At 43.9% G+C, this 66,240-nt stretch overlaps 1 long non-coding RNA gene across 1 annotated transcript; it reads right to left on the bottom strand.

The window, feature by feature from the left end:
- Window positions 1–24,129: 24,129 nt before the first annotated feature.
- LOC144683689 (uncharacterized) lies at window positions 24,130–53,167 on the bottom strand. The gene is made up of 4 exons (XR_013577318.1): window positions 53,080–53,167; window positions 50,495–50,662; window positions 25,393–25,531; window positions 24,130–24,239 (listed from the first exon to the last, which is right to left on the bottom strand). It is a non-coding gene; the product is annotated as an uncharacterized LOC144683689 (long non-coding RNA).
- Window positions 53,168–66,240: the final 13,073 nt, after the last annotated feature.

Here is a 66,240-nt window from a genome sequence, read left to right as displayed (position 1 = left end):
ACAACTTCAGATCATGAACTCTCTCCTCCATCCCCACCCCCTTTCTGATCCCCCTTTTTCCAATAATTTATAATTTTAAAAAAATATATTTTTCTTTTCCCACCTATTTTTAAATTTATTTTGATCTATTGTTTTATCTCCACCTTTTTAGCCTATTTCGATCCCTTCCCCCCCACCCCACCCACACTAGGGCCATCTGCCACTTGCTTGTCCTTCTTTCTACCCTTAATGTCCCTTATGTCCCACATTCCTTAGATAATATCACCACCATCAACACCCCTTTGTCATTTTGTGTATGACATCTTTGGCAATCTCTTCTTTGCCTCCAGCTATCACTGGCCCTCTATCCAGCTCTACCTGTCCCACCCCCCCTACCAGCTTATATTTCACCTCATTTCTCTATTTCTTTAGTTCTGATGAAGAATCATATGGACTTGAAATGTCAACTGTGTTCCTCTCCGCAGATGCTGTCAGACCTGCTGAATTTTTCCAGCTATTTTTGCTTTTTGTACCATCACTTCATTGCTGACGGTAAAATCCAGATCATTAAGGTCAATGAATTGGGAATTTTTTGATTGTACTGGGGAAATAATACAGGCTTGAATAATGCTGATGTAAGAAAAGATTAGTTGAATCTCACACATTTAATCTGCTTGCTATTTGTAAAATCTTCTTTCTTGGGACGTGGGTGATGTGAAAAGATTGTATTTATTATCCATCTCTGGTTGGTCTGACTTCAGAAAGAGATTGTATGAAACTGGAGACATATGTAGGTAAGGATGGCAGTGACCTTTGTGGCTGACGACATTAGTGAAACAGTTGGATTTTTTACAACACACTATTACTGTTTATTGTAATTTTTAGTTCCAGCTCACAAATCCCCAGATTATTTATCCTGGTTAGATTTGAACTTGTGAACTGTAGATTCCTAATCCAGAACCAGAACCATGGTACTTAAAGAACATCCCCATGATTAGCTGGACAAAGAAAATAAGTGAAGAGATTATTCCACCATTCACTTCCAGAGTAAAAGTGACAAGCTCAGTTAATATCTGGGTAGGAGTTTTATATTTCTAGAAAATCAACACTAATCGCAAATCCTTTTAAGTAAATGTGACTCTATTTTCATAGTGAGATTCATCAAATAGATAGTATTTAAAACCAAAATGAATGGTAATTTTGGTTTTAAAGATCATTTATTTAATGAATCTCATTCTTGAATAGAAGGCAACATTTAGAAGGGGGGGGATTCTCTCAGCTGGGAGTGTGCTTTTTCATGCATGCGCACAAAAGAGCTCACAGGTCTCCCTGAGGTAAAGTGCTGCCTCAGGGAGATTGGCTCCGAGTTAAAACTTTCAATAAACATGTTTAATTTTTCCCTGCCATGTCCCCTCATGTGACACAGTTACATGAGTTGGGACATGTCCATAAGTTTTATTGAAACATTTCTTAAAAAGTTAAATACCCTCATGAAATCTCATCCTGCCCGTGGATGAGGTTTCATGCTTTTTCCGAGGCCCACCTGAGCTCTCGGCCTGCCCACCACCCCTAAGGTTGAATGGGCAGGTCCATTAATGAGGTTAATTAGTTTTTTAATGGCCGAACTGAAAATCCAAATGATGCGGGGTGACACCGGGACGCACGCCCGACGTATCCCCGCGTCATTTTACGCGTCGGCGAATGGGCCCCGCCCCCGCTTGCCAACCGGATAAACCTGCCCAGAGATATTTATTTGTGTAGAATTGCTGATTTATAACTTTTGAATAATCTTTAAAATAATAATTGATACAGCTGTTTGTTAGACAGGGTGTAATGGGGCAGTAATGATGGAAATTTGGACTAATGCCCTTATCCTGTTGTTACCTTTCAGTTTTATTCTGAACCCTGTAAAAGGGGCATGTTCAGGAAGCCCTGGTCTGGGTTCTCACCAGGAATTTCACTGGGGGCAAAATGAATGGAAAACTGATGAGAATGTGTCCCACCCCGAAATCAACTCCAGGGGTAGTACATTATTATTTGATCCAAAAATATTGAAGAGCCTGAGGACTGGGATGTCTTCGATGTTATAACCATCTATTTATACACTTTGATATTCTGTAGTTACAAACTACACCATCACCTGGAGCAATATCAATGTAAATGTTTTGTATTCAAATTTTGAGTAAATTTACAACCCGTAGCTACACTGTTCTGTTAATGAAAACATTTAATTCCTGCGTTAATATGAAACAGCCTGTTTGATTGTTTAACATTTATTTCAAACTGCATGAATAATCCTGGTCACTTTAATATCCAGACAATCCATTACATTTTCCTTTACTATATTTCCTAGGTGCATTTGTTATTCCCCACACACTCATGCTGGCACTCGCTGGGGTACCAATCTTTTTTTTTGGAATCTTCCTTTGGGCAGTTTGCCAGCCTTGGACCTGTTGCAGCGTGGAAAGCCGTGCCAATGTTACAAGGCGAACATTTATTGAACAAGACAAGCTCAGCTTCCTGAACAAACTTCCTGAAAGGGTGGTGGAGGCAGGTTCGACTGAGGTATTTAAAAGGGAATTGGATTGCTACTTGAAAAGAGAGAATGTGCAAAGTTACAGGGATGAGGCAGGGGAATGGGACTAGGTGGAATACTTTCAGACAGCCAGCTGAATGGCCTTCTTCACTAAAGATACTGTGATAGCAGCAATTTAACTAAATAATAATGTTTAATTCAAGTTCATAAACTGGTTATCACTTCCTGATTAAATGGTGGTTTAAGCTGAACTTGCTGCATTCCTCTTTGCAACCTGATCTATTATACATTTCACCAAGCCCGCAACTCAGTAATTTACACTGATATTAGTTTCATGCTTCATTTTACTAAATGTGTCGTTGATTGAGATTGTGTTAGTTTCACTCTTTCACTTAGATGCAGCAACTAGTGATGGGGTCATTGAAAAGAATTTAAGGATTTGAATAAATATTTTGCATTGATATAAAGTGGAGGAGGGAATTCCGTCTCTGCTCCTGCAGTATTGTGTCTGTGGAATGTGAAACATGAACCATTAAAATATAAATGAAGAGGTTTCTGAAAGGAAACAGGAGTTGATGTTTTATATTGAATTAAATAAAAGCTAAATCACAACATCTGATTTAACATTATAGCTAGCCCTAGGCTACAGTGAGGACTCGAGAGCTGACCCCATGCCCTTAGCCTAGGAGGAAAACATCAGCCACAGATACTGTCACTGATTGCCAATTCCTGCAAAAAGCACCCGTGTGGATTATGAGTGAGGACAGGACCGGGCCCAGCTGGAGTGTCCCTGGTGATTAATGTTTAATGATTTTCACTGTATAGGTTCTTGGGTGAAAAATCGCCATTTGAACACAGGAGAGCAGAGGATGAGCAGCACCAGTGGGAACAAACCCCAGAATGAGTTAGACCATCAGGAAAAGGGGGGAAGAGTTAACGCCTGTATTAAACCTGATGCTGACACATTTTGTATTTATCTGTTCATGGGAGGCAGGTGCCACTGGCTCGGCCAGCATTTATTGTCCATCCCTAATTGCCCTTGTTCGGAGAGCATTTAAGAGTCAACCACATTGCTGTGGGTCTGGGGTCACATGTAGGCCAGACCAGGTAAGGACACCGGATTTCCTCCCCTAAAGGGCATTGGAGAACCAGGTGGGTTTTTATGGCAATTGGCAATGGTTTCACGGTCACCATCAGAATTTTAATTTCAGATTTAGTGAATTCAAATTTTACCATCTGCTGTGTTGGGATTCAAACACGGGTCCCCAGCGCATTACCGTGAGTCTCTGGAACACTGGTCCAGTGACAATACCGCTATGCCACCGCAGTGAAGAGATTTTTTACTGTGCTGATCAAGCCAAGCACATGTTAGGACAATGATGATATTCGAGTGATAGTTATAAGAACAGAAAGCACTTCCCCTGTTCCATTCTTGACTAGAGTCCTAACCTGACCGGTATTCTCTCCTCTTCAGATTTACCTCTATTTCTGATCTCTTACAATCACCTGTAGTTATGCTCAGGGTCAGGGAAGATATGGTTAGTTGGTTCTGATAAGTTTAGACTGGAGGGAGACAAAGTGAATCATCCATCAGTGTCTTATTTCAGCAGGCTAACCTCCCTGTTCGTCGTTCTATTTTCAGGTGTGGGGATCACTATGGGCCTTGTGATCTCAATTTCTAACATTTCCTACCCCTGCATCCCTCCAATCCCCTGTGCCATGGGCAGACTGCTTCAGTTGGTGGGGTGCAGATGAAACATGCAGCAGGACTCCCAAAGGTACTGTCTTCACTTCTATTGGCTAAAGTATAGACACTGACTGTTCATTTTTCATTCTGTCAGTCTAAATGAGAGAGAATAATGGTCAATAGTTTCAGTTACCATCTTCATTGTGATTGTACAGCAGAAATACAGGGATAGAAATCAGCAGCAGGAACCATGTCATTGAGTCACTGGGATTTCAGGGTAGTCAATAATAAACGTTGTGAAGATGGATGCTATTTTAATATTTTGGGAATCTGATGGTTTTCTGTTAAGAACTGTGTTTTTGTGTCCATGATTAATTTAAACTGGGGGAAGGTTAGTACAAACAGTGTCAGTGGGAATTGTGAGATGAAAGATAATTGCTAGATGCATGCATTTGTAATGAGAGGCTATGGTGAAGTTGAATGTACGAGTAAATAGCATGGAGTTTCAACATTTGCATTTGGTGATAGGTAGCGACTTAACTTTTCAACTGTCAAATTTCAAGGGGGAGTTTAGTGACAGGACAAGTGACTTTTACAACTTACAAAAGTTTTGTAAGTAAACAAGAGAAGGTTTTTAAATATTATTTGATCTGATAGGGGAGGCAATAGCAAAACAGGAAAGATTTTTATATTTTGGAGAAGTTGAGTTCAAAGAGTTACTTAGGACAATGGAATCGAAGCTGAAAAGGAAAAAGAAAGATATTTAAGGAAATATATCTAGGTGAGTAGTGATGGCTGTGTGGGGAGATGTCCTGAGACCAGACCTGTGCTGGGAGAAGGTGTGACAGTAGTGAATTTGATGCAACCATCGGGTTTTTGAGGCAGAGAAGTCTTTATTTTCAGAAAGCAGTCTGTTTCTGAACCTTTCTTTTGGATTTCCACAGCAGAAGTGCAAAAGAATGAGAAGTTGTGTGCTATACCTTTACTAAAGTAAATGCGCAAAAGTAAAACAGGAAAGGTGGCCAAACCATGGCTTACAAGGGAAATTAGAAATAGTATTAGATGCAAGGAAGAGGCATACAAATTGGCCAGAAAAAACAACAGACCTGAGGATTGGGAGCAGTTTAGAATTCAGCAAAGGAGGACCAAGGGATTGATTAAGAAGGGGAAAATAGAATACAGCTTGCAGGGAACATAAACACTGACTGTAAAAGTTTCTATAGGTATGTGAAGAGAAAGATTAGTGAAGACAAATGTAGGTCCCTTACAGTCAGAAACAGGGGAATTTACAATGGGGAACAAAGAAATGGCTGACCAACTAAATACATACTTTGGTTCTGTCTTCACAAAGGAGGACACTAATAACATACCAGAAATGTTGGGGAACACAGGGTTTAGTGAGAGGGAGGAACTGAAAGAAAACAGTATTAGGAGGGAAATGGTGTTGGGGAAATTGATGGGATTGAATCCCCGGGGCCTGATAATCTACATCCCAGAGTACTTAAGGAAGTGGCCCTAGAAATAGTGGATGCATTGGTGGTCATCTTCCGAGATTCTATAGGCTCTGGAACAGTTCCTACAGATTGGAGGGTAGCTAATGTAACTCCACTATTTAAAAAGGGAGGCAGAAAGAAAACAGGGAATTATAGACCAGTCAGCCTAACGTCGGTAGTGAGGAAAATTCTAGAGTCCATTATAAAAGATTTAATAATGAGCACGTGGAAAACAGTGGCAGAATCGGACAGAGTCAGCATGGATTTATGAAAGGGAAATCATGCTCGACAAATCTACTGGAATTTTTCAAGGATGTACCTAGTAGAATTGATGAGGGGGAGCCAGTGAATGTGGTTTATTTGGACTTTCAGAAGGCTTTCAACAAAGTCCCACATAAGAGATTGGCGTGTAAAATTAAAGCGCATGAGATTGGGGGTAGTGTATTGAGATGGATAGAAAACTGGCCGGCAGGCAGGAAACAAAGAGTAGGAATAAACGGGTCTTTTTCCGAATGGCAGGCAGTAATGACTAGTGGGGTACCGCAGGGATCGGTGCTGGGACCCCAGTTATTCACAATATATATTAATGGTTTAGATGAGGGAATTAAATGTAATATCTCTCCAAATTTGCAGATGACACAAAGCTGGGTGGGAGGGTGAGCTGTGAGGAGGATGCAGAGAAGCTTCAGTGTGATTTGGACAAGCTGAGTGAGTGGGCAAATGCATGGCAGATACAGTATAATGTGAATAAATGTGAGGTTATCCATTTTGGTAGCAAAAACAGGAAGGCAGATTATTATCTGAATGGCTATAAATTGAGAGGGGAATGTGCAACGAGACCTGGGTGTCCTTGTACACCAGTCGCTGAAGGTAAGCATGCAGATGCAGCAGGCGGTAAAGAAGGCAAATGGTATGTTGGCCTTCATAGCCAGAGGATTCGAGCACAGGAACAGGGATGTCTTGCTGCAATCATACATGGCCTTGGTGAGGACACACCTGGAATATTGTGTGCAGTTTTGGTCTCCTTATCTGAGGAAGGATGTACTTGCTATAGAGGGAGTGCAGCGAAGGTTTACACGACTGATTCCTGGGATGGCGGGACTGTTGAGGAGAGATTGAGTTGATTAGGATTATATTTGCTGGAGTTCAGAAGAATGAGGGGGGATCTCATAGAAACCTATCAAATTCTACAAGACTAGACAGGGTAGATGCAGGAAGGATGTTCCCGATGGTGGGGGAGTCCAGAACCAGGGGTCACAGTCTGAGGACATGGGGTAGACCATTTAGGACTGAGATTAGGAGAAATTACTTCACCCAGAGAGTGGTGAGCCTGTGGAATTTGTTACCACAGAAAGTAGTTGAGACCAAAACATTGTATGTTTTCAAGAAGGAGTTAGATATAGCTCTTTGGGCGAAAGGGATCAAAGGGTATGAGGAGAAAGCAGGAGCAGGCTATTGAGTTGGATAATCAACCATGATCATAATGAATGGCAGAGGAGGCTCAAAGGGCCGAATGGCCTACTCCTGCTCCTAGTTTCTATGTTTCTATGTAAAGTTACAGTAGTTTTTGCCTTGAGTAATATTGCTAGATTTTTATGGTTAAAAATCTATAAGAGAACTGTTGCCAAGTAGTTTACTTATGTGTTCTGACTGAGTAGGTTTTTGGGGGGAATGTTTTGTAAGACTGTTTAACTGTGCAATTTTAATCTTGTGTGCTTAAGATTTTTTTCTTCATGTCAATAATTTTTTTAATTTTAAAATCCTAGAAGTGTTACTGGGATTCTGGGGTCGGTAGTTCTTTCCCTCATTTACAAAATAGGAAAAAAAAAGGTTATGATCAGTAAGACAAGTTTCCCTCTGGGATTTGGCTTGCTCAGTAAATAACATCGGTTGTGGTCGTAACAAATTTGGGGGCTCTTTGCGGGATTTAAAAATCCTTGATTGAATTGGGATTTATGCATTAAAAGGACACGAGTAGGGGGAGAATTCTGAACTCAGTAGTTTTGTGTTGATTTTAAAGTGGTTGGACGGCAAAATGGCTTTGGAAGTTGCTAAGACTTTTCTGGAAGTTGAAGATATAACTGTGAAGTATTTGAAAACTTTGACTAAAACTCAGCTGAGAGAGTTAGCAGATGAAGTGCACATAGAAATGTAATCAGAATTTTGCAAGGCTGATATAATTAAGTACTTACTCAGCATTTAAAGTTAGAGAACGAGACACCTGAAGCTAGTGTGTCACAGCTAGAGGTAGTAAGACTTCAGCTGCAAATGAAGCAGCTTGATATGGAAAGAGACAGAGAAAGGCAAAAGTTTTAACTTGAAAAAGGAATGGAACTGAAAAGATTTGAACTGGAAGAGGAAGAGAAAGAAAGAAAGAGAAATGAGAAAACTTGAATTAGAAAGAAAGGAGAAAGGGAAGGAAAAGGGCAGATTAAAAGAAATAGACATAAAAAAGCTTCACTGGTAAAAGGAGGAGCAAGAAAAGGAAAAGAAAAGATTGCATGAAATAAAAATGTGAAAGCTTGGACTTCCACTTCAGGGAGAGAAGTTAGCAATTCAGGAAAGAGAAGGAAGGAGAAAGAGAGCTTCAAAGAGAGAAAGAAGCCAGACAGTATCCATTGTCTAAAATGAATCTTAGAATGGAGGAAAGGAGAGAGAATGATTCAGATGTGACTTTGCTTCCTTCAAGGAATTTAACTAAAAATCTTCGGTTAGTGCCTAAATTTACGGAGGATGGAGTTGAATGATATTTCACCTCATTTAGAAAGATAGTTATAAAATTGAATTAGCCAAGAGATGCTTGAGCTTATAATGTTACAGAGTGCTTTATCAGGTACAGCAATGAATGTGTATGCCAGTTTATCAGATGAGCAATTTAATGTGGTAGTTAAAAGAGCAATACTAAATGCTTATGAGCTTGTCCCGGATGCTTATAGGTTGAAGTTTAGAACTGTAGTAAAGAGACCTAATCAAACATTTGTAGAGTTTACAAGAGAAATTAATTTCTCTGGAACCAATGGTTTAGGGCATTGAAGATCATCAAGACTTTTGAAAATGTAAGCGAGATTATTAATATGGAAGAATTTTAAAATAGTATTCGAGTAACTATCAAGACATATTTAGATGAAAGACAAAGTAAAAAGATCAGGGAAGTCACTGTTTTAGCCAATAATTATGATATTTCACACAGGCAGTTAAGTGTAGGAAAAGGATCATGTGCAAGTCAGCTAGGGAATTGAAGATATAGAAAACCTAGTGATGGTAAAAGTGTTAGTAACAAGTAGCCAGTTGAAGGATGCCAGTCTATTAAAAATGGAAAAGTGGAAGGGAAAGTGAAGGAAGAAAAGTAATATGTTATCATTGTAACAAGGCTGGACATATAAAATCAAATTGTTGGAGGTGAAATGGGAAACCGATTGCAGTGATAGGAACTCAGAAGCATTCTGTAAGTAAAAATACTATGGGCTCTGAGACCCAAGTGCAAGACAGACCAGTAGCCTTTGTACAGGTCAAAAAGGAAGAGCTGGTATTAGCCAGAGAGGTGGGAATGTGTTCACAACCTACCCAAGGAAGTTCTGAAGGGTGAGTTACAGAAATGTTTAAAGATTTTATATGTGAAGGGAAAGTATATCCATGTTTTCCAGGAAGAGCAGGAAAGACTTTTAAGGTGTTAGATTCAGTGGCTAGCCAGTCATTAATGTTACGGGATAGTGTCATCTGCTGTCCAAAAGGGTTATTGCAGGAGAACATGTTAGTTAGTGGAATTAATGGAGGGTTCAAGCCTATTTCATTGTATAAAATAAATTTAAAGAGTGATTTGAAAACAGGAGAAATGATTGTTGGAGTGGTAGAAAAATTGCCCATTGCAGGGGTTCAATTTATTCGAGGGAATGATTTAGCTGGATTACAAATATTGACTATACCTAGTTTAGTGGAGGAACCTGTTGAGAGCATCCTGGATTGTTTCCGGATTCTGTGGTCTCAAGGTCACAGACACACAAACTTAAACAGGAAAAGGAAGAATCTAAAACACAGGGGTAGGATGTTGAACCTCAATTGGCTGGATCAATTTTTGCAGAGATTACTCAGGAAGAGAAGATTTGAAAGAATGAGGCTGATGTGTTTAGTTCCTTGAAGTTAGTAGAGTTACAGCAGCTGGATCCAGACTTAAAGCAGTTATTCCAGACAGCTTATCCTGAAACTGAGGCAGAATAAATTCCAAAGTGTTATTACATTAAGAACAATGTGTTAATGAGGAAGTGGAGACTACCTCATGTCCTGGCAGATGAAACGTGGACGATAGTGCACTAAGTAGTCATATCATCTGGGTACTGGAATGAACTTCTAAGAGTTGGTCATGAAATCCCTATGGCTGGACATTTGGGGAATTAGGAAAACTCAAAATAAGATACAAAAACATTTCAAGTTGCCTGGACTACATAAAGATGTAGTTAAATTATGTCAAACATGCCACACATGTCAAGTGTTAGGAAAATCTCAAGCAGTAATTAAGTCTACACCTTTAATTCCAATTCCAGCATTTGAGGAACATCTATACAGGGTCTTGATTGATTGTGTAGGGCCCCTTCCTACAAATAAAAATGGAAATCAGTATTTACTGACAATCATGAATGTGTCCATGAGATTTCCAGAAGCAATACCTTTTAAGGAAAATGACAACAAAGGTGATTGTAGAACAGTTGACCAAATTCTTTACACGACATGGGTTACCAAAAAAAAGTCAGACCAGAGTTCAAATTTCATGTCACAACTGTTTAAAAGAGGTAATGAGCAGCTTAGGAATAAAGAAATTTAGGTTGTTAGCTTATCACCCTGTATCACAAGGTGCTTTAGCAAGGTTGCATCAAACTTTGTAGACTATGATTAGAGCACATAGTCAAGACTACCCCATTATTGGGATCAAGAGATTCCATTCTTGCTGCTTGCCATTAGGGACGCCCTTGATGAGTCAACAAGGTTCAGTCCTTTTGAGTTAATTTATGGTCATGAAGTAAGGGAACCACTCAAACTGATTCAGGAGAAATTAGTGAGTCAAAGTTCTGAAGTAACTCTCCTGGATTATGTAACGGAATTCAGAGAAAGATTCAGTAGGGCATGTGAGCTAGCTAGGGAACATTTAAAGATATCTAAGCAAGTAATGAAGGCAAATGCAGATAAAATAGCAAAGATTCATAGTTTTGTAGCTGGGGAATAAGTGTTGGTATTGTTGCCAGTGTCGGGCAAACCATTAAATGTTAGGTTTAGTGGACCTTACCAGATTGAAAAGAGATTGAGTGAGGTGAGCTATGTAGTAAATACCCTAGATAGAAGAGTCAGTGAGTGTGCCATGTAAACATGCCAAAAAAGTACTTTGTGACAGAGAGGATAAACAGAAGAAGACAGTGGCGGTGGTTGGTAAGGAGGAGGAAACAGAAATTAAAGATTCTGAAATTGACCTTCCTGTGATTAAGTTGGACAATGAGGAAGTACTTAAGAAACTAAATGTGATATTAAGTTACCTTCCAGAAAACTGTCAGTGATTTTCAAGAGTTTTGTAGTCACACAAAGCAATTTATAGACCAGGGAAGACAAATTTGATTTTGCATGATGTTGATGTGGGGATTCAGTTTCAATAAGGCAACACCCATATAGATTAAATCAAGTAAAATTGGCTCAAGTGCAGAAAGAAATTGAATTTGTGCTTCAAAATGACATCATAGAGCCAAGTCACAGTAACTGGAGTTCACTCATTGTAATGTTGCCATAACCGGATGGATCACCAAGACTATGTATTGATTACCGCAAAGTAAATACAGTAGCAAAAGTGGATTCACATCCTATTCCATGATTAGAGGATTGTATCGAGAGAGTGGGACAGTCAATGTTTATCACAAAAATTGACTTTCTTGCGAGGGTACTGGCAAGTACCTTTATCAGAAAGGGAAAAGGGGATATCAACTTTTGTGACACCGGATGGTTTATAAAAATGCAAAGTATTGCCCTTTGGTAAGAAAATGCACCAGCAACATTTCAGAGACTAACAAACAAAATGATTGAAGAACTAAGCAATTGTGTTGTCTATATTGGTGACTTAGTGGTATTCAGTCAAACCCTGGAAGGAACATCTACGACATTTAAAGGAACTGTTTGACCGACTATAGGAAGCCAATTTGATTGTAACAGTGACTAACAGCAAATTTGCAAAAGTTACATATTTAGCCACATGTTGGACGTGGTCAAATGGCCCCATGAGATGTGAAAGTAAAAGCTATTGTAGAGCTCCGAGTGCCTGCAATGAAATGGGAAGTTTTGAGATTTCTGGGCATGAGTGAAATTTATCGGAAATTCCTGCCAAATTTCAGCAGTGTAGTTGCTCCGCTGATTGGATTCCAATGGATACAGGAGTGTTGGGGTGCATTTGAGAGTTTGATAGCTGTACTAACCAGTACACCTGTCCTAGCAGCACCTTATTATACAAAGCAGTTTAACTGGCTGTTGATGCTTTAACTGGCTGTTGATGCCAGTGATGTGGGTGTTGGTGCTGTATTGCTACAGGAAGATGAACTGGGACTTGAGAAACCAGTTGGATATTTCTCACAGAAGTTGTACGTGCATCAGAAGACATATTCAGCTATAGAAAAATAGACTTTAAGTTTGGTTTTACCTTTGCAGCATTTTGAAGTGTACATTGTAAACAACTCTTCAGAGACAGTTGTATATACTGACCACAATCCTTTGAAGTTTCTGGAAAAGTTTTGAGATAACAACACCAAACAGTTCCGATGGAGTTTGTTATTACAACCATGCAATTTAAAAATTACACATGTGGCTGATTGAGAGAATTTATTTACAGATGCGTTGTCAAGAGCTTAAATTCAAAAGTTCTTGGATGTTGGGAAATTGAGAATGGATGGAGTGGAATGAATTTTATTCTTACAAGAGAATTGTGTATATGTGTGTGTGTGCATAGCTTTTTGTACAGGTAAGTATAGTAAGTAATACAAAGTGGGTTGAGAAAATGAAAAAGTCTTTTTGAAATATGACATTTCACTTTTTTCACTGAGGGAGGTGTGAAGATGAATGTTCTTTTAATATGTTAGGAATATGGTGGTATTCTGTAAAGGGTGTGTGCATGCCTGCGTGTGTGTGTGTCCATGATCAATTAAACTGGGGGAAGGTTAGTAAAGACAGCTTGCCTGTGGGAACTGAGAGATGAAAGGTAAAGGAGTTAGAAGCGTGCATTTGTAATGAGGCTGTGATGATGTTGAATGTGCGAGTTAATAGGTTGTGTTTTAAAATTTCCATAAGGTGATAGGTAGGGACTTGACATTTTAGCTGTCAAATTTCAAAGGGGAGTTTAGAAGTGACAAGGGACTTTTACAACTTGCAAAGGTTTCATAAGTAAACAAGGGAAGGTTATTACATTTTAATTGACCCAAAAGTAGAGGCAATAGGAAAACAGGAAAGATGTTTATATTTTGGAAAAGTTGAGTTCAAAGAGGTACTTATGACAATGGAATCAAAGAAAAAGGGATAAAATGATATTTAAGGAAATATGTCTAGGTGAGTAGTGATGGCTGTGTGGTGTAGATGTCCTGAGACCAGATCTGTGCTGGGAGAAGGTGTGACAGTTGTGAATATGAAGCAACCATTGGATTTTTGAGCCAGAGAGGTCCTTGTTTTCAGAATGCAGTCTATTTCTGAACCTTTCTTTTGGATTTCCACAGCAGGGCGGAAAAGAATGAGAAGTCATGTGGTATACCTTTACTAAAGTGACAGCCGTTTTTGCCTTGGGTAATATTACTGGATTTTTATGGTTAAAGATCTATAAAGAAAGCTGTTGCCAAGTAGTTTACTTGTTTGTTCTGACCAAATAGATTTTTGGGGGGAATGCTTTGTAAGACTGTTTAATTGTCAGCTTAATTTTTTTTCTTCTTGTTAATAAACCTTTTAATTTTAAAATCCTAAAAGTGTTACTGGGATTCTATGCTTCTGGAATCAGTAGTTCTTTCCCTCATTTTCAAAATACAAAAAAAAAAGGTTATGATCAGTAAGACAAGTTTCCCTCCGGGATTTGGCTTGCTTAACAAATAACATCGGCTGTGATCGTAATAATGTTTATAAACAAGAGAAATCATTTAGGAAACTAATTGATCTCCTATAGAGTTGTTCATTGAAAAAATTTAAATCAAAACCCTGTCTCTTTCTTCCTGTAACTTTCTCTCTGCTAACACCATATTCTTGATTTTTTTTCTCTTTTTCTCCCTCAGTCTTTCTGTTTTTCTTCTATTCCATTCATTCAGCCTCCAGAATTTAAATTCTCTAGAGCTCCTTGTGTTAACACAGCACATAGAAGTACTAGGCCTTGGGCCTCACCATCATGAAGCTGGCACAGTGACTCACAGGTAAGTACTTAGACTCGGCAGCAGTGGTTTCAGGCATGTTGGGGGCTGACCAATCAGAGGCCAGCAGCACTTCAGTACTGGCAGTGCTATGGGGAGCAGTGGCCAATTACTGCAGGAGGCACCAGGATGAGGATCAGCCATGCAGCCATTGAACATAGGCAAGTGGGATGTGCTCGCTGCAGCAGTCAGGCAGGCACCACAAGTTGTAAGGGTTCTTTAGTGTCTCACGGAGAGGTCTTGAGGCTTGTATGCTTGAATATAAAGTGTTTATTAACAACTCATAACTCATCTCAGTTTCAGGACATCACTGCAGGAATTCCTCAGGGTAGTGCCCTAGACCAACCATCTTTAACTGCTTCATCAATGACCTTCCTTCTATCATAAGGTCAGAAGTGAGGATGTTCACTGATATTTGCACAATGTTCAGCACCATGTGTGACTCCTCAGATACTGAAGCAGTCCATGTCCAAAAGCAGCAAAACCTGGACAATATTCAGGCTTGGGCTGACAAATGGCAAGTAACATTTGCACCAAACAAGAGCCAGGCAATAACCATCTCCAACAAGAGAGAATCTAACCATCGCCCCTTGACATTTAATGGCATTACCATCACTGAATCCCCCAATATCAACATCCTGGGGGTTACCATTGACCAGAAACTGAATTGGACTAGCATTATAAACACTGTGGCTACAAGAGCAGGTCAGAGGCCAGGAATTCTGTGATGAGTAACTCGCCCCCTGACTCCCCAAAGCCTGTCCATCATCTACAAGCTACAGGCCAGGAATGTGATGGAATACTCTCCACTTGCCTGGATGAGTGCAGCTCTCAACACTCAAGAAGCTTGACACCATCCGGGACAAGGCAGCCTTCTTGATTGGCACCCCATTCACAAACATTCACTCCATCCACCAGTGACACACAACGTGACAGCAGTTTGCACCATCTACAAGATGCACTGCAGAGACTCACCAAGGCTCCATAGACGGCACCCTCCAAACCCATGACCAGCAGAAGGTCAAGGGCAGTAGATACATGGGAACACCACTATCTAGAAGTTCCCTTCCAAGCCACTCACCATCCTAACTTGGAAATATATCGCTGTTCCTTCACTACCACTGGGTCAAAACGGCACTGGGGGTATACCTACAGCACATGGACTGCAGCAGTTCAGAAAGGCAGCTCCTCACCACTTTCTCAAGGACAATTAGGGATGTGCAATAAATGCTGGCCTAGCCAGCAACAACCACACCCCATAAATGAATTAAAAAAAACATCTCCAGTGTATAGTCCTGGAGTGCTGCCACCATTCTGGTCCCTTCCAGACTCTACTACACACAGTCTACTACCATGTGACCCTCTACATCACTATATGGGTAGTACTGTTTCCCCAGTCCCACATTTAACCCTTGGCTCTGTCGGAACATCCTTATACTACATTGCCAAAGGGGATGCAGGTTGGTTTAAAGGGCAAGAGTGGGCAGATTCCTATGGGGGTAAAGGGTGCCTGATCATGACTCCAACACTGGCTGTTAGCAGACTCACCAGGGTACACCTGGCGACCTGCTCACATGATGTGCCCACCCCCCAACCCTCCAGCCACTGGTAGAATACCAGGGCTGACAAGATGAGGGCCTTAAGTGGACACTTAAGGGCCTCAACTGGCTTCTGGAGGGAGGCTTTCCTCTACCTTTCCCACCCTAACATAATTGGAGGGAATTGGCAAGGGACGGGCTCTTACTCCAAGAATTCCCACTTCATTTTATGCACCCACCCCCACCCCCAACTTGCCTGTCGGCTTGCTCCTGGGAAGTGGAGGTGGTTAAACCTAACCAGTAAAACAGTGACCCTGATTATATCACTAGAAATGACAGCATCGTTCCCAATGAAATGTAATTCTAAAACACATTCCACATTTTCTTGACCCACTCTGCAATCTCACTCTGGGTGATGGATATTTTGAAATCGTGAACACAACATGGCTGCATGTAAACAATGGAACTTGTCCAAATGGATCAGAATTCAATGTTCCTCACCAGGGCCCAAGTGAGCAATACTGGGAGTAAGTAAATTACTACAGATAGAGGCACCTATAACCTGCACAACTGTACCAGTAACTTCCTCTTGGGAAGGTTAGTTGGGTGAATGTCCTGTTCAATGAGTGAAAAGCTGTTTGATTTAGATGGAGGTACTATTCACATCATACACCTGTTACAAAATAACAACACAACAGCGGCCCTTTCATTAAATAATTCCAGTTATCTGTGACTCCTATCCCTTTCTCGGTGTTTTAATTGAATACAATATTGTGTTTAACCCATAGAACTGAGAACTGAATTGGGGGAAACTGTCTGGGAGCAGGTACCATGTTTAACAATATGAAGGAACTGGATTCATTGTAGATACTGGGTGGTCCATTTGCACTTTAGTGGGGTCTAATGTGGTTTATTTGCGATCTTGTCTTTAGGCCTCTCCACAACCTGCCCATCCCACCATCTTCTGAGGGACACCCCAGGCTGGGTTTATGTCCCCCAGAATCATGCAGGGAGGCAAATTTACTTGCCAGGGCCCTTGTGAGCCATGTGCAAGAAGCCTCCCATGGATGTTGAGCCTTTGCCTGTCACACGCTCATCTGTCCCAAGGCCCTAGCATTGTCCCAACCCCAGGGTGTAGAGCCTACAATGCTAGGGTTCCCCTTCAGTTGTCCAGTTGAGCTGACCTGCATCTCCGCTTACCCTCAATGACCCAACTCCCATGTAGCATCCTGAGATGTCACCACAGGGCTTTACTTAGTTTGCAGCAGCCTTGGTTGTTGTGTCTTTCATTGTTGAATCCAATGCCTTTATCCCCTCCCCCTGTCACCCACACCCTCTCCGCCCATAACCATTGACCCTCCTTCCTCAGGTTACCCTTCAACCCTCTCCCATCACCCTCTATCCCATTTAGGTGATTGTCCATGTCCCCTACTTTCCTTTGGAACCTGCCCCCTGTGACTGTTTAAGTTTTGGAAATGCAATCCTTACTAAGTGGACTACCTGGTTTGCCATAGTCATGTGACTTTGCCATGAGGCAAGCTGACTGTCAGTTGCTATTTCTCAAGTTCAATAAAGCGTCTCAGAGACAGATGCTGAAGAAGCACTGCTGTCCTTATACATGAAACATGGTGACGGGAAATGAAGATAAAACAGATTTTTGAACCCTGGTACTTAAGCAGAGAAGACAAGTAGATTACCCAGGCGCAAGAAAAAGTTCAAATCAGCAAGAAAGCTGCTGAAAAGGGCGAGGCAAACACAGACTGCAGGCTATGTGAAGATCTATGGAGTGTCCTCACTGCCTGTTGTCATCATCCTCCACAAATCTGGCAGCTATATGGACCTCCCGAGCACGCCTGCCTTGTCTGGCCAGTGTGAGAGCCTTATCCCCGTCGTCGTCACTGAGGACCCCCTCACCCTCATCCCCGTCGGTGTCCTCCTCATCGAAGGAGACATGCAGCTCCTCCATCTCCTCCTCAGCCAGCTCCTCACCCCGTTGCAGCGCCAGGTTGTAAAGGGCGCAGCAGACGACGATGATGTGTGACACTCTCTGTGGACTGTATTGCAGGACTTCACCAGACAGGTCCAGGCACTGGAACCTCATCTTCAGCATCCTGATGGTCTGCTCCACCAAGTTGTGAGCTGCTGCATGAGCCTCATTATAGCGTCGCTCTGCTGCAGTCTGAGGCCGCTGCATGGGTGTGATCAGCCATGACCTGTGCGGGTAGCCCTTGTCCCCGAGCAGCCAACCCTGCAGCCTCTGTGGACCCTGGAAAACTGCAGGGATCTGCGAGCGACTCAAGATGTAGGCATCGTGCACACTCGCTGGAAATCGTGAGCATACCTGCAGGATGCGTTCCTGGCGGTCGCATACCAGCTGCACGTTCAGTGAGTGGAAGCCCTTGCGGTTCATGAAGTTCACTGAGTGTAGTGATGGAGACCTGAGCGCCAAATGAGTGCTGTCAATCACACCCTGCACCTGTGGCAATCCCGAGATCAGGGTGAATCCAATGGCCCTTGCATCCTGGCTGTTCCAGTCCTGGGTGAAATGCACAAAATTGTGTGCCATGGAGAAGATGGCATCCGTGACCTCATGGATGCATTTGTGGGTGACGGATTGTGAAATCCCACAGAGGTCACCTGTGGAGCCCTGAAAGGAGCTACTGGCATATAAATTGAGCGCCGCAGTCACTTTCACAGTCACTGGCAGTGGATGCCCTCCATGTCCCCTTGGCGCCATGTCTTGCAGTAAGTGGCAGATTGAGCCACCAGGTCCCTAGACATGCGCAGTCGTCGGCGACACTGGTTCTCAGTCATCTACAGGAATGGCAGGCGGCGTCTATATACCCGTGGGTGTTGCTAGGCGCTGGCCAGCCACGGCTCACTGTCGCTCCTGCACAGTGTGTGCAGGAGCCCCTGCTGCCCCTTCTTCATGAGTTTGCTGCTCCTGCCTTTGCGTAGCCAAGAGCCTCAGTCACTCTCTCCTCCATCTTCTACGGTCTCTGTAGGCCATCAGGCATACAGCTAGGTCACCAGGATCCATGATTCTGACGTGGTCCTCCTGCAGCTAAAAGAGAGAGAGACATGGTTATCATGGATGTACTTAGCACCTTTCCTGTCCCTGTGTGATCGCCCCTTAATGCTTCCTGGAGAGTGCTGGTCACCCATTGGATGGCCAGAGATAAGTGCGCTGCATGGCTGCCCTGTTAACCTGCAACATGGGGGACACTGGTCCAAACCAGGATGCTGAGGTTGCAAGGGGCTGTGTGCACCTCCAGCAGTGACTGCTACATGGCCAGGGTTGGCGAGGAGATTGTACAAAGTGTGCAGCCCAACTGCTCCACAATCCAATAAAGTGGTGGCGGACTCGAAGTCTGTGCCAGGGTGGGGGGGTGGGGGGGGGAGGGGTTGGGCGGCACGCGGGGTATGGTATGGAGCACTTGGTGACCCTTTGGTGCCTCCGTGTTGCTTGCGAGGGTGGGCAGGCTAGGGGACCGACCCCAATCATATCACTGTGGCTGTGCCTGATCTGTCTTAGTTGCAGAGGCATGGTCAGTTTATACAGCATCCCCTCGCTTACTCTGCCCCCCACCTCGATTGCCTGTGCGCAGGATGCAGTGCCAGGGCAGCACTTGACCCCCCCCCCCACCCCCTCAGCAGTTGCCTCCGAGGCTGGCCAACACTGGCCCCCAGACACCCTCCAATCCCTCAGCAGTCGCCTCCAAGGCCAGGCATCAGTTTCCCCCACTCCCTGGCACCCCTGAGGCCTGTAAACAATGGGTGAGCTGTGGGGAACGCTGCTGCTCACTCACGTCAGTTCCCCCAAAGTGAAAGTCGCCAAGTGCACGTCACCTGTGTGCTGTTGTGAAACACGTTGGCGTGCTTTCCCGCTGAATGGACAGACGATATGGCGGGATTCCAAGAGCCTGGTGGGATGGCTTTTCATTATGTGCTAATGTATTACAATTCGCTCCCCGCCGACCGACAGCAGGAAATGCCATTGCCGGGCTGAGCCAAAGATCGTCACCTGCCTTCAGGCCATCGTGAAGTGGGTCCCGCCATATTTTCCACGCACGCCACCTATCACACCCGTCGCCAGCAGGCTCAGAAAATTCTGCCCCACGTCTCCGTAATGGCTATAAGATCATACCCATTAACCTCTGTTTGTGCCGTTAATTCATTTATTTTGTTCTAAATACAACATGCATTTAAGTAAACAGCCATTAATTTTGCCTTTTTACCATTTTCCCCTTCTGACCCTATTTGCTGCTTTTTTTTTATGCTTGTACATTCTGTCCCTTCCTGTCACACTCTGGGTATCATTACCTAAATAGCTGCCCTGTTATGCTGCCATATCCTTTTGCTTTGTTAGCCTACGTATCCCCTTTCCAGAACGATCAGATCTAAGCTCTGCAGTCCTGCACATCCAGTTGTGAATGGTGGTGGACAATTAAACAACTCACTGGAGGAGGAGACTCCACAAATATCCCCATCCTCAATGATGGAGGAGCCCAGCACATCAGTGCAAAAGATAAGGCTGAAGCATTCGCAACAATCTTCAGCCAGGAGTGCCGAGTGGATGATCTGACTCCGCTTCCTCTGGAGGTCCCCAGCAACACAGATGCCAGTCTTCAGCCAATTCGATTCACTCCATGTGAAGTCAAGAAACGGTTGAAGGCACTGAATGCCTCAAAGGCTTGCCATGAAAATTTTCCGGCAATCATACTGAAGACTTGTGCTCCAGAACTTGCTGCACCCCTAGCCAAGCTGTTCCAGTACAGTTACAACACTGGTATCTACCCAGCTATGTGAAAATTTGCCCACGTATGTCCTGTACACAAAAAGCAGAACAAATCCAACCGGCCAGTTACCGCCCTATCAGTCTACTCTCGATCAACAGTTCTATCAAGTGGCACTTGCTTGGCAAAAACCTGCTCACTCATGCCCAGTTTGGGTTCCGCCAGGTCCATTCAGCTCCTGACTTCATTACAGCCTTGGTTCAAACATGGACAAAATAGCTGAACTCCCGACGTGAGTTGAGAATGACTGCCCTTGACATCAAGGCAACACTTGACTGTGTGTGGCATCAAGGAACCCCAGCAAAACTGGAGTCAATGAGAATCAGGGAGGAAACTCTCCACTGGTTGGAGTCACACCAAGCACAAAGGAAGATGGTTGTGGTTGTTGGAGATCAGTCATCTCAACTCCAGGACATCACTGTAGGGGTTCCTCAGGGTAGTGTCCTCAGCCCAGCCATCTTCAGCTGCTTCATCAATGACCTTCCTTCCATCATAAGGGCAGAAGTGGGGATGTTCGCTGATGACTGCACAATGTTCAGCACCAATCATAACTCCTTGGATACTGAAGCAGCCCATGTCCAAATGCAGCAAGACCTGGACCATATCCAGGCTCAGGCTGACAAATGGCAAGTAACATTCACGCTACACAAGTGCCAGGCAATGACCATCTCCAACAAGAGAGAATCCAACCATTGCCCCTTGATGTTCAATGGCATTACCATCAATGAATACCCCACTATCAACATCCTGGGGGTTACCATTGACCAGGCACTGAACTGGACTAGCCACATAAATTACTGTGTCTATATGAGCAGGTCAGAGGCTAGGAATCCTGCAACGAGTTGTCACCTGACTCCACAAAGCCTGTTCACCATCTACAAGGCACAAGTCAGGAGTGTGATGGAATACTCCCCACTTGCCTGGGTGAGTGCTGCTCTCACAACACTCAGCAAGCTTGACACTGTCCAGGACAAAGCAGCCCACTTGATTGGCACCCCATCCATAAACACTCACTCCACCACCGAAGCACAGTAGCAGTAGTGTGTACCATCTACAAGGTGCACTGCAGGAATTCACCAAGGCTCCTTAGACAGCTTCTTCGAAACCCACAACCACTACCATCTAGAAGGGCAAGGACAGCAGAAAGATGGGAAAAACAAGTCACTCACCATCCTGACTTGGAAATATATCACCGTTCCTTCACTGCCGCTGGGTCAAAATCCTGGAAACCCCTCCCTAACAGCACTGTGGGTGTACGTACACCACATGGACTGCAGAAATTCAAGAAGGCAGCTCACCACCACTTTCTCCAGGGCATCTGAGGATTGGCATTAAATGCTGGCCCAATCAGTGAAGCCCACATCCGGTGAATGAATAAAAAAATTCCTGATTTTACATAAACTTTTTCTGCTGTGGGAATGTTACCTAGTTCCAGTTCCACGATGGCTGACTCTCCTTCAAAACCCCCTTACCCCCACCATCCCCGAGCAGCCTCTCCTCCCCCTGACCGCATTTACCATTAGCTCGTATCGCAATGATTTAGTAAAAAACATTCTCCTGATTCCTTGAACCAAAATACAGTGGCTGATAAGTGAACAACATCCAAAAGCAACACTTATGCATTTAACCTCAATGTTTCAAACATCCAAGTAATAAACAGACACAACCATGAAAAAAATTTGACTGAAAATTACAGCTGCATTTTTATGGAATATTCTCGTGTGTTTACCTCAGCATTAGCCAGTTTGGAGAAGTCTGACTGGCTTCCAATGTAGAAATCAATTCCTTTATCGGCTCCCTCCAGAGTAACACCTCGGATCAGGAGTATGGTCAGAACCACATAAGGGAATGTCGCAGTGAAATAAACCACCTGAACATGGAGAGTAACGTGTTAGATTTTCCTTTACTGCTGGTACAACATTTACAGTATTGAATCCAACTGAATGGCAAACTAATAGGATTGTAATCAAAGCAGAGAATGAAGCAGAAGATGACTGGGGAGCTAATAACCACATGGAGAGTAAATTTAACACTGAGCTACATGTAACTGCATTTAATACAGTTAAACCGGGGAATAGAACCGAGCGTGATGAATATATTTTACTACGCCCGGAGGCGCCCAATCCGAGTTTTCACGTCACTTGTCGATGTTCGAAACTACCTCCAGGATTGACCACAGCCAGATGAGGGGCAATATGGAGGACCAGAGCAAGATCTTGTACAATACAACCATTAATCCGACGGGGTCAACCAAGCAAAGAATTCATACCACAAAGAACGGAGCTGTTTCAGGTTAGTTTCTCGAATGTCCAGAGATGTACATCCATAATTTCATCATCTGGCTGTGATATTTTATTAGACAAACAATCACATTCAAGTAACAACAAAAACAAACTATACCAAACTGACATGTGAAACCCTATTTGTAAACCTGGGGAATAGGCCGGCTCCTTAAGCCCTTAACCAACCCCATTGGGCTCGGACAAACGAATGTCAATAAGGAAAAGTCTCTTGGTTCCTGTGAACCAAATCCTTGTCGTCTAATCCACTGCAGAATAGTCTCCATGATCAGGAAGGGACACCGACCTCCATCCATCATACTGCCCTTGAGAGATGCCGGGCTCTTGACAGATGGTAATCGAGTTTCCTCTTGACCGTTTGACAGGTCGAGGTCGCTTGTCCCTCGGTCACCTCACAGCATCGTGAAGATCCGAGTGTGGGCAGAAAATCACTGACTGCCCCTTAGCGGAGGTAGAACCTTCCATTTTTTAAAGAGGTTGGCAGGCCTCAGTCATATTCCGAGGCACCACATCAAAGCCAGCATGTGATGGTCATCCAGATTAGGCTGGACTCACTGTGGTTCAGAACAGCCAAAATGACCTCAGACCTGTAACTAGCTCTAGTCAACCATACGTATATTGGAATGGGGAGGAAGCTTTACAGCAATATCTGGCTTGAAACGTTGACATAGCACGCCACAGATGACACAGGGTATTTCCAGCCATACTTCCCTCACTGCTGGATGTGTAATCAGCAGATATCAAACCCTAGAGTGACATAGTTACTCCTGCTTTCTCAGTCAGTTGCTTTAGTCATCATCACTTTCACAGCGATGTTCCCAGTGGGACCAACAGTAAGGCACGACTCACTGTGGTATAGAAATGGCACAAAAGATTCCCAAAGTGACAGTAACTAACCCACTTCGCGATCTGGAAGGGACATCAATTTCCGTTCAGCTTAAGAGAGTGATAGTAATGTTTAACTCCTCAGGTTTCTTTGCTATTCTAATTGTCCAGGCAAACCTCATTTCAGGCAAATAAAAACTTGAGCCTAATCTGCCCAATCACTTAGCCAGTCCTGCCCAACCTTCCAGAGCAATTGGAAATTCACCCTGAGTCCCTGTAACAGTGACTGAAACCCTTAGACTGAGGGACACATTTCAGAGGTTTGGGGGAATTGCTGCTGTTCTTTCACTCAGGAGAAAGATCTTCAGATCCCACTCAGGCCTGAAGTGGTCATGAATTATGGATCTCCCAATGTCCAAAGAGTCACTGTTAACATCACCGGTGAGATAAACCAGCCACTTCATTAATGATTTATAAACCCTAGTTTTATTATTATAGAAAACTGTACTTTGTCTCCAGTTTTAACTCTATTCATCACCAATTGTTTTACCTTTCCTGAAGATTTGATTCCTTTCGATAACACTGCCCCAACAATCAGCCAGACCAGAAGCAGACAGAGGGCTAAATACCAGACTATCTCCCCAGTCTCATCCATTGAACTGGTACGGCGTAAAACCACTTTACTGAATAAAATAACAGGAAACATCTTAGATAAGAATACAGATCATTACACACACTCACTAATATAGAGACAATGCATCTGAGTAATCAAATATTTGAATAATACCCAATTTAAATAGAATTAGTTCTACTGTTAGAAGTAATTTTTTACTAAGAATTGAGATGATATTTGATATCCTTTATGATTTTCTCTACTTCTACTAATATTAAATATAAAGTGTTTTTTAAACACTGAGTGCTGATGAGATTCCCTGGACAGCTGATTTGATTCGAAGGAGTTCCTGACAGTTTTTTAAAAATTCATCCACGGTATGTGGGCTTGGCTGGCTGGGCCAGCATTTATTTCCCATCCCTAGTTGCCCTTCAGAATGTGGTGGTGAGCTGTCTTCCTGAACCTCTGCAGTCCATGTGGTGTAGGTACACCCACAGTGCTGTTAGGAAGGGAGTTCTAGGATTTTGACCCAGTGACAGTGAAGGAACGGGGATATATTTCCAAGTCAGGATGATGAGTGACTTGGAGGGAAACTTCCAGGTAGTGGTGTTCCCATGTATCTGCTGCCCTTGTCCTTCTAGATGGTAGTGGTCGTGGGTTTGGAAGGTGCTGTATAAGGAGCCTTGGTGAGTGCTTCATTGTACTGTTCAGTGCCTTACATTGCACTGTTAAAACTCCCTGGGTTAGTTACTGTGTCTCCCAATGAATTCAGCTCCTTCATATTGTTAAACATGGTACCTGCTCCCAGACAGTTTCCCTCAATTCAGTTCCCCAGTCTATGGGTTAAATACAATACTGTATTCAATTAAAACACAAAGAAATGGCTATCAGTCACAGATATTGGAACCATTTACTGTTTAGCAATTCTACTGGTGAATCTCATCCTTGAAGAAGTAAATAAAAATGTTCAATAAATGTTTCACTGTGTAAATATTGTTAACATAAACCTGCAGTGTTAGAAACCAGGAAGCTGTTAACTAATGAAAGGGCCCCTGTTGTGGTGTTATTTTGTAACAGAGGTACTATTTACATCATACACCTATCTAAATCAAACAGCTTATCATACATTAAACAGCACATTCATCCGACTAACCTTCCCGAGAGGAAGCTACTGGTACAGTTGTGCAGGTTATAGGTGCCGCTATCTGTAGTACTTTACTTACTCCCTGTATTGCTCATTTGGGCCCTGGTGAGGAACATCGATTTCTGATTCATTTGGACAAGTTCCATTGTTTACATGCAGCCATGTTGTGTTAACGATTTCAAAATATCCATCACCCAGAGTGAGATTGCAGAGCGGATCTAGAAAATGTGGAATGTGTTTTAGAATGACATTTCATTGGGAATGATGCTGTCATTTCCAGTGATATAATCAGGGTCACTGTTTCACTCTGACTGAATCAGTCCAATCCCTTTTATTACATGGGTGAGGTTACAGATGGGTCAGAACACAGAGGCACAGTCTGTACAGTCCACTCACAGCACAGTCCAGCTCTGGTGTTAAGCAATTGTCTCAGTCTACGAAAGTGTTAAAAATTTAGCTAGAATAAAATACAGCTAAAGCCTTGGTGATCAAAACAGACACAGGAACACAGACACAGGGGCCTTGAGGTATTAGTCTAGCAATAAGTTCAAAAGGAAAATTTACCTGTGCCGATAGCCAATGGGGGTGGTGGGGGTGGGGTGTGAGGGTAGAGAGGTTAAAGATAACAGAACTCTAACACCAGTGCTCACTTGCCTCTATTGGGAGATTTTATTTGAAATGTTCTGTGCAGTTTCTTCAAAGAGTCATGATTACCATGGAAGTCCTTCAACATTAAATACACATTGTTCTGAAAGAATTTCCGGGACTTTCTGGTTGGTAGGACTAGAATGACCCCCATCATAAATCACGATCTTATTTGCATACATAACCCCAATTGTTACACATGAACCTCTTATTGTAATGCATTATCCTCAAGCCACAGGTAATCTCCATTGCAACACATGATTTGATGTTAATATATGAACCGACATTAACACCTGACCCTGTGAAAATAAATGACCAGCTGGTAATCCTATGGTAGTACATGACTCCATGGTAACCAGTGACTGCATTATAATAATTTACCCTTTCTTTCTAATGCATTGTGCAGCATGGTTTATAGTGTTAACTGTAGCTTGAACTTTACATTTAAGCAAATCATGTGCGTAATTGTGTGCCCTTTTAAAGCACGCGTTACGTGCAAAAGTACAATCTCCCTAAGTTTTTTCGTTCCTTTCTCTATGTCTGCCCATTAAACCTGCCATCTGAACGAATCCCTGATAAACCTGGCTATGTGCCCAGATCTCAGCTGCAAATGCCTTGCAATAGCCCCTGCTCAGGCCTGGCCTCTTTACATTACCGTAGATACTCCTGTAAATTCAATCTCATGTAAAAGTCGACCCATGATTTCAACCGAAAATAAAAATAAGGCAGGGTTTTTGGGTTGTCGGGCGAGCATGGCGAGCGAGCCCAGGAAAGGCCGGGAAACGTTCCGCTGCCCGCGATCGGCCCCCAACCGTGATTTTACACTGGCTGGACAGAGGGCAGGTGGAGTGCGAGTGCAACAGTCTACGCATGCGCAGGGGAGCGCGCACGGAAAGATCCCTGAAGGCAGGGAGCTGAACAATTTTAAAATCAAAAATAAAGGTTTTTAAAATCTGACAAAATATCCCGACATGGGTCTTACTCACAATATCATCAACAGAATAAAAATTCTGCCTAATGATTTATATTTATTTTTTATTTAATTGTGGAAACCTCATTCCGCCCATTTGCTGAAAAATCAAAAGGCCGCCTGGCCGATTCGCCCACCCACCAGCCATGAGGTTGGATGGGCAGAGAAAATAGTTAAATTAATTGATTAAGGGCCTTAATAGGCCTCTTAATTATTGGTGGGCGCGCTTGAGACTCTCGTGCACGCCCGTTGAATGAAATATTGTGCGAGTGCACGATGATGTTGGGACGCTTGCCCAAGGTCATCGTGCACTATTTTACGCCTGATCGGGTCTGGTGCATGCCCGCCCGCGGGACTTACAATCCTGCCCATGGTTTTTCATATATTTCAGGTAAATTCCAACCCGACTTTTTCAGAGATCGTAGCCCAAAAATTTCAGAATCAGAGTATAATCCCTACAATCACGTTGAATTCGTTATTCATTAAAATAATTACACGTATCATAATTCCTCCAGTTGCTACTTGTCAACTGAGGCAGGAAGGATTTTTATTGATTTTGATTTTGGTGGGGAGAGATTAGTTGATCGGAGAAGAGTAATAAACAGCACAATTGGAGACAGGGAGCAGAATCCTCCCCTTGTCGGGTGGGCTCGGCGGGCTGGCCAATTAAGGCCCGCCCAGTGCGGGCGGGTGGAGGAAGGCGAGCGAGGCAAGTGCGAACTTCACGCATGCGCGCGCTTCAGAATCTCCCTGTGGCACAGAGCTGCCTCAGGGAGATGAAGCATTTTCAAAAAAAAAGATAAAGAAATAAATAAGGTAATAAAACATGTCCCCTTGTGTGGCTCTGTCACATGAGCAAGGACATGTTATTAATTAAGTTTTACAATTTTTATTTTATTTTTATTTGCTTTAGGAAACTTCATTCCCCCACCGTGGATGAGGTTTCCTAAAAAATGCAAAGGCCGCTTGGCCTTTTCCGCCTACCCGCCAACCATAGGGCGCACTGCTGATTCCCGCCCACACTTGCTGACCGCAATATCGTGCGACTGCGCGCTGATGTCAGGACGCACGCCCGACGTCAACGTGCATCATTTTATGCTCGAGCGGGTTGGGCGTCCGCCCGCCGAACTGATAATTTTTCCCAGAGTGTAGGGACCAACTTCAGAAGCAAACTGTAAATATATGAACCCCCGCATCATGTCCTCAGTCATCACCTTCGGCCTCCTAGAGAGAGGGGGGGCTCAGGCCTTGTCAATCGGACCCTCGTGAATGCCGACTCAGTGCAATGTCCCTGCACCAAGGCCTAGATCAATGGCTGGGCACTGTCAATGAGAAAGTTTCTAATGTCCCGGCCCTTTCCTTTCCTTCTCTTCCCGACCCCCTGAACAGCACTGAAACCACGGGAACAATTGATGCTTGGGCTGCCAACCCTCCACGAATTGGAGATTAGTCTCCAGGACACTGCTGTGTGCAACCTGGAGAAAAATCATAGGGACATTAAAAACTATTTAAAAAAATTTTCTTTGAATATTTCTCTTTACCAGCTATAAAAATACTGGCAATGGTGGGGTGAAAGGCTGTTTGACTGACAGTCAAGCATCGTCCACTTGGGTAATGAGTCTTTTTGCTTTCCAATTGGCATAGGAAGGCAGTACATCACAAGGATGTACTTAAACCAGCTTATATTTCACCCCTTTTCTATTTTTCCTTAGTTCTGTTGAAGAGTCATGCGGACTCGAAACGTTAACTGTGCTCCTCTGACAGATGCTGCCAGACCTGCTGAGTTTTTCCAGGTATTTTTGTTTTTGTTTTGGATTTCCAGCATCCGCTTTTTATTGCTTTTAACAAGGGTGGATGTGGTGGCCGACTAATGGCTGGAGCGTGGAGGCAAGACATGTGATGAAACCTCCAGGATTACATTTAATCACAGTCGGCAACCCTACTGCTTCCTATCCTGGGGTGTGACAAATGGGGGGATGCTCTTTAATAAAGACACACAGAGAGAGTGAGAGATAGCGGCTCAGATGTTCTCTCAGAGACAGGAAGTACCCCAAAATATGTATCACAGGGGCCCCCCAGAAATTGCAATGCACTGATTCCATGAGAATTCCCCGGGAAGTTTGAACTTCTGTCCGGCAAATACCCTGTGCCCCAGGACCCTCTGAAAAGACTCCAACCCCGAATTAGAGTCAGAGATTTTGTATTGTCCAACTTATTTACCTGAATAGTTATCCAGGAAATGTTAGACTGACAAATTCTAGTCTAACTCCTGGGTATCTATACAACTGACCCCTCAATCACCCACACTGATGCTGCCTGACTCCCCCTTGACTGTCCAACTCCACACCCTGACTCCCCTGAACCCCCAAATACCTCCTTGGTCACCCCAACTACCCCCAGCCCTCCCCACTGCCCCTGACCCAACCTGATTAGCTCAATCAGCTGACTCCACTCCCGATCCCTGACTCCCACCGACACCCCGACTCCTCCTTACCAGACCTGACTGGCCCTCAACCTGACAACACCTCCCATCCAGATTTGAATAACCCCGACCCAATTAACCACTCACCCACTTGCCACATCACCCACCTGCCACCCTACTCACCTACCACCATACCACCCACCCACTGGCCACCTTATCCACCTACTAACCTACCCAGCTGCCAACCTGCCACCATACCCCCTTACACAAAGTAGCTTTGGGACATTTAAACTCTTTGCTTACCAGAATACGGTAGCTGGTGTAAAAAGGGCGCTGGGTTTCAGTGTGGATTCCCTTCATTGATGTCTCGAAGTTTCCTGCACTGATTGAATTCTGCAAGGTCCTCCATCAGAAGAATGGCCAGAAAAATCAGAGGAATGTAAGTTGGTATTATTTGTCTGATCAGGGTTGGAGATAGAGGTTCTGATCCTAATTGGAAGATTTGGGACAATAAATGGCTGGGCCTAGGTGCCACTTCCCCATTACCTTATGGACTCCTTTGAGCACCATCTTAGGTGAGCCGGGTGGATGTTTCTTAGTTGAAAGTAAGCACCCTCGAAAAAAATTACCCATGTAAAAGTTGACCCCTTAACATTTTGCCAGAAAAACAGGTCTGCAAAACCAGTATGTGGAATTTCTCGAGAGAGATCCATGGTCACCTGATGGAAGCGTATATCAGTTGACCAGAAAGAGAATTGAAGCCACCACTTTGCTGCTACAGAACACAAGGACACAAGAATTAAGAGGAATAGGCCATTCAGCCCCTCGAGCCTGCTCTGCCATTCAATCAGATCATGGCTGATCTGATTTTGGTCTCAACTCCACTTTCCTGTCTGCTTCCCATAACCCTTGACTCCCTTGTCAATCGAAGATCTATCAAACTCAGCTTTGAATATATTCAATGACCCAGCCTCCAATGCTCTCTGGGAAAGAGAATTCTATAAATGACCCTCTGAGAGAAAAGAAAAAATTCCCATCTCAGTCTTGAATGGGAGACCCTTAATTTTTAAACTATTTGTTGGTTCTAGAGCCCACACAAGGGGAAACATCCTCTCAGCATCTTGTATGTTTCAATAAGATCACCTCACATTCTTCTAAACTCCAATGAGTATAGGCCCAACCTTCCCTCATAAGATAGACCCTTCATCCCGGTATCAGTCAGGTGAACCTTCTCTGGATCATTTCTAATGCAATTATATCCTTTCTTAAGTAAGGTGTCCATTAACGGCACAATTAACAGACATTTTTCGTTGCCTGCCCAACGTTACGGTTGGCAGGCGGGCGAATCGGCCAGGTGGCCTTTGCATTTTTCAGGAAACCTTATCCATGAGGTTTCCATGATAAAACTAAATGTCTATGGACAGCAATTTTATTACCTACATTTTCAGGTGACTGATTAAGAAGCTAGGACACTTTTTTTTCTGGTTACTGTGACCTTTATTTTAGATTATTCAGGTCTTCAGCTCTGAAGCTGCTCTCTGCCTACAGGGAGCTTTCTACGAGCGCTCACCCACACCCGCACTGCCTTCAGTACTCGCCCTCCTCCCGTCCCCACCCCGGCAGCGCTGAGCCTTTCAGTGAGCACTTCATGCTGGCTGCCTGTTAATTGGTGAGCCAGAGTGAATTCATGGTCGGGGGCTGATCGCATCGGTGGTCCGTTCCCGGCTGATCCCGGACCCGCCAATCACGCCCACCTGCTAAACTAAAAATCCTGCTCCAAAACTCTACATAGTACTCCAGGTACAGTCTAACTAAGGCCAAGTATAACTGTAAGAACACTTCCCTACTTTTATATTTGATTCCCCTTCCAATAAATGCCAATATTCAATATGTCTTTCTAATGACTTGCCGTACCTGCATACTAACTTTTTGTGATTCATGTGACAGGACACCCAGATTCCCCTGCACCATAGAGTTCTGCAGCCTTTCTCCATTCAAATAACAGACTGCTCTTCTATGCTTCTGCCAAAGTGGACAATTTCACATTTTCCCACAGTATACACCATCTGCATTTCCCATAGTATGCTCTCATTTAATCTGTCTATATTCCTTTTTAGACTCTATGTCATCTTGACAATGAATTTTCAACTTACCTTTGTGTCATCGGCAGCTTTAGCTACCATGCATTTGGTCCCTTCATCCAAGTTATTGATATGGATTGTAAATGCTTGAGGCTCCAGCAATGATTCCTGTGGCCCTCCATTAGTTATAGCTGCCAACCCAAAAGCGACCCACTTACCCCTACTCACTGTTTCCTGTTAGATAACCAATCCTCCATCCATGTTAATCTGTTACACGTGGCAAAATATTCTGGCCCCATCGTGGTGGGGGTGGGGCCGGAAAATTTTGCGGGCCATTCAAAAGTTCGTTGCCTTTGGTGGGAAGATTCTATGCTGGCAGAAGGGACTGGAAAATTCTGGCCATGAGCACTTCATTCGTGTAGTAACCTTTGACATGGCAACTTATTGAATGCCTTTTGGAAATTCAAGTGTACCACATCTACAGGTTCCCCTTTATCCACCTTGCTTGTTATCTCCTCAAAGAACTGTAATAAATTCATCAAACAGGATGTTCCTTTCAGAAAAGCATGTTGACTTTGCCTGATTATATGATTATTTTCTAAATGTCCTGCCATTCCCTCCTTAATAATGATTTTTGCATTTTCCCTATGACAGGAGTTGATGACTCACTTTACGATCAGTTTGTCTGGTGTGTATCTAGCGCGGGGGAGTAAATTAGAGGGGGGGTGTTTCCTAGGAATTGGATGTATGAGGGGCTGACTAGATACAAGCAGCCACGGAGGCTCTTGTGTAAATAAAGTTCATTTTGTTTGACTAAGAAGCCTCCCTGAGCGTGTTTCTACATTTGGCGATGAGGAAAATCTATCCCGGCACTGTCTCTCGCCTGCATTTTTGAGTATTGTGTTTAATCGACAACTATGAATAGGAAATTATATTATACACCAAGGTGCCTCTTTTTGGCCAGATGGACCCATTCGACTCCTCTGCAGTGGAATGGGGTCAATACTTTGAGCACCTTGGATTCTACTTTCAGACGAATTAAATAAGGGACGAGGGGAAACGTAAGGCGATCCTCCTGTGCTTTTGTGGAAGCCAGACTTACAGCCTGATCCACAGCCTTACTGCTCAAAGCGCACCTGACTCCAAATCATTCAGTGGGTTAGTGGATCTACTTAAGGGTCATTTCCAACCAAAACCTTCAGTCATAATGCAGCGTTTTCTGTTTAATTCGCGAGTGAGAACACCGGGGGAATCGATCGTGACGTACATTGTGAAACTCAAGCAATTATCAGAGCATTGCAATTTTGGTACAACCCTAAATGACATGATGTGCGGTCGATTAGTCTGTGGGGTGTGTAACAATGCCATACAACGTCGGTTGCTAGTGGAAGCTAGTGGATAATAAGAGATTGCGCTCGCTATGGAAAGCGCTGAGGCAGATGCATTGGAACTGCAGGGAGCGCAAAGTACAGCAATTAGAGCGGGAACTGGCAGCCGGGCGTGGCACCAAATCAGCCAAAGCCACTGGAAAAAGGGAAGCAGTTCCAGTCAGCTGCAGAACTAAAAGATAACGCCAGGCAGAGATTCCTAAGGTCCAATGTTATCAATGTGGGAGTAACCACGCTCCTAAATCTTGTCACTTTAAGGAGGCTGAGTGCCATTATTGTGAGAAAAAAGGACACCTGAGGAGACAATGCAGGGCTAGGTCCAGGTAGTCGAATGGCCAACCCAACAAGATGTTACAAGTGCACAGTGTGGAAGGCCCTGGTACCAGTAAGTGTGATATTTACTCTCTTTCCAACCTCAAGAATATTAAGCCAGACCCAATCACTGTAACTCTCCATGTAAATGGGAAGCCTCTAAATATGGAAGTAGATACAGGTGCATCAGTCACTGTGATGGGCGAGCACACATTCCAGTATTTGAGAGTGTCCAGCCTTTAAATTTAGGGAGCACTTAACCAAGCTGAAAACACACACCAGACCAAGCCTCTGGGCCGTGACTTGTTCAACAAAATAAAGCCAAATTTGGTTGACATTTTCCAGGTGAGGACAGGGCGACTGTCAGAATTATAAAGAAAATATGACAGTGTCAAAATTAAGGACAACAAGCCAAAATCTACATTGATCCGGAAGCCACTCCCTGATTTTTCAGAGCTAGACCGGTACCATATGCCCTGAGTGAGAAAGTAGATACTGAACTAAAGAGGTTAGAAAAACTAGGTATTATCCAGTCAGTTCATCTTTCATAATAGTCTGCACCCATCGTCGCCATCTTGAAGCCTGACAAGACTATCCACATTTGTAGTGATTACAAACAAACCATCAATCAGACCGTAAAGCTGGATAAGTATCCTCTTCCACTAATCATAAAACTGGCCCGGAACCAGTCATATACCAAGTTGGACATGAGTCACACCTATCAACAGCTTGTCTAGGATGACGACTCTCGTGGATATGACACAATAAACACCCACAAAGGGCTTTTTCAGTACACGCGCCTGCCTTTTGTTGTCATTGGCATGTGCAATATTCCAACGCACAATGGAGAGCCTACTACAGGGGGCTGCCACAGGCTGTGGTGTACCTCGAGGTACTCATCACAGCGGCCACGGAGGCCGAACATCTGGCAAACTTAGAAGAGGTGCTAAAAAAGTTTCAGGAGGCTGGAGTCTGCCTCAAGAAAGAAAAGTGTACTTTTCAAGCCCAGCAGTTGACTTACCTGAGACACAGCATCAATGCTCAAGGGCTATGCCTGTCGAGGAGAAAGTCAGGGTCATAAAATAAGCACCTTCCCCCATGAACATGTCTGAACTTAAATCATTTCCAGGAATAGTCAATTATTATGGGCGGCTTTTGCCAAATCTATCCACTGCACTGACCCCCGTACACCCCCTACTAAAGAAGAACCACCACTGGTTTTGGGGAACTCCTCAGGAAACAGCTTTCAACAAGGTGAAGCAATTGCTGCAGTCTTCAAACCTACTTGTACACTTCGACCCATGGATGGAACTAATACTGACATGAGATGCCTCTCCATGTGGTGTTGGGGCAGTGTTGTTCCATGAGATGGCTGACAGCTCAGAGAGGCCGATAATGTTCTTGACACACGTCCTACCAGTAGCTGAAGGAGGCTATTCACAAATCGAAAAAGAGGGCCTATCAATAGTTTTCAGCATCAAAAAGTTCCATCGATATCTACATGGGAGACATTTCTCTATTGTTTCAGACCTCAAGCCACTGTTAGGCCTTTTTAAGGAGGACAAGGCTATTCCACCAATAGCTTCTGCGAGGCTTCAGAGGGAGGGCATTGATCCTGGCCACATATGGATAGACCTTCAAACACCAACCAGGGGTACATATTGCGAATGCAGATGTCCTAAGTCGCCTGCTTTTGAGAGAAAGTATTACATGTACACCTATTCCTCAAGAAATGGTTTTGGCCTTAAACTTTTGGATACACTACCAGTCTGTGTGAAACAACTAGTGTGGACTAGTTGGGATCCACTGTTATCCGGAGTGTGAGATAAAATCCTTACGGAATGGGGAAATGAGGCCGCTTCAGGGGATGTGAAACCCTACTGTATCCAATCAAGATGGTATTGTGCTATGGGGAGCGCGAGTGGTTGTTCCTGTGCCAGCCAGGTAGCTACTCCTGATGAAACACCACAGTAGCCACCCTGGTATCTCGAAAATGAAAATGTTAACCAGGAGTTATGTATGTTGGCCCAGAATCAACACTGATATTGAGAACATGGTAAGGCACCGCCAACAGTGCCAGCTGCAGCAAAGCCTGCCAGCCACAGCTCCCACCACACCCCTGGGAATGACCTGGCCGGCCATGGGTCCGCATCCATGTTGATTATGTAGGATGATTTATGGGTACGATGTTCCTCCTCATAATTGATTCATGCTCCAAGTGGATAGAAATTTTTGAGGTGAAGACACCGATTTCGATGGCGGCCATCGAAAACCTGCGGCCGTGTTTTGCAGCTCATGGTTTGCCTGAACTGACCGTGTCCGATAATGGGGCAGTGTTCACAAGTGCGGAGTTTCAAAACATCACCACTCTCAATGGTATAAAACACAAAGACAGCGCCCGATCACCCAGCATCGAACAGCTTAGCCGAGAGAGCTGACCAAACTTTTAAATCTGGCATGAAAAAACTATCATCAGGTGAATCTTCAGCAACAAGGATCTCACGTTTTCTGCTGAGTTACCGCACTACCCAAACACAACAGGTGCTCCTCCTGCTGAACTATTAATGAAACATCGTCTCAGGACGAGGTTAAGGTTTGTGTTTCCAAATTTGCAGGAGAGAGTAGAGTCAAGTCAGTGCAACCAGAAGACAAGTCATGATTCTCACAGCAGAACTGGGAAGATCTCGACTAATGGAAATGTGTACGTGAAAAACGTTGTAGCGGTCCCAGGTGAATTCCCGGAAGGGTGGCCTCCGAGACTGGAACTCTTTTGTATCAGGTAAGGATAGAAAGATGGGTTGTTCGGAAGCACATTGGCTACCTGGGGATAGAGAGGCACTTCCGCAGTCAGTGTTACCACCGAGTGTTGGCGAACATGTGTACACCAAAGATTCTAGTCAACCTGTAATAAACATCAAGGACATCCCTGTGGAAGTTAATGATAATGAATTGTTTGTAACAAAGGAGGTACCCGTTAGTACAGTTCCAGAAAATGTTGATTCAGTAGAAGCTTCACAACCTGTCAAACTAGGCCGGTCGATGCGAATTCAAAAGCCACCCCAAAGACTTCAAAGACTTACAATAGAACCTCTAGTTATAAATTATATGTTGTGTAATTGAAGTCCGGGTTAACGACATATGTGCTTATTTCTACAATCCAGAAAATTCTTGGTTCAGTTGTTTAAAGCACTTATTAACTGAAAAGATGTACAAAAGATTTAAGGGGGCGGGGGGAGGGATGTGATGACTGTCACTTTAAGATCAGTTTGATTGAGTAGGGGTCATGTGATTTGTTCAACCAATGTGTAGCTAGCGAGGGGGAATAAATTCTGGGGGAGGAATTTCCTAGGAATTGGTTGTGAGGGGCTGGCTAGGTACAAGCAGCCGCAAAAGCTCTAGTGTAAATAAAGTTCATTTTGTTTGACTAATAAGCCTCTCAGAGCATGTTTCTACAAAGATGTTAAGCTAACTGGCCTGTAATTTCTTGTTTTCGGTCTCCCACCTTTCTTGAAGTGTTATTTTAGCGATTTTTCATTCTGCTCGGGCCTCCCCAGGATCTAGGGAATTTTGGAAGATCACAACCAATGCATCTGCTATCTGCAGCCTGAGGATTCAGGCCATCAGGTCTTGGGGGCTTGTCACCCTTTATTCCTAATTATTTTCCCAGTATCTTTCCTGAGTGATTGTGATTGTTTTAACTTCTTCCCTCCCTTTTACCTCTTGATTTTTAAGTATTCTTGGGATTATTTTTGTCTTCTACAGTGAAGACAGACACAATGTCTCTTCAATGCTTCCGTCATTTTCTTGTTTCCATTATCAATTCCCCAGCCTCACCTTTTGAGGGACCAAAGCTCACTTTAGTTACACTTTACCTTTTAAATACTTGCAGAGACTCGTTCTCTTTTTTATAATTATAGTTAGCTTTCTCTCGTACCCTGATATTGCATTCCTTATTGTTTTAGACATTCATTGCTAGTTTCAAAAATCTGACCAATTGTCTGACATACTACTTTGCAGAGTTGTACACTTTTTCTTTCAATTTCATACTATCTTTAATTTCCTTAGTTGAATGGTTTATCCTTCAGAGGCTTTCTTTCTCAATGGAACATATCTTTGCAGAGAGTTAAGAAATATCTCCTTAAATATCTGCCTTAGTTTCTCTGTTGTCCTGCCTTTTAACCAATTTTTCCAGTTCACTTTAGCCAACTCTGTCCTCAAACCCTTATAATTGCATTTATTTAAGTTTAAAACACTAGTTTTAGACCCACACTTCACACCCTCCAATTGAATGTGAAGTTCTATCATGTTATGATCATGATCAGAACACCATTTTATGATCTATTCTTGAGCAAATTGTTAAAGGCTGTTCACTCCAGAGCTGTACCCTTCCGTTTTCTTGTATTGGGGGAGAGAAGGAACAGAACCAGAGGCAGGAGCTCCAATGAGGGAAGCCTCACAGAAAGAAACCACATCATATTCACAGAAACACTGCCCAGAGAGTATGAAGACCCCTCGATTGACATTTCTGGAGATGTTGGCGAAATTGACTTTGCGTTGTTAGTGATTAGTGTTGGTTCAACTGACTGTGTAACCAGTTCTGTGATAACTTGAAGCCTTGGTCCACCTTGTAATGGTAATGGTTACAGAATGTGCTTGTTAAGGAAGTCTTCTGTATGTTAACTGAAAGTCTTTATTAACTACTTGTAACTATATAGCGTAAAGGGTACAAGCATAGAACTATCTCCATATCTAGGTCATAACCCGTCTCTGGCCAACACCACACTGACCCTAGGTCTGGGTCATGTGCCTTCTTACATGACTGTGTGAGTGGGTCTGTGCTCAGTCCCACATTAACCCTGTATATACCAGACCCTAATACTACCCCTCCCCCCGCCATGTCTTTATCCCATGGATATTGAGTTACATTAGTTTCCTCAAGTCTTACATGTTTATAAATCTTATGCATTTACCTTATTGTTACGGCTTTAATCCTATTCCAACATTATTGCTATTAGTATTAGCATTAACATTGTTCTTACTGCCCCATCTCCCCCATTCAAGTCCTTGCAGTTAGAGGTTCAGGCAGTCTGGAGGCCTCATTACCCTTCCACGTCTCGTTCACTGTTATGTCAGCAGAGTGATAGGCTCTGGTGGTTCTGGTTCTTGTTGTTGGCTTGAAGTTAGCTGGCATTTGGGTATGCTTTCATCCTTTTCTTCCATTGCTTTATGTTGAACTGATCGGTTCAGCTGTTGTGTCGATGCATGGTTGCTGCTCTTGATCGTTTCCTGTGAGGTGGGCAAGCATGGTATTCATCTCCTTGGCGCTTCTTTTTCTTCTTTCTCCATGTGGGCCGCTAGGAAGCTGGGTTGCACAGTGGGTGATAAGTCGACCAGCTGTATCATCTGCACAGTCGGAGGCAGAGGCTTCTTAGACTGCTAATTGTTCTCTGGTACCACGTTCACTGAAGGTGCTATGATAATCTCATGGGCAGAGGTTGGTCTGAGCATCGTGGACTTTCCAGGGCCTGGAATGATAAATGGACAAACCTGCTCTGCAAAGAAAGGAGGGAGATCAAAAGGTGAGATCTAAGTTTGAATACTCTTTAGTGTTTTAGTGCTCAGCACTGTGGTGTTTTGGCTGGCTCAGAACAGCTATCTTTACATCTTCCACTGTCTGGAGGAGATCCAGGGCGATGCTGGCATCCCTGCTGAGGAGAGCGAAAGACTGGTTATGGATGACGTACATCAGCTCAAAAGATTTGTTTGCTGCCTGATGTTATATTCTCTCCAGTGATCAGTTTTTCCTTGGCACAATATAATTCCTCTGCTTCTTTTCAAGCTGACATTCTGTAATTACACTTCTTCCAATTGTTTTTGAAAGACCCCACATTCTTTAGTGAAAGCTTCTACCTTCGCTTACCATTCTGTGTTCTTGATTTTCATCTCTTTGTATACCTCTTTGGGAATTTAATGTTTTTCCAAGTTTACTTCCAAATGTGCAACAGTTTTCTTCAGTGCTGCAGTCTCATTCTTGTACCTGTCAGCTTCCTATTAGAATAGGGAACATTCCTGAGTCTTCTCTGAAAATTGATTCATTCATCAGTTCTTTCAGAGTGGTATTAAATTCATTTTTTTTTCACATTGCCCCTTGGGAGCATTACAATCTTGGACTTAAGAGGTCCTTGTAGCATGTGTCCTTCAACAGGCTTTCCTTTTTGTTGCAAAGCTCAGCTATGTTATCTTGAGTTTTCTTATAAATTTAACAGTGTCTCATTGAGTATGATCTACTATTCAGCCATTCTGCTGCATGAAGTATTCTTTATTTCGCCATGTTGCTGAAGGGCAATGGATTATTTTTGAATCTGATCCTGAAGGACAATTAGCTGCTTTTTCAACTGTCTGTTTTCTTATTCAGCTCATTTCTTCTCACTCTGTATCAGTGTATAGTTTTGTCATTACTGATGGCTCTATCACAGCATTTTATGATGTAGCATTCAATGTCTTTTCCAATTCCTCCTATTTTTCCAGGGTACAAATTGTTTCGTACAAGAGTCCTTCAAGACAATGACCTCTGAGGGCCTATCTTGTCTGCTGTCATGCCTGGCTGTACTTCAGGTTCAGTTCTTCCAAGTCAGCTTTGAGATGGACATTCTCCGATTGCACTTATGTTTTTTTCTTGATCTGCCTGCTGCAGGGCTTTTTCCTTGTTATTCGCTACCAGCTGCTGGTGCAGTTCTGGAAAATGTCCATGTCTTCGAAAAGGAAATTTTTTTGGACTTCTGCCTTGGGCTTCCCGTAGAGATATATAATTAGGGCTTCTGGAAAGCTCTGTGCCTGCCTGGCACCCTCATGTGGTTTGTTTGGGTGCTGTCTTTTGCTTTTTCATCATTTTGCTGGAGGGGTGTGTGGCTTGTGACTCTTCTTAAGCTCTGAACTCTCCTCAGCTTGAAAATTAAAACATTTGGCAAAGGTTGTTAACATTTCATCGAAGCTGGTTGAAGACTCATCAATATACTGCATTAGGATTACATCAGCAACTTCACCAAATGAGGATTTAAACGCTATCACTCTGGATTTCTTTCGAATTAAAACTGACACCTGACTTCTCCAGTAGTTTAAAATTTTTGTTTGTGAGGACAACCAATTTTTCGTTAGGTTTGGCCCTGGGACAAGTCTAAACTGATTTGGTGAGTTGCATTTTTGACCCATAGTCATTTTATTTTTTTCAGCAGTTACAGTTTTACATGTTGTTGCCCCTTTAAGAATGGCTGTGCAGGAACCATTTTTAATCTCTTCAAAATGTCTCAGCAACTGCCGTTTTCTTCCTTCTGACCTTCCTATGCTTTGTCGGGTTCGGTGGGCTCCTGCTGCAATCAACTTTTTAACTCTGGGAAAAAAAAAACTTTTAAACTAACAACATTTACCAACAATTTACTCCTGAGCTTTGGTGATCGATTTCAGGGCAATTTTTGCTCTGCTAGTTTTTTTTAAAAACCTTTATTTCAATGGAATTTGTTTCACCTCTCCAGTTTTCAAAATTACGTCACCAGTCTCTTTGGAGACAACGGGGAAGTTCCCACGCTTGCTGGTTTTGGTGGGCTCTGCAAACTGGCAGCAGTGTGCTTCTGGCAGAAACTTTTTTAACAATGGCTGCGCGGGTCGGTGGTCTGCAGACTTCTTTCATTCAGTGATTTATCATGAGCAGCGAGGTGTTTGAAGTCAACGCAGGCTTGCTGTTCTAAGAATCAGAAGGCTGCGACATTCCCAAGAGCTGAGTAAGCTCATTATTAATTTTCCTTCTCTTATTAACTCAGAGGCCATGTGTCGAGGTTTGGAGTCGGGGATCGGGTAAGCGATGGGTTATGTTCAAATGGCGCTTCAGATTGAATTGGTAGAAAGGGCTTCTCAGGATTGGCTGCAGCTTGGAAGTTAAGAAGATTTAACTCACCCCTGCAGGTTGCGGACTCTGTGCTGAAGCTGGACTTCCAGGGGAGATCCTATGGAGTCTTCTGCTGTAGTAAATCCTCTGCCTTTAGCTTCCAGGTGGTTCCCTCTGGAGCTTTTTCTGGCAAATTTTCTCAGCATCTGTAGCTTCATTTGGGAGCTTCTTTCAGTTCAAAATCCATTAAAGGTTTTTTTTGTTTTAGTTTTTCTGCATTCTCATAAGGTTGAGCACTTTTTGACCCTCAGCTTCTACTATGTTGTAATGGTGTTAGTTACAGAACGTACAAACATACGAAATAGGAACAGGAGTAGACCATTCGGCCCCTCGAGCCTGCTCCGCCATTCAATAAGATCATGGCTGATCTGTTTATGTTTCAAATTCCACATTCCCATCTACTGCCAATAACCTTCGATTCCCTTGCCTAACAAGAAACTATCTACCTCTGCCTGAAAAATATTCAGTGACCTCCACCACATTCTGAGGCAGAGAGTTCCAAAGTTGCAAAACCCTCTGAGAGAAAAAAATTCTCCTCATCTCTGTCCTAAAAGGGCAACCCCTAATTTTAAAATACTGCCCCATAGTTCTGCACTCACCATAAGAGGAAGTGTCCTTTCCACGTCCACTTGTCAAGACCATTCAGCACTTTACATATTACATAAATCACCCCTCACTCTTCTAAACTGCAGTGGAAACAAGCCCAGTCTGTCCAACCTTTCTTCAGGAGACAACCTACTTATTCCAGGTATCAATCTAGGAAACCTCCTCTGAATCGCCTCCAACGTTAAGGAAGTCTTCATTGTCTTTTGTATGTTAACAGCAAGTCTTTTTTCACTACTCATAACTGAACACATATATACAGCAAAGGGTACTGGCATGGAGCTATCTAGGCCTTCACACATCTTTGGCCAACTTCACACTGACCCTAAGTCTGGGTCATATAAGTTCTTACATCACTGTGTGGCAGGAATGTATTCAGTCCTACATTAACCCTGTACATACCAGACCCTTATACTACAGTCCATGAGCTGCAAAGCCCTCACAATGGAAGTGAAGGTGATCACATACTCAACCTTCATCGGTCTGGATCCTTCCAGACATCCACAAGGGAACCTGTGTCAGGTTAGACATGGGGCAGTGAGGGACAGTGTTTGACAGATCACTAACACCCTACTTTGTAAGGGCTGGAGAATTCATTAACTGGGAAATGTCTGTGGTGGAGCAAAGGAGAGGATTGAACTATTAAATTATTGGCTCTCCCAGACTGCTCGGAGTGATTGACAAGACCCTAAAGCTCCCTTTCAGAACCCACAAAGCTACATCTACAGAAAGGGTTTCCACTCCCTAAAAGTGCAGATAGTCTGATGCATGACTGCACATCCTGTATGTGAAAAGTACAACACACCGGGGCCTGCACGACGCTTTCACTGAGCACAATTCAAAAATAGTACACATACCCGGGCCAGGGGGACCATTTGACCTTTTCATCACCCACAGACCAAGATGAAGGAGAGGGACAACCAGGTGCTCAGGCCCAGCAGACAGGTCACAGAGAGACATCACGACGCTGGAAAGCCACATCAGATCAGATCTGGGAGTGTAACTCAATTCTATCCAAAGAGAGTAATGAGGGTTGGTGCTGTGTCCTGAGAAACTTCACTATCACTGAAGACCTGAACATCGACAGGCCAGGAGAGCAGCAGGGTCTGGTATGTACAGGGTTAATGTAGGACTGAATACATTCCTGCCACACAGTGATGTAAAACTCACATAACCCAGACTTAGGGTCAGTGTGAAGTTGGCCAGAGATGTGTGAAGGCCTAGATAGCTCCATGCCAGTACCCTTTGCTGTATATATGTGTTTAGTTATAAGTAGTGAAAAACGACTTGCTGTTAACATACAAAAGGCTATGAAGGCTACCTTAACATTGGAGGCGATTCAGAGGACCTTTTCTAGATTGATACCTGGGATAAGCAGGTTGTCTCCTGAAGAAAGGTTGGACAGACTGGGCTTGTTTCCACTGCAGTTTAAAAGAGTGAGGGGTGATTTATGTAATATGTAAAGTGTTGAATGGTCTTGACAAGTGGACGTGGAAAGGACGCTTCCTCTTATGGTGAGTGCAGAACTATGGGGCAGTGTTTTAAAATTAGGGGTTGCCCTTTTAGGACAGAGTTGAGGAGATTTTTTTTCTCTCAGAGGGTTGTGCGACTTTGGAACTCTCTGCCTCAGAAGTTGGTGGAGGTCACTGAATACAGACAGAAGATCCTGTGCTACAGGGGCCGGAAGTGACACATCCACAGGAGGCCTGTGTTTGAGAGGGCAGGACTGCCAGAGAACAGCTTGACTTGGCTGCAACAACTGGCCCCATTCACAAACAGCATGACCGACTCCACCCGGACTCTGTACATCCTGTGTGCTGGGTACACGAGTTCTCCCTCTCATTGCTCACATCAGCCTTTCCCAGCTCACAGTAATGACAACAGCAATTAGCACTTTAAACAAATGTGCCTCACACATCCAGTTTGGAGCTTACAAAAAGTCAGCACTGTGGAGCACAAGCAAATGAGTGAGGGATTTTCCCCAAGGGTGTCCATTGTTTCCCCAGATCTGATTGGTCTGTGCTAACCATGTGATTATTAATATATTATTTCTCACGTATGAAGAGATGTTTCACTGAGCTCAGGACCCAAATCCCTGCCTCTCTGCTCCTTCCAATCATGACACCAGGGCCAGGATTTTACAGCCTCTCCGGCCCGCCGGTTATTATGGTCCCACCAAACTGAATGGAGGTTTAAATGGCTTGCGGCATCCACTGGGGGCAGACATGCTGCGACGAGGCAGTGAAATTCTGGCCAGGTCTCAGGCTCTTTGTTCCAGTTAAACCAGGCCCCTGTTCCCCAATCCCCCACACAGATTCAAATGTCACACTGTCAAGGATTCTCTGAATTTCTGCTTCTGTGTTGTCACCTACATCTTAGATCACTCTGATGAGCAAATCCTAACTCCAATACTTTCAAGATTTCCTATCCCTACCGTCAGGTAATCTTTCAGCAATGGCTCAGGGAATGAACAACAACTCCTGTCCAATAATTAATCCCATTACTGCACAGGTCCATGACCTCAATAAGATCACTCTCCAAGCTTCAGAAATGGTAAAGTATCGCATCACATCTTGTAATAAAGAAAGAATGAGAAATGAATCCTGGGTACGCACAGACAGAGAAAATATATGTGAGCCACAAAAAGAAACCTGGAGATTAAAAAAAATACACTAGTGATTAAATTTGGCCATGTATTGCCCATTTTCTGGAATCTAAACAGTCTGTAATATCAAAAATAGAGTCATAGAGTTATACTGCACAGAAACAGGCCCTTTGGCCCATCTTGTCCATGCTGGCCATCAAGCACCTATTTATTCCAATCCCATTTTCTAGCACTTGGTCTGTAGCCCTGTATGTTATGGCGTTTCAAGCGGTCATCTAAATATTTCTTAAATGTTGAGGGTTCCTGCCTCTACCATCCCCTCAGGCAGTGTGTTCCAGATTCCAACCACCCTCTTGGTGAAAAAAGTTTCTTAAATCCCCTCTGAACCTTCTGCCTCTTACCTTAAATCTATGCCTCCAGGTTATTGATCCCTCCGCTAAGGGGAAAAGTTTCCCCCTATCTATCCTATCTATGCGCATCATAATTTTGTATACCTCTACCAGGTCCCTCCTCAGCTTTCTCTGCTCTAAGGAAAACAATCCCATCCTATCCAGTCTCTCTTCATAGTTGAAACGCTCCAGCCCAGGCAACATCCTGGTGAATCTCCTCTGCACCCTTTCCAGTGCAATCACATCCTTCCTATAGTGTAGTGACCAGAACTGCACACAGTACTCCAGCTGTGGTCTAACTAGTGTTTTATACAGCTCCAACATTACCTCCCAGCTCTTATATTCTGTGCCTCGGCTAATAAAGGCAAGTATCGCATATGCCTTCTTAACCACCTTCCCTACCTGTGTTGCTGCCTTCAGGGATCAATGGACATGTACACCAAAGTCCCTCTGATCTGTTGTACATCCGAGTGTCCGACCATTCATTGTGTATTCCCTTGTCGTGTTAGTCCCCCCTAAATGCATCACCTCACACTTCTGAGGATTGAATTCCATTTGCCACTGCTCTGCCCATCTATATTGTCCTATAATCTAAAGCTTTCCTTCTCAAAATTTACAACACCATCCATTTTTGGGTCATCTGCGAACTTACTGATCATACCTCCTATATTTACATCTAAATCATGAATGCACACTACAAACAGCAAGGGACCCATCACTGAACCCTGCAGTGCACCACTGGTCACAGGCTTCCAATCGCAAAAACAACCTTTGACCGTCACCCTCTACTTCCTGCCACTAAGCCAATTTTGGATCCAATTTGCCAAATTGCCCAGGATCCCATGGGTTCTTACCTTCTTGACCAGTCTCCCATGTGGGATCTTGTCAAAAGCCTTACTGAAGTCCATGTAGACTACATCAACAGCACTAGCCTCATCTACACAACTAGTCACCTCCTCGAGAAATTAAATCAAATTGGTTAGGCATGATCTCCCCCTGACAAAGCCATGCTGACTATTCTTGATTAATCCCTGCCTCTCCAAGTGGAGATTAATCCTGTCCCTCAGAATTTTTTCCAATAGTGTGGGAGAATGCCCACACATGTCCAAATGGAAGTGCACCTCTCACAGTATTGGGTAAGGACAAACAGGAGATGTCCTTTACTCACACCTGAAGCAGGCTTTAAGTCATTTGCAAATGAAAATATGGATCCTAACACCTCCAACAACATTGGTTTCCTCAGGGAAAACCAATTCTAAATGTCTTGTATAAAAAAGGGTGTGTTTACCTGTTTATCACAGTTAGCAATACTCTAATTCCCAAGATCCCCAAACTTTGTCACCCAAGCCTGGCCCCCAAACTCTGAACTTCCTCCTGGATTCCAACCCCAACCTCCAGGCTAGTGAGCACCAATCCCTCCCTCCTGACCCCTCAATCCTCGACGCACACTTCAGACCCCCAACATGCCTGACAACCACTGCTGCTGAGCGTAAGTAATTGCCTGTGGTTCACTGTGCCAGCTTCATAGTGATGAGGTCTGAGGCCCAATATTTGTGTGTAGAGTGTTAACACTGGATAAAGGTGCACAAAAATGGCTGCTCCCACCAACATACCCTCTAATTTGTTTTGGAATGTGCAGGTGGTTTAGTTAAGCCACATTAAATTTGGTTTGTGCACATCCTGCATGGGGACCTTGGAAACCCTGGAACTATTCTCCAATGCCCTCACAGTCTTCCTAAAATGAGCACCCAGAACTGTCTGCATACTCTAGCTGAGGTTTAACTCATGTCTTATACAAATTCAACATAATCTCCTTGCCCTTGTACTTTATGCCTAGGGAACTGTATGCTTTATTAACTGCACTCAAACTCCTCTGCCATTTTAATGACTTATGCACATATACAACCAGGTCCCTCTGCTCCTGCACACCTGATTGAGTAGTATCCTTTATTTTATACTCTCTCTCTCTCCATGTTCTTCCTACTAAAGTGTATAACCTCACATTTCTCTGCATTGAACTTCACCTGCCATCTATCTGCCAATTCCATCAACTTGTCCTTTTGAAGTTCTACAATGTCCTTCTCACAACTAACAATGCTTCCAAGTTTTGCACCATTATGAAACTGTTCCCTGTAAATAAAGGTTTAGATCATTAATATATATCCCAATACTGACCCCTGGGGAACTCCGGTACAAACCTTCCTCCTTTTACTACTGTCCCTTTTATTCCATGAGCTATAACTTTTCTCACAAGTCTGTTGTGCAGCTGTATATCAATTGCCTTTTGGAAGTCCATGTACACCACATTGACAACATTACCCTCATCTACCCTCTGTTACCCCTTCAAAAAACTCCAGCAAGTTAGCTAAACATGATTTCCCCTTAAGAAATCCATGTGGGCTCACCTTAATTAACATGCATTTTAAATTAAACGACTCACTGGAGGAGGAGACTCCACAAATGTCCCCATCTTCAATGATGGAGGAGCCCAGCACATCAGTATAAAAGATAAGGCTGAAGGGTTTGCAACAATCTTCAGCCAGAAGTGCCAAGTGGATAATCCATCTCGGCCTCCTCCGGAGGTCACCAGCATCACAGCTACCAGTCTTCAGCCAATTCGATTCACTCCACATGATATCAAGAAATGACTGAAGGTACTGAATACTTCAAAGGCTATGGGCCCTGACATTATTCCGGCAATAGTACTGAAGACTTGTGCTCCAGAACTTGCTGCACCTCTAGCCAAGCTGTTCCAGTACAGCTACAACATTGGTATCTAACTAAATTGCCCAGGTATGTTCTGTACACAAAAAGCAGGACAAATTCAACCTGGCCAATTACCACCCCATCAGTCTACTCTCAATCATCAGTAAAGTAGTGGAAGGGGTTATCAACAGTGCTACCAAGCGGCAGTTGCTTAGCAATAACCTGCTCACTGATGCCCAGTTTGGGTTCCGCCAGGGCCACTCAGCTCCTGCCTGCATTACAGCCCTGGTTCAAACATGGACAAAAGAGCTGAGCTCCTGAGGTGAGGTGAGAGTGACTGCAATTGACATCAAGGCAGCATTTAACCGAGTGTGTCATCAAGGAGCCCTGGCAAAACTGGAGGCAATGGGAATCAGGGGGAAAGCTCTCAGCTGTTTGGAGTCATAGCTAGCACCAAGAAAAACGGTTGTGGTTGTTGGAGGTCAGTCATCTCAGCTCCAGGACATCACTGCAGGTGTTCCTCAGGGTAGTGCCCTTGGCCCAAACATCTTCAGCTGCTTCATCAATGACCTTCCTTCCATTATAAAGTCAGAAGTTGGGATGTTCACTGACGATTGCACAATGTTCAGCACCATTTGCAACTCCTCAGATACTGAACCAGTCCATAGCCAAATGCAGCAAGACCTGGACATTATCCAGGCTTAGGCTGACAAGTGGCAAGTAACATTCGCACCAAACAAGTGCCAGGCAATGACCATCTCCAACAAGAGAGAATCCAACCATCACCCCTTGATGTTCAATGGCATTAGCATCACTGAATGCCACACTAACACCACCTTGGGGGGCCACCATTGACCAGAAACTGAACTGGACTAGCTATATAAATACTGTGGCTACAAGAGCACATCAGAGGCTAGGAATCATGTGACGAGTAACTCACCTCCTGACTCCCCAAAGCCTGTCCACCATCTACAAGGCACAAGTCAAGAGTGTGATGGAATACTCCCCACTTGCCTGGATGAGTGCAGCTCCAACAACACAAGAAGCTTGACACCATCCAGAACAAAGCAGCCCACTTTATTGGTGCCACAACCACAAATATTCCCTCCCCCCACCACCGTGGCAGCAGTGTGTACCACCTACAAGATGCACTGTAGGAATTTACTAAGGCTCCTTTGACAGCACCTTCCAAACCCACAACCATCTAAAAGGAGAAGGGCGACAGATAGATGGGAACACCTGGAAGTTCCCCTCCAAGTCATTCACCATCTTGACTTAGAAATATATCACCATTCCTTCACTGTCGCTGGGTCAAAACCCTGTAACTCCCTTCCTAATAGCACTGTGGGTGTTCCTACACCACATGGACTGCAACAGTTCAAGAAGGCAGCTCACGACTACCTTCTCAAGGGCAACTAGGGATGGGCAACAAATGCTGGCCTAGCCAGTGAAGCCCACGTCCCATGAATGAATTTTAAAAAAAATTCCATGTAACCATGCATTCTGTCCTGAATTATAGTTTAGATGTTTTCCCACCATTATAATTAAACAGACTGGCCTTCAAATGCTGGGCTTACCCTTGCACCCTGCATTGAACAAGCACGTAATGTTTGCAATTTTCCAGTCCTCTGGCACCACCACTGAGTCTAAGTAAGACTGAAAAATTGTGGCCAGTGTCTCTGCAATTTCCACTCTGACTTTCCTCAGCATCCTTTGATGCATCTCAACAGGTCCTGGTGTCTTGTCAACTTTAAGTACAGACAGCCTATCTAATACCTCCTCATTATCAGTTTTAGAAATTTGTGATTGAATTTCCTCGTTTCATCTTCTGGCCTGGGTAGCATCTTCTTCCATGGTAATGACAGATGAAAAGTATTAATTTAAGACTTCATCTATTCCCCTTGCCTCCATGTGTAAATCCTTCTTTTGGTCCCTAATTGGCCCTACTCCTCCTTTTACCACCCTTTTACTATCTATATGCCTATCAAATACTTTGGGATTCCCTTTTATGTTAACTGCCAGTCTCTTTTCATACTCCTTCTTTGAGTCTCTTATTTGCTTTTTCACCTCTCCTCTGAACCTTCTGTATTCAGCCTGATTCTCAATTGTATTTTCTATCGTAAGCACGTTTTTTCTTTTTTATCTTAATTTCTACCTCCTTTGTCATTCAGGGAGCTCTGGATTTATTTGCCCTACCTTTCCCTTTTGAGGGAATATACCTTGATTGTGTCTGAAATATAGCTTCTTTGAAGTTAGCCCTTTGATGAGCTATTCTTTTTCCTGCCACCCCTTGACACCAACGTATTTGGCCTAGATACATTCTTACCCCATTGAAGTTGGTTCTCCCCTAGTTAATTTTTCTTACCCTGGATTGTTGATTGTCCTTTTCCATAGTCAGCCTAAACCTTGTGATACAATGATCACTACCCCCTAAATGTCCTCCCATTGACACTTGATCTACTTGGCCCACCTCATTCCCAAGAACCAGGTCAAACAGTGCCTCCTTTCTCATTGGACTGGACATTTATGGCTGTAGAAAATTCTGCTGAACACTAACTCAATGACATGATTCCTGCTGCTGATTTCTACCCAAGCATTTCTGCTGTATGACCACAATGATGATGGTTACTGACAGTGTTGTTAAGTTTTGTCTGTCATTCAGACCAACAGAATGGAAAATGAACTGTGGGTGTCTATACTTTACCCACAGAATCACAATTGTTACGGTACAGAAGGAGGGCATTTGGTGCATCATGCCTGCACCAGCTTTCCGAATGAGCGTCATGACTTAGTGCCATTCTCCTGCTTTTTCCCAATGACATTATTTAAATACAGACAATCATCTAATGTCCTCTTGAATGCCTCGATTGAACCTGCCTCCACCACACTTCCAGGCAGTGCATTCCAGACCCAAACCACTTGAGTGAAGAAGTTCTCACATCACGTTTGCAAATCATTTAAAATCTGTGCCCTCTCGTTCTCGATCCTTTTACGAGCGGAAACAGCTTCCCCCTACCTACTCTGTACAGCCACCATGTGATTTTGAACATCTCTATCAAATCTCCTCTTAGATTTCTCCTCTCCAAGGAGGACAGCCCCAACTTCAAAGTGAAGACAGTACCTTTGGGAGTCCTGCTGCATGTTTCCTCTGCGCCCCACTAACTGAAGCAGTCTGCCCACGGCAGGGGAGATTGGAAGGAAGCAAACAAGTAGTACAGACTGTAGGTGATGATGCAGCTGTAGGAAATGTCACCAATTACACATGCAAGGATCATGGCGACCCCCACACCTTAAAATAGAACAAGGAGCAGGAGGTTAGATTAGAAACTGTTAGTTAGAAATAAATTCTGTCTCTTAGCTACTCTTATTCCAAAGGCCTGAACCATTGCTCTGGAGACATGATTTCATTAATATTGGATTTGTGCCAAAATTGGGAGAGTTATCCTTCAGGCCATTCAAGGAGCAGCCTGACATTGGTGTGATTCTGTGAGTATGACTTTTAACCAATATCCCAAACTCCTCCATCACCATACCAGGGCAGGTCTTGCCCCACAGGCAGCCTCCATTCTACGACCTGGAAGTTTCCCTCCAAGTCACACACCATCCTGACTTGGAAATATTTCTCCATTCCTTCATTGTTGCTAGATCAAAATTCTGGAACTCCCTCCCTAACAGCACTGTGGCTGGAGTGACGCCACACAGACAATAATGATTCACATAGGTTGCTCACCACCACCTTCTCAAGGGCAATTAGGAATGGGCAACAAATGCTGGCTGTGCTGGAACACCCACTTCCAATAGGTGAATAAAAAATAGATTTAGCTATAGTTTATTCATAACTACCTAAATGCAAATGGTTAGGCTTAAAAGTTATCCACTGTAACCTCTCCAGTCCAGAATGCTTGGGTGCAAGCCACTTCTGGATTTTGGAACTTTCTGGAATGATGTTCGAGCTTAACCACAAGTTGGTGAACCAAAAAACGCTGCAGATATAAATATTTACCCGAAACATAAAACATTATAAAGCAGTAATAAAAAAAACTGTTTTACTTATCCAAATACTGTATCCACAGTATTCCACTCCCACAGTGCTGTGATAAAATGATGCCAATGATGTTGAGAGAACTGCTTGGGTCTGCTCAGAAATTTCCAGACTACTGGTTTTTCTGAACAATAGATTTCTGGATTTGTGAGGTTGCAGTGTACATATATTTAAGCTTTGAGTCAATCTTACTTCAGATGTCACAATTTTGCTTTATTAGTTAAGCTATTCGGCTAATGTAACACATAAAGATCACAAGAAGAGAGTCAGTTATTACCCCTTGATTTTCTGACCATGTTTGTTTTTCCCTTCATTCTTTCATGGGATATGGGCATCGCTGGCAAGGCCAGCATTTGTTGCCCATCCCTAATTGCCCTTGAACTGAGTGTCTTGCTAGCCCATTTCAGAGGGCAGCTAAGAGTCAACCACATTGCTGTGGGTCTGGAGTCACCTGTAGGCCAGAGCAGGTAAGGACAGCAGATTTCCTTCCCTTTGGACATTAGTGAACCAGATGAGTTTTACAACAATTGATTATAGCTGTCACGGTCGCCAACACTGAGATGAGATTTATATTCCAGATTTATCAATTGAATTTAAATTCCTCCAGCTGCAGTCGTGGGATTTCAACCCATGTCCCCAGATCATTTGCCTGGGCTCTGGATTGCTAGTGCATGAATTCAAAATGCCAGGAATTCAAAGTCAATTTTAATCTTCAGAACAAACAGTGGGCTGGATTTAACTGGCTCCTGCCAGCAGGTTTGAAGTTGGGGAGGTACTGTAAATCCAGAGGGTGCTCAGCTCACAGCCTAACTGCCTGCTCCTGCCTCCACCCCAATTACATTAGCGACGGGGATGGGGTCAGGCAGCCCGCCCGCTGGTGGGCCAGTTAAGGCCCTTAAGTAGGCAATTAATGTGCCTCATTCCATTGCTGCTGGCATTTAACCAGCGGCAGGAGTGGCCCACATCAGGCGGCCAGCCAAGTAGATTTTCCTGTGGGTGAATGGCTGGCGGGGTGGGGGTTCATCCTTCATTGGCCTTTCTGTCCCATTGGAACATCCCTCTAATTTTAAACCCCTCTCCCCTCAGGTTGTCCTCTCCCCGTGGCCTCTCAAGCCTCAGCTTCCATCTCCCTCTCACTGACAACCCCTTCAAACACTTTCAAAGTTCTGATCCCTGCAGTTCATCTCCTCATCGTCCAATTGCAGTACCGACAGTGGCGACGTTGGTGCTACTGATACATTAAGAGCCTCTGATTAGCTGGCAGCTCTGAGGTGAGACTTCCTGTCCTGATGGGCGGAAGTCCCACCTTCAGCCTATATAAATGGCCAATTGGCTGTTAACTGACTGACAGGAAGCTATTCTTCCCCTGGGCCGGCTCAGCTTGACTTTTTAGCTGGTAGGAACAGCGATCTTATAATTCAGCCCAATTAATCTTTAATTGACCTCAGAATTTAGCCCATTTGCCTTAATGAAACAAAGCTCTGTGCAGCATAATAATACAATACACATTAAATGTCTCTTTCCTTATTAAACACATTATATGTTACTGTAAGCAACACCACTGGAGATGTGCTAGTGAAATTAATGAAGCATAAATTTGAGGTTCTTATCATTCTAATTCTCAAATTAAAGAAGAAAATAAAATCCTGATTGAGGTAAATTACACAAGTTAGATGTAGAGGGTCATGGACCAGTGTTTATTTTTATCCAAGAAAATTACAATTGATCCCTCTACAATTGATGCAAACTCTCAGAAGTCCTTTTTAAAATTCTGAAAAACAGTGACAGATTCCACAGATATTTGAAAGAAATTACACATTTTCCTTTCTGTACTGCTTCTGGGACAATGCTCTGTTATTTTGATTTAATTTGAATCAGTAACCACGCTACCATTCTTTCCCTTAAAAGTTACAGAATCACTATTGCTATGGGGCAGAGGGAGGCCATTTGGCCCATTGTATGTGCGATGGCTTTCCGAATGAGTGCCATTCCCTGTTTTCTCCCTGTTACTCTGCACATTCTTCCTTTTCAGATAACACTCCAATTCCCTTTTGAATGCTTTAATTGACCCTGCCTCCACCGCACTCACAGGCAGTGCATTCCAAACCTTAACCACTCGCTGCATGAAAAGTTTTACCTCATATTGCTTTTGCCAATTATTTTCAATCTGTGTCCTCTCATGCTCGATCCTGTCATGAGTGGGAACAGTTTCTCCTTTTCTACTCTGTCCAGACCCCACATGATTTTGATCACCTCTAACAATTCTCCTTAATTTGTATTCATTTTTCATCATGTTTCATATTCTAGAGACACAACAAAGCACAAGGAGAGACAGAATTCCCTCCTTCATTTTAGATCAATGAAAAATATTTATCCAAATCTTTCCACCCCTTTCAATAAAGTAATGGGACCCCAGAAACAAGTGAAACTAACAGTCTCAGGTATTCAACAACTCTTATAAAAATGAACCTCAGCATTAATAACTGCCAGCCTTTGTAAAGCGTACAGTACATCAGACTGTAAACAGCACTTCAGCAAGGCTGGTTTATACCTGCATCAAAAAAGATTAATATAACCAGTTCATTGACATGAATTGTTAACTATTTAAATTGTTGCTGAGCTTGTGTTGCTGAATAAACACCTTGCATCATTGGCACGGCTTTCCACACTGCAACAGGTCCGAGGCTGGCAAACTGTCCAAAGGAAGATTCCAAGAAAAACATTGGTATCCCAACAAGTGCCAGCATGAGTGTGTAGGGAATAAGAAATGCACCTGGAAAAAATAGTAAAAAAGAGCTGAAATATATTGAATGTTAGAGTGACAAGGTTTATTCATGTGGTTTTGGAATGGATGTTAGATAACTAAACAGGCCATCTCATGTTAACACAGAAACTATATGTTGTCATTGACAGAACAGAGTGACTGCATTTTGCAAGTTCTTAGTATCTGAATCCTAAATTAAACAACCACAATCAGGCTCTTATCCTCTTGCAATTACACCCAACAACCCAGCTCCTGGCACTTGAGAGTCTCAAATGATGCTAGACACAAATTAAATGGTCTATTTCAGCAGAGTCAAGTATTTACAGGGAATTCATTATGGGGTTGGTGCTGGGGGTGAAAATACAGTTTGTAATCCCAGTGGAAACTTCGCGCATTGATTTTTCACCAGGAAATTCCTCACTATTTTTAGATGAAACCACAATCTCCATGTTGGACCATTCCCTGGAGTTGATTTCAGGGTGGGACACATTCTCATCAATTTTCCACTAGTTACACCCCCAGTGAAATCCCTGGTGAGAATCCAGACCAGAACTTCCTGAACCTGCCCCTTTTACAGGGTTCAAAATAAAACTGAACGATAACAACAGGATGAGGGCGTGAGTCCAAATTCCCTATTTTAACCTGCCTAACAAACAATGAAATCATTAATATTTTAAAAGATATTCCAAGTAATAAAATCATTATGTTTACATATCTGCTAAGGATCATTCAGTTTGGTTTAAAATACCATGTATTTGATACATCTCACTTAACAAAGAGTACATTTATTTTAAGGGGTTTGAGATCAGTTTCAGACTTTCTAAAAATACAAAATCACTCTCTCCCAGATGTTCCTGACCTTGTTGGTTTTTACTCTGGAAGAGAATGGTGGGATAATTTCCTTATCCATTTCCTGTTGTCTAGCTAATCATGGAGATGTTCCTTATGTTCTGGTGCTGGACTAGGAACCTACAGCTCACAGGTTCAAAACCCATCAAAACAAATTGTAGTGATTGTAGCTTTAAGGAATACAGTGATTGTAGCTTTAAAGACTTATTGTGTTGTATAGCATCATGTGACAGTGTGAATGAATCAGCTCTAAGCACGAGGAATCTTAGAGTGGGAGATCTTCTAGTTATGGAGCTTGATGGAAGCATGTAACTGCTGCTGCAGCCCGTAAATAAAGCTCAATGTTTCTAATGAGAAGCCTGTCTGCAAAATCAAGTCCATAACAGAAATTGAATTCAATTACAGGAAACCTGTGAGCTGGAACTAAAAATGAGAATAACTGGTAATGGAGTGTTGTAAAAACCCATCTGGTTCACAAACGTCCTCAGTTGAAAAAGTTACTGTCTCTCATACCAGGTCTGACCTACATATACACATACATATCTAACACCATGTGATTGTCTCTCACTTCCCTCAAAGGGACAGTAATAAATTCAACCTTCTCACATCGGAAGAAAGATTATATAAATAGACAGCAGTTTAAAACTTCGATATTCAATTTTCCTTACATCTGAAATGTTCAACTAATCATTTAACCATACAAAAAAAATGTTGCCTGGTTCATTGAATTTAACATTCTTTACAAATCAATTAATTATTCCCTTTATTTCTGCCTTTCACTCCCCTGTATTTTGGGTTTCACTACAGTACCTCCTCCATTTCTGTAAGCCAGGTAAGGGAATCTCCAGACATTGTCCAAGCCCACTGCATAACCGATCGCTGAGAGCAAGTAGTCAGCCTTCGAGGACCAGTTGCCTCGCTCCACATTCTCGTCGCTCTCATCCACATGTTCATTAGTGACAGCCTGGGGGAGAGAGAGGAAATGGCCAAAATTAGACTCTCTCAGACTGGAACCCAAGCAAAAAGTACAGTTTTCACCCACTGCAGGAACACTGGGCAGTATTGTCTGTTCCGGGCCTAAGCCCCATGGTGGGGGCGGAAAGTCAGGGGGACTCCCGCTGCAGACCCTAGCAGGAAAACCAACCGAACTGGAATGAGCAAGGCCACCATTTGTGCTGCCCATGCATAAGAGCCCTTTGCAAGGTGCTGGGGTGCAGCCTCACAGCGGTGCATGTAGTCTGCAGGTAGGGAGTGGCTGGGGGTCGCTGACCCAGCTGCACCAAGAGCTCTAATTTTGTTGGGGGCTGGGTGGGTGATGTTGGGATTGAGGGCAACTGCAGATACTGTTGCTGCTGTCATGCCTCTGTTGCATCGCTCCCTGGTCCTTTCCTCCACCACCCCCAACCAAGACCTCAGCAAGGCTTCATGCCTACATCCCCCTCCACTGCTATCCTCACCTGCCCTTCCCATGTCTGCCCTCTCCTCCCTTCCCTGTACTTCATGAACCCCCTCCCCCCACACCTTACACCTGCTCTATCCATCCATCCTGGTTACTCCTGACATATGCATGTTGGTCCGGTTATGTTTCAGACAGCCTGAATTCCTGCTTGCAGGCTGGATGATTGGATGGTTTGGGGGGAGTAGGGGGGCAGGTAATCATTTGAATCCTGCCAATGAGATGCTAAGTGGCTTCCGGACGGCTTCTGGCAGGAATGACGACCTACCGTGATGGACAGGACTGCTAGTTCCCGCCATTGGGAAACCAATTCCTCCACCCGCCCTATTGTCCACTCCCACTGTGGTAAAGTGGAGTGCTTTGCACCTTTAAGAGAATGTAGTCAATTGACCATGTGACTGTATTGAACAATCGTTACACATCACAGGCTATTTTGGTAACTGGGGAGTCTAGAGCTGGAGGTGGTTGAAGAAGCACACATTGTGTTAGTGCTCTGTTCTTAGTTCCAATGAACCACCAGTGTTTGTTCAGTTAATCAGTTTCGCTTTCTGTATTGTTTCAAGTAACCACTAATGTGTTAATATCAAGGGCGCAACTCACGCTCGCCAGAAAAAATGAACCTGATAACCAAAAACATAAAACCTACACACCACGAACCCCACTACTGGTAGGAGGGCACAAAGGGAGGACTCCCAGATAGAGAGCCCTCCGCAGGGGGTCTGCACCTCCTCCAACAGCAGTATTGTTCTCCATCTAGCAGCAATCGGTCAGTAGTTTAGAAACACCCTGAACAGAGAGACTCTGCGATTCACAACAATCAAAAGCCCCAAATCATCAGCAGCTCTCAGAGTTTTACATGAGTTTACTGTCAGGTTTTGGTAAATTACCGTGTCCTCTGGAGGGTGTGTTTGATGGTCATTCTGTGAGAATCCAGATAAAGCCAACTCTCTCCTGTCCATTTTTGGACAATGATGAATGATTCTTCTACTTGCTCAGGATTTGGGTGCAAATCTTAAGAAGGAGACTTTCATCCAAAAGCTTTTGAACCTTGCTCCAGGCCTCTGGTTAAGGATGATTCAGCTTCTCACCAGGTACTGACTCTTCCATAGTCAGAATTAGTCCCTTATGCTGTTTAAAAGGGTGCAGCTCTGATGACTCAGGTTCTGGTGGTACCCAATGTCCCCTGATTGGTTCTGCTATTAACTGGTCAATTTCCACATTAAACATTCCTATTCCAGATTATTTGCAATAGTTTCGGTAACAAAGTGCACCTGCAGGTTTGACAGTTTAAGAATAGGACAGTCTGTTCTAAAACCAGAAACATAAAGCGATTCATGGCTGCGCTCAGTGTTGAAGTGGCTCAGGCGTGTGGAGCACTCGTGTCTGAGCTGAGCTCCATTAAGATGGAATTTCTCATCGGTGAAACCTCCTTTGGGAGCCTTGGTCCCATCTCTCAGAAGTATCCTCTGGGCCATTCCACTCTGCGCTGAAGGGTCCCTATGTATAGGCTGCCCTTGAACACCCTTCAATTGCTCGCCCTCACCAACTGCCCAGACATGCTGTGGAGTTCTGTCCTGATGTTTGGAGGAGGTAGGGACCCCTGTGGAGGGCTCTCTATCTGGGGGTCCTCTCTTTGCCCATCGGGGATTTAGCATGGGGTCTGTCCTGTGTAATAGATGGTTAAGTCAATTGACAGACTCCCAGGCTGCCTGTAATTTCTGCATCTTGGACAAGGCCTGTTTTCACATTTATGTAGAATGTCAGAGGTTGCAGTCCCTCTTCCATTATCTGAAGGGCTGCTCTGCAATTTCTGGCTGCACTTCAATCCCACACTCCTGGGGAAGAATTTTCCGGTAAAATGATGTGCAGTGACATCGGGCAGGCCTCATTAAGTAAACATAGGCTACCCTCTGGATTGCAATAACTTCAGGTCCAACTTCCATTATCTTACATTCAACATTTTCATGCCCTGACTAAAGGTTGTGCTCCTAAAACATCTGGAACCTGAAACTAGACCTTTCTGTAACAGTGGGAGTACTTTGGGTGAAGTTCTCACTGCAACTATGCCAAATGCATCATCCCTCTCCTGGACCTGTGCAAATCATTCCTTCCATATTGCTGCAGATCAGATTGTTGGATATTAGTGATGTGTCATGTGGTCACATATAAGACACCTGTATCCTGTTTAAGGTGCAGACCTTTCCTGCATGGCCATTCTCATGGCCTACATAGACTCATTTGTGATACATACTTAAATGCCCTTGGAGCTAGTCACTCTGTCCATGGCAGACGTGCTTGCAATTTAGCAGCAATTCCCTGCAGCGCCAAGACACTAGCGATCGAGTCAGTCTACTCCTTTATCCTAAGTTTCTCCTGGCCAAAGAGTCTAGAGTTAGTGGGGTCATAGTCTCAGGATAAGGGTTTGGGACTGAGATGAGGAGAAATACCCTCACTTAGATGCAGCATTCCCTCCATGCTGCAAACGTGCATGGCCAGGTAGCAATCTGGAACATCCCATGGAGGGGTGAAAGAGTCAGTGCACAAGCAGCTGTCCCCTTTAAGATTTGCACATGTGCAGCAGTGCAATAAGTGGGCCATGCAAAGTGAAGGGGAATAATTGCTCAGATGGTTGTGAATCTTTAGAACTCTTTAGCCCTGAGGGCTGAGTGTCATATATTCAAGAATGAGAGTTCTAGATTATTGGGCATGAAGGAAATCAAGTGATGTGAGGAGAGGGTGAGATAGTAAAGGTGAGGTAGCCATGATCTTATTAAGTGAGGGACTTTGAGCTCCTGATCCTATTTCCTGCTTTCTTTCTTCACCCCGCTGTTGTGAAAAGTATGTGTGGCACGTCACCTCTATTTGGCTAAGTTACTGATATCAAACATTCTCCTTCACAATGATAGCCCAGAGGGTTTTGCATCTGCATTTAGCTGAGAAGAGTTTAGAGAGGATTATGCCCCAACATGACTCACCACAGCTGTCCTTGTCACCAATGTCTGCTCAAGCTCACCTATGAGATGTGGATCACCAGCTAAAACACTGCCTGTTCTGTGGACCCATGGAATTGTGAATACAGACAAACAAAATCTTCTGGCAGATTAATATTGGGGCCAAGCTGTCTTATTAAGTGGCATTCATCATGAGCCAATAATTAAACAAGATTTAGGCATTTTAAAATTTACTCCTGGGATTTGTGTACCGAAGGCGAGGACATGCTTATTGCCCTTCCCCAATTATCATTGAGAAGGTGCTGGTGAGCCACCTTCTTGAGCTGCTGCTGTCCATGTGGTGTAGGTACACCCACAGTGCTGTTAAGTGAGGGAGTTCCAGGATTTTGACCGAGCAATGATGTAGGAATGATGATATAGTCCTAAGACAAAATGATGTGTGCCTTGGAGGGGAACTTGCAGGTCATGGTGCTCTCATCTGTCTGCTGCCCTTGTCTTTCTAGGTGATAGATTTTGTGAGTTTGGAAGGTGCTGTTGAAGGAGGCTTGGCAAGTTGGTGTAGCTATAAATAAAGAGTTATATGAGAATCCAGCTATAAATTCAGAGTTATAAGATTAAAAAGAGTGATTCTCCTATCAAGGAGAGATTAAAATTTAAAAGCAGAGTTCATCTGCTGCAGAAAATAATTATAAACATGCCTGGGCATAATTGTGTGCTCAAGGATACCCACATTTTATTGTGTAGGATAGGGTATATCCTCTGACACAAGGCAGTTCTGAGAAAACAAGAACTGGCCTCTACGTCACCTCAGCAAAGCATTGGTAAATTGTAAAATAAAACAATCTAACAATGAATAACCTTACGGATGCCCCTAAATCACTTGGCAACTGAACCCTGGAAACTGAGTGTAGCAAGAGAGTGACCATCAACTGTACCTCTCAATATCTTGTTTGTTTGAAGGATGTTGACTAAAACAAAGGATGTTGTTCAACATGTGTGCACAACATGCTTCCTGCTGGTTCATTTATTTTATCATATAAATATTGGAGCCATACAGTAGGATTTTTAGACTTTTTGGATTCAAACCAGCATCTCTCAATGTAAAGGTAAATCTGCTATGGTGTAGTGACCATAATTCTCCCCTTAATTAAGATAGAGGTATCTCACTAGACTCTGGCTTTCTACTTGGGGATTTAAGGTAAATACTACAAATATTGATGGATATCTCTTTAACATTATTTAATCCTGCATTCTCTCACAGAAACAAGATTATACTTTATTTTCCTGTGTTTAGGAATGTTGCGATCAACTTACCATCAAATGTGAATTGCATGTTCAGCTCTTTAATAAACAATGGCATAGTAGTATTGTCACTGGACTAGTAATCTAGAGACCCAGAGTAATGCTCTGGGGACTGGGGTTTGAATCCCACCATGGCAGATGGTGGAATTTGAATTTTTAAAAAATATGGAATTTTTAAAAAGCCTCATGATGACCATGAAACCATTGTTGATTGTTGTAAAAACCCATCTGGTTCACTAATCTCCTTTAGGGAAGGAAATCTGCTGTCCTTACCTGGTCTGGCTTACATGTGACTGCAGACCCACTTAAATGCCCTCTGAAATGGCCTAGCAAGCCACTCAGCTGTAACAAACCACGACAAAGCCACAAAAAAGGAATGAAACCGGACGGACCACCTGGAAACAACAACGGCAATCGCAGTCCTGTCAACCCTGCAAAGTGCTCCTTACTAACACCTGGGAGCTTGTGCCAAAATTGGGAGAGCTGTCTCACAGACTAGGCAAGCAACAGCCTAACATGATCAACCTCACAGAATCATACCTTACAGATAATGTCCCAGACACCACCATCACCATCCTTGGGTATGTCCTGTCCCACCGGCAGGACAGACCCAGCAGAGGTGGCGGCACAGTGGTATACAGTCAAGAGGGAGTTGCCCTGGGAGTCCTCAACATCAACTCTGGACCCCATGAAGTCTCATGGCATCAGGTCAAACATGGGCATGTAAACCTTCTGCTGATTACCACGTACCGTCCCCCCTTAGCTGATGAACCAGTGCTCCTCCATGTTGAACATCACTTGGAGGAAGCACTGAGGGTAGCAAGGGTGCAGAATGTACTCTGGGTGGGGGACTTAATGTCCATCACCAAAAGTGACTCAGCACCACTGCTGACCGAGCCGGCCGAGTCCTAAAGGACATAGCTGCTAGACTGGATCTGTGGCAGGTGGTGAGGGAACAAACAAGAGGGGAAAACATACTTGACCTCATCCTCACCAACTTGCCTGCTGCGGATGCATCTGTCCATGACAGTATCGGTAGGAGTGACCATCGCAGTCATTGTGGAGACGAAGTCCTGCCTTCACATTGAGGATACCCTCCATTGTGTTATGTGAAACTACCACCGTGCTAAATAGCATAGATTTTGAACAGAACTAGCAACTCAAGACCGGGCATCCATGAGGCGCTGTGGGCCATCAGCAGCAGCAGAATTGTACTCGAAAACAATCTGTAACCTCATGGCCCGGCATATCAACCACTCTACCATCACCATCAAGCCAGGGGATCAACCCTGGTTCAATGAAGAATGCAGGAGGGCATGCCAGGAGCAGCACCAGGTATACCTAAAAATGAGGTGTCAACCTGGTGAAGCTATAACACAGGACTACTTGCTTGTCAAACAGCATAAACAGCAAGTGATAGACAGAGCTAAGCGATCCCACAATCAACGCATCAGATCTAGCTCTGCAGTCCTGGTGAACAATTAAACAACTCACTGGAGGAGGAGGCTCCACAAATATCCCCATCCTCAATGATGGAGGAGCCCAGCACATCAGTGCAAAAGATAAGGCTGAAGTATTCGCAACAATCTTCAGCCAGAAGTGCCGAGTGGATGATCCATCTTGGCCTCCTCCGGAGATGCCCAGCATCACAGATGCCAGTCTTCAGCCAATTCGATTCACTCCACGTGATATCAAGAAACGGCTGAAGGCACCGGATACTGCAAAGGCTATGGGCCCTGACAATATTCCGGCAATAGTACTGAAGACTTGTGCTCCAGATATTGCCGCGCCCCTAGCCAAGCTGTTCCAGTACAGCTACAACACTGGCATTTAACCGCCTATGTGGAAAATTGCCCAGTTATGTCCTGTACACAAAAAGCAGGGCCAATTACCACCCCATCAGTCTACTCTTGATCATTAGTAAAGTAATGGAAGGGGTCATCAACAGTGCTAACAAGCGGCACTTGCTTAGCAATAACCTGCTCACTGATGCCTTGTTTGGGTTCCGCCAGGGCCAGTCAGCTCCTGACCTCATTACAGCCTTGGTTCAAACATGGACAAAAGAGCTGAACTCCAGAGGAGAGGTGAGAGTGACTGCCCTTGACATCAAGGCAGCATTTGACCGAGTGTGGCATCAAGGAGCCCTAGCAAAACTGGAGTCAATGGGAAAGCTCTCTACTGGTTGGAGTCATACATCGCACAAAGGAAGATGGTTGTGGTTGTTGGGGGTCAATCATCTCTGCTTCAGGACGTCACTGCAGGAGTCCCTCAGGGTAGTCTTCTCGAACCAACCATCTTCAACTACTTCATCAATGACCTTCTTTCCGTCATAAGGTCAGAAGTGGGGATGCTCGCTGATGATTGCACAATGTCCAGCACCATTTCCAACTCCTTAGATACTGAAGCAGCCCATGTCTAAATGCAGCAAGACCTGGACAATATCCAGGTTTGGACTGACAAGTGGTAAGCAACATTCACGCCACACAAATGCCTGCAATGACCATCTCCAACAAGAGAGAATCCAACCATCGCCCCTTGATGTTCAATGTCATTACCATCACTGGTTGGTACATCTCAATTAATTTCTCAAAGGGGCCTCAAACAGGCTTGAGGCCTCTGAATTGCGAATTGCATATGCTGCTATGTGGTCTTGTTGTTTTTTGGTTCCCAGATGTTATTAATAATCACACTTTAAACCTTGAAAGATCAGAACTCTTGTAAACAAGGAGGACTGGCATGAACTGATCCTGTTACACACCACATCAATCTCTCGTGCAGCCATGAAACGTGGCCCCCTGGAACACTTGCACATAACAATTTAGTTCCTAGCTAATTGGTTCCCACCTCTTTACAGATATTTACAGATAATACAACAATATATAACAAAAATTGAAGCAGTCCATGTCCAAATGGACAATACCCAGGTTTGGGCTGACAAGTGGCAAATAACATTTGCGCCACACAAGTGTCATGCAATGACCATCTCCAACAAGAGAGAATCCAACCAGCACCCCTTGATGTTCAATGGCATTACCATCACTGAATCCCCCACTAGCAGCATCCTGGGGATTACCATTGACCAGAAACTGAACTGGACTAGCCATATAAATACCATGGGCTACAAGAGCAGGTCAGAGGCTAGGAATCCTGTGACGAGTAACTCACCTCCTGACTCCCCAAAGCCTGTCCATGATCTACAAGGCACAAGTCAGGAGTGTCATGGAATACTCCCCACTTGCCTGGATGAGTGCAGCTTCCACAATACTCAAGAAGCTTGACACCATCCAGGAAAAAGCAGCCCACTTGATTGGCGCCACATCCACAAACATTCACTCCTTCCACCACCAACGCACAGTAGCAGAAGTGTGTACCGTCTACAAGATGCACTGCAGGAATTCACCAAGACTCCTTCGACATCACCTTCCAAACCCATGACCTCTACCATCTAGAAGGACAAGGGCAGTAGATACATGGGAACACCACCACCTGGGGGTTCCCTTCCAAGTCACTCACCAAGCTGACTTGGAAATATATCGCCGTTCCTTCACTGTCGCTGGGTCAAAATCCTGTAACTCCCTTCCGAACAACACTCTGGGTGCACATACACCACATGGACTGCAGTGGTTCAAGAAGACAGCTCACCACCACCTTCTCCAGGGCAATTAGGGATGGGCAATAAATGCTGGCCTGGCCGGTGAAACCCACATCCCATGAATGATTAAAAAAAATACATATTATCTTATATAATCTTCTGTATTCTAACTTGAGAATCCATCTCTGCACACTCTTCAGTGGAGAGGTACACTGTTGAGGAGAGATGCGTGGACCCTTATAATATCCGTGTTGTTATAATCTGGCTAAACCTTGTTAAAAAGGCTATCCGGAGGATGGTAATATTCTCTGGTGGCTCCTTTCCTTCAGGAAGAGTTGGGATTAGTTTTTCAGATCCATTTAACTGTCTGTGAGGCCTGTCTTTCTCAACCTTAAATTACAGTGGTCAGCTGAGGAGTATGAGTATGCCTGATCTGGAATAGTCCCAAAAAAGGGCTAGGATTATAATCCACTACACACATTACTGCCATTGTGTATTGGTGGTGGAGGGAGTGAATTATTAATGTTGTGGATAGGGTGCCAATCAAGCAGGCTGCTTTATCCTGGATGTTGTTGGGTTTTTTGAGAATTGTTGAAACTGCTCTCAACTAGACAAGTGGAGAGTATTCCATCACACTCGTGACTTGTATGTTGTAGATGATGAACAGACTTTGGGGAGACAGGAAGAAAATTTCTCACCACTGAATTCCCAGCATCTGATCTGCTCTTGTAGCCACAGTATTTATATGGCTGGTCCAGTTCAGTTTCTGGCCAATGACATCCACCAGACTGTAGATGGCGGGGGATTCAGCAATGGGAAAGCCATTGAATGTCAAAGGAAATTGGTTAGATTCTCTTTCATCGGAGATGGTCATTGCCTGGTACTTGCATGCTGCCAATGTTATTTGTCATTTATCAGTCAAAACCTGAATGTAGTCCAGATCTTGCTGCTGATGTACACTGACTGCTTTAGTATCTGGGGAGTTGGGAATGGTACTGGACATTGTGCAATTAACAGTGAACATCCATACCTCTGTCCTTATAATGGAGGGAAGGTCATTTCTGAAGGAGCTGATGGTGGGCCTCAGGAATTCCTGTAGCAATGTACTCAGGCCTTAGAGGATTGGTCTCCAACAAACAAAACCATCTTCCTTTGTGCTGTGGATGACTCCAGCCAGTGGAGAGTTTTCCCCCTGATTACCATTGACTTCAATTTTACCCGAGCACCTTATTGCTCACTGCTGAAGTCAAGTTAACATGACTGAGTGCTGTGGGTCACTAATCTTTAATTGTGTCATCAGGCAGCTGGAAGCACCCCATCTCCAATGGTCCAGGATGCATTAACTCCTCTGCATGTTTGATGGACCACCTCCAGTTGTCTCCTCCTATAAAGAGGAAAGAACAGTGAATGTGGTGACATTTGTTCAGTTGATGGATGGTGTGCGAGCGGTGGGGTTGGGCTGAGTGTGAGTATCAGGGACAGTCAGGGAATTGTAAAAGAATGACAGTGAGTGGTAGAGGAGAATAGAAAGATGGGAATGTGAGGAAATGCAGAGATGGAGAAAGATGGGTGCACCTGTAGGGAGTGAGGAGTGATATGATGAGGTAGGCTTGGGAAGACAGAATGAGGGTTTTGGGTGATATGCGAGCAGGACATAGGTGAATGTTCAACTGTCCTTACCTTTCCTGACCTAGTGAGGTCTTGAAACTGTTTCCTGCACTACACCCAGGGGCATGGTTTTACTCTCCTGCTGCTGACCTCCTGGGCAATCTGCAGTTGTGCCTTCTTCAGTTTGGCCACATTTTCCCCTCTCAGTCTCTCCCCATGGAGCGTCTGAGGGTTGCTAATCCTGGCTCTCCAAACACCTCTATGCCATGATATAGCAATGGGGTAAGGAGAAAAGGCAAGCCA

The sequence above is a fragment of the Cetorhinus maximus genome, chromosome 8 (assembly GCF_964194155.1).
Source record: "Cetorhinus maximus chromosome 8, sCetMax3.hap1.1, whole genome shotgun sequence".
Lineage (NCBI taxonomy): Eukaryota > Metazoa > Chordata > Chondrichthyes > Lamniformes > Cetorhinidae > Cetorhinus > Cetorhinus maximus.
The sequence above is the reverse complement of the archived record's forward strand: the minus strand, read 5'-3'. Positions and strand labels throughout refer to the sequence as shown.